Here is a 60,948-nt window from a genome sequence, read left to right on the forward strand (position 1 = left end):
TTTTTAAAGCTTTAAATAGTACTAGTTTTAAAGCTCGCTTTTTAAAGATTCTTTTTTTTTGAAAGCATTATTAAGAGCATTAGTTTTAAAATACACTTTAAAATAAATTATTAAAATCTAAATTTATGAACTTATCAGTCTGTAGTGAAAAAATTAAAGATTTACACAATTGTAAAAAACCTGAAATTTAAAGATATAGGCAAAACAACCTGGGATTTGAAAAAACCTTGAATTTTGAACTAAATAACTAAAAAATCGGGATGTTTTTCTACATGTAAAATAAGGAGAATATTAGACACGAAAAATCTGTCATAAAGTTATAATTATTTTTGTATCACTACTTTATTTTCGTTTAAAACACATTTATAAAGTAACTTTACAGTATCTTTTCAATGTTTTGTAATATTTGAGACAGAAAGTTAATTTTAGCTTAACTTAAATTTTATAATAAAACTTGTATTTCAAAACCTAGGCATAGGTTATTTGCAATGGAAACCTTTGTCAACCTCTTATCTACTAAATAGTTTTTATCATGTTTAACAACAAGTCATTGGTTCAACTAATTATTTCAACGTTAAATGATTATGATAAAAATTCAAACTTTTGTTTCAGTATGTCTTATAAAAAATTTACGACCTAAATAGTTTTCAAAATTATTTTAAAATAAGTTAAAACAGCTATATTCATAATTTTGTCTGACATTGAATTGTTTTTATGATTTTTTTTTTACGTGAATGTTATATAAATTGCTATATAGGTTATTATTATAACTTTGCTCAAAATTAATACAAATAAAATCTAGTGAAAAATCTATTGTTATATAATTTCAGTTTATGAACTAGGTAAAAACACATTTACTTTAATATTGCTTAATAAAAAATCTTTTTAGATTGTTTGTTAAATGTTTAAAAACAGTTTTAAAACTTGTATTTTTTCCTGTGTAAATAATATTTTTTACTAAAAGAAAGTTTTTAATTTAATTGTTCTTTATTATTATTTTTATTAATTACTATTTATGTACGCACAATATGTAGCACCCATATTTTTAAGCAAAAATTAAAATGTATTATAAATTCAGGCAGTTTTTAAAGTTTCACCGCTAAGCAGACCATCAAACTGTGATTATTATTTAAATAAAATAAAAATATGCAACTTGTTTAGTTGCAGAGCTGCACAAAATTAAGGTAAAAAATACAAAAAAGAACAAATAAGATATGCTATCGAATTGGGAGGTTTATTAAAAAGTTTGTACGCACAGAACGTTAGTGCTTTTAATAGTCCTGGACATGACTTTAAACTGTATCCTGGTGTATGACTTGATAACCGAAAGGTTTTTTCGTACACCAGGTCCATGGACCAAATATTTGAGCGCTTTTTTTTCGTTCAGTAAACAATAATAATAAATGTTTCAATTGTGATTATAGTTAAATTGGTGTTTTGATAAATTATTAAAATTGGTTTATAAATTTACTGTATATAAAAAAAGTAAGAGGTTTGTATACATTAAATTGTAAAATTTATTAAAAAAACAAGTAAACAAGCTGATCTTTTAATAACCAACAAAGCATTGCAATTATCGAATATTTTATATTGCATATTATTAGAAACTTGGAGATTTTAAATTTTTTTCAAGAATTAAAAGGTTCAGTAAACAGTTTTAGCATTGTAATTAAACAAAATATGAGAATTAATATTTTACTTTTTTTCCAGTTTAAAAAAAAGAAGTTTTACACAAGTTCTAAACTTTTTATTCATTAAGTTGTACAAAACAAAGTTCCAAGTTGAATTAGTTGTTAAAAGAGTGTAAGAAATATAGACAAGATTAGTATTAAATACATTTCTAAGTATAACACCGTGTATATATAAACAAATGTATATACTTGTACTTAGAGTGTAAGCAACAACCATAGCCAAAAACAAAACAGACAATCTTAACTCCGTGTTTCTTCGTTTAAAGTAAATACGATTTAATTTCTTTGAAGATTTATAACTTTTTATTAAGGAAAAAATGCAGAGTAATGTAAAAATCCACATTAGCACAAAAGGAAAACAATAAAATAGTAAAAAAATTAAGTGTTTAAGTTCTATAAAATTAGAACCATATTTGCCATGCAAAAAATTCCAAGTAACAGTAGTGATAATTTCTAAAAACCAAACAAAAACACTAGAGTATACTGCTTTTTTTACATTATTAGCTCTTTTGTAAAGAAATGGATTAGCAATAGACTTGTATCTATCGTATGCAGAAAATGCTAGAGTTAAAGAAGATACATGAATACAAATATAACCTGGAAACAAAATTATTTTCAATAAAATCGACCTATTAGAAAAAATAGTAACTTCTGAGAAGAAGTCTATATAACTTGTTCGTTCAAAATTTGAAGTTGAAATTTGGTCTGTATGAAACCTTAAAAAGATAAAACAAATATGTTGAACAAGATAGTACAATATAACGAATCCCAACAAAAAATCTGAAACTCCGATGGAAAACTTGTATATATACTGACTGTGTTTGTAAAGTTTAAACTTTAAAATTACAATGATTGTAATTAAATTTCCAACAATTGAAATGACTCCAATCACAAAGTACACCAAAATTGTTACAACACAACGTATTTTGCTTCTGTTAAATTATAATTAGTTTTAAAAGTTTTATACTACTAACTACTAAAAAAACGGTTAAAAAATTCTGATGTATTAAAAAATTTTAAACTTGATAACTTTTAAAGTTAAAAACTCTTAAATCTCAGGAATGTTATTTTTGTGCATTTAAGTATATTTCTTACCTGATTGATATTAAGTCCTTCCATATAGTAAAACTTGGGTTTTCAAAAATTAGTTGGTATAAATCTCTATACAATAATGTTGTCGTTAATATATGCTTTGCAGTATATCCTGAGTACGATATATCAAAATTGACATAAAACGTCCTATCCATTTCATAAACATTAAACAGCTTACAACCAATTTCGAGCTCTGAAGCATTAAACAAGTCCTTTTGTACAGTCTTGGACAAGGAGTCAAAAGGTAACCAAGTAGTGTGCGACTTAATAACCGAAAGGTTTTTATATTCACCAGGTTTTTGCAGTGTAGTTAACAAAATATCGAATAAGCTTGTAATGTTAAAGTTTTTGCATACATCATAGAAATTATCATAAAATATTTTTCGTTCGTTTTTTTCTAGCTCAAACTGAAGTTCGTAGTAGAAGTTGAGTTCTGGAATGGAAATATCACCACTTGTCCAATCATCTCGTATGTATCTGCAATAAAGCAATTCTTGTGGGGTTATTTTTGATGATTCGTGGAAAGTGCAGTCATGATTAGTTTTGTTTAAAACCTTAGCGCTTGTTGTTGTTAACAACAAGAATAATATACTTACTTTATACATTTTTTCTGTAAAATACTTTCATCTAAACATTTTCTTTATTTTAAACAAATATTTTTTAAAGTAGGTTTCAAAATAGTTTTTAAAACTTACAACGTAGATATATTTGAAATCTTTAAAAATAAAATAAAGTTTATTAACACAAATATTGAAAGAATATTTTATCTTTTAGAAATAAAAACTTAGTTTGTTAACTTCTTCATGGCTATTTATTGAAAAAAAGAAGTCTAAGTAACAATGTTTTTCAACAAAAGTGCACTAATTAAGTTCAATTCTATCAAACAAACAAGTTTTAGTAAGTAAAGACACATTATAAAGTTATTATTTTATATAAAATTAAAGCCGAATTTTTGGTAGATCAGTAGTATAACAATTTTGATTACTATCAGTATGACAGTTTGTAAATTTAGTAAAAACTTCAAAAACAAACATATATTTATAAAACATATTATTTAGTAAAAACACAGTTAAACTAAAAAATAACCCAAATATTTTTATAGGAATAAAAAACATTTTGTATTCTTTTGAGAATTGATGGTGTATATTTTTATCTTAAAATTTTGACGACAAATTTTTATTAACAAGTAGTTAATAATTGTTATACTTGTTTTTATGCTTAAATTAACAAAGTTTCATGCATAACAAGGTTTTTTCTGTAACACAGGGTTTTTTAGTACTGATCAACTTAAAATAAGGTTTTAAAAAAAAAGTTAGGTAGACAGCTTATTGATTTAGTTTTATTATTAAAATCTACAAAAAACTGATTTAAATTTATAAAGCATTCTTATTTCGTTTATTTTATCTTTTCAATTAAGAAAGTTCATTAGTTTAGTTTCAAAACAAACTTTTTTGTGATAAGTTAAATAAAATATTTTAAGAGCTTTTACTTTCGATTGTTCCTAAGCATAGAGCAGCTTAAACATAACAAAAACTTTTATTTTAACTTACTTCTTTTGATTTCTCTAACAAAGGTGAATTTTATAACGAAAGTAAACAAACTTAATCTTTAAATTAAGGTTATCATAAGATAAAGGCCAACCAAGTGTTTTAAAACAGCTTTTTTAAACTTTAACAAATGCTAAACATTTACATCCATTTTTTTTGATATTTAATGTTAATATAAATTTTCCTGATTTAGACCTCCTACAAAGTTAGCACTTACTTTAACCTGTTTTACTTGAACTTTTATTTATTTAAGGTATTGTCTTATAAACGTTCTTAATTTGACAATCGGTTCGAATGAGTTTTTGATTATTTAAAAGACATCTCTAAAAAAGTAAGTTTTTTAAATTGTAGTTTTTAAATTTGTCAACTAAAAATCTATAATATTTTTAAAGCTAACTATCAATCAATTATTAAATAGAATTCTTTGTTTTAATACGATGTTACTTTATCTAAATATTAAAGCTATCACTTTAAATTATCAAACATGTTTTTAGAGCTTTATAAATAGTTAATAATTTTCGGTACGATAATAAAATGTAAATATTCATCTAAAGCTAAATTATTATAACACTAATCTACATTCTAACCTTTAATAAAACCTTTTGACTTGTTTTAATAGATAGATTGTAAATTCTTAAAGTAAAAAACAATTATTAAGACCATATGATTTAAAACTAAGTTTATAAAACTTATATTTGAACTTTTAAAGTGCACATAGGGCTTTTTAGTTTAACTAATAATATTTATAGTTTTATATTGTTTAAAAACAAAGTATAAAATATTCCAATTAAATAGTTTTAGACGAAGTTCATTAAAAAGGTTTAAGACAAAGTTTTATTAATTTTAAACGTTTATAAAGTAAAAACAAAACAATAAAATTATTTATTTAATTAACAGTATTCAGAAAAGTTGACTGCTGAAATAAACTTATACATATAGATATTTTATAGATATTTTTAAATTACTGAAAATAAAAATTAAATTTTTATCGTTACGCTGAATCTGATTCCATTTAAATTTAATAGTAGATTGTTTTTTGAACTACTAGCTTTCAATGATAAGTTTATTGCATAACAAAAAGTAGTACAGGGTACACAAAAGTAAAAAATGCTGCCGGAACAAACAGTTGAAAAACCTTTATTTGATATAATTAAACTAGTTTAAAATGCTTTGTGGGCTTTCACCTTTGCTTGCTTGCTTTCATTAGTTGGACTAGTTGTTGCTGTAAGTGAATTTTATGTACTTAATCTTTAAATTTTGGTTATCAAAAGATAAAGGCCAACTAAGTATCTTAAAACAGCTTTTTTAAAGTTTAATAAATGCTAAACATTTACATCCATTTGTTTTGATATTTAATGTTTGTATAAAGTTTCCTGATTTAGACCGCCTACAACGCTAGTGCTTACTTTAGCTTGAAATTTGTTTTTTTTTTACTTATTTAATGTATTCTCTCATAAACGTTCTTAATTTGACAATCGGTTCGAATAAGTTTTTGAATTTTTTAAAGACATCACTAAAAGATGTAGTTTTTAAACTTGTATACTAAAAACATATAAACTTTTCACAACTAACTATAAGTGAAATATAAAATAAAACTCTTTGTTTAAATACAATATTACTTTATATTTATATTTAAGCTATCAATTTAAATTATATAACAGGTTTTTAGAGCTTTATAAACACTTAACAATTTTTGGTATGCTGATGAAATGTAAAAATTTATTTAAATAAAATTTATTACTAACCTGCAATCAAGTTTTTGATAAATTGTTAACTGTTTTTATAACTAAATTGTAAACTTGTGATGTTAAAAAAACTCTTAAGATACAATGTTTAAATGAAATTGATAAACCTTATTGCTCAAACTTTTTAAAAGAGCAATTAAGTTCAATTCTAAGCCTTTTCATGGTAGTATAATTTAAGTAGTGATAAAACTAATGAAAGTTAACAAACTAAGAATTAACCTTTTAATTAAATAGTTTTAAACAAAACTCACTTAAAGGTTTAAGACGAAATTTTATTCAATTTCACATAATACTTTATCAATTTAAAATAATGATAAAGTAAAAAGCAACAAAATATGTTAATTTATTTAACTAATAGTATTCAGAAAACCGTAAGTAATTTGAAATTTAAAAGTTTGACATTTGCAACTTACAACTTAGGTAGTTTAATAAAATTTGTTAAAAAGCATAAAAAAATTACTTTAAATACTTTAACTTAGGTGTTTGATATACAAAAAAACTAGTCCACTTTTAGTTTTGTTAATCTGTTTTTTAATACTATGCTTTACTTTTAGAATGTTTTAGAATTTACATTTTAAAGAAATACTTGATTTTAGGGTTTCAATATTGCATTAAAAGCTCTTTTCGACAAAAAGTACTAAGAAAAAGTTTTAGACTACTTACATTAGTTTTAAAGTTTGCTAGTATTTAGTTATTAAAAATTTTGAAAGTTTCATAACAGTTATTAAAAGCAAAACTGTTTCGTTTAAAAATAAAAGTAATAAAAGAATCATAAATTCAATCATTTAGTTTTCATATTTACTTAAAGCAGTTTTTCTCAATAATTTATTAAAGTTTGCGTAAAATTTAATCTATGAAAGAGCATCCGTAAAAGTTTATAGAAATTACAAATTTTTGGTTTACAGCATAAAAACTTAAAACTTAGTAATACTTCGCAAGAGTTTTATTTTTGTTTCGGTAAATAGAACTAAATGATATACTTATAACTAAAACCTAAACACATAACCAAAACTTGAGCACGCTTTTAGTTTTGGTAAGTTTTTTTTTGTTTGATAACAACATGCCTTTCTTGTAAATTACATTGTTTTACAAATTTATAGAAATTTTTATGTTTTTAGCTTAGCTCGTAGAACTTTTGTAGCTATGCAATACAAAATAACATTACATTTTTAACTAAAGTTAATACTAAAAATGAGCTAATAGGGTTATAAAATTATTAAGTTTAGTCTAAAACAACAGCGAATAAATCTTATTAATGTTTCAGTAATCCATACAAAATTTTTATTTTGTACAAAGATTTATTATTTTTCAAAGTTTTATTTTCCTAAGTCAATAAAAACAGTGTATTTTAAAAATAGTTTAGACTCATTACTGAAAAAAAAGTAACACATTTTAGATTATGATCGTTTGAAGACTTTTAAACAAACATAAAACCAAAGTTAAGATCTATCCTACATATAAAAGCTATATGGTCATAATTCAACAAAATATACAGATAAATACAACCTTTAAAGTAAATGTTAGAAAACTTAAAATGTTTAAAATACTGTTGATTGCAATCGAAATATCAGCTGTTTGTTTGCATCAATAAAACCGCATTAAATCTTAATTTTAATTCTTAATGTTTTTTGTCTCTAGTATTAGAAATAACATACATTTTAAATGTTTGTTAGTCTTAGTATTAAATAATTCCACATAACATTTGATGAAGAAAAGAACTTTGGAAAGATCTACTTTAAAATCACTTAAACGCCAATCTTATTTTACTTCTTAATAAATTCTAGAAAACTTTGCATTAACAACGAAATATAATGGTAATAGCTTGTTTTTAATAACTTTTTGAAACATTGTGCGCACAAAGTCATTGATTGAAAGTTCAAATATTCAAATAAGTTTTGTATTACATACCTTTTAGAAAAAAACTTATTTAAAATCAACGTTGAGCTGTTACTGCTTTTAAACAGTTTTAAAATTAAAATCTAAAATGGTGCAGATGTTTGCTTCAACGACAATGTAAAAAGAAAATAGAAACTTTTAATGTTGAAACAACTGCTTTAAAACAAATTTTTGATTTTATTTGTATTTTTGCCACTGTTGGAGTTTTTAATTTAATTATAAGGTCTTACACTAATATTTTTTTACTATTTTTTTTAGTTTACTAGTTTATTAGCTTGTTATTATAAAATTATTTGAAACTTTGTCAGAAGTTTGTCATTCTTTGTCAGAAACTTTAACTTGTGTAAACGTTTTAATAAAACATTTTACTTGTTCAAAAGTTTTTAAAGAAAACTTAAATAGTTAAACTGAAAACGGAAGCTTAAATTTAGTTTATGTTTATCTTTCAAAACGAAATGACTTTTATAAAATTTCTATTAAGTTCACCTAACTTTTGTTCTTAATTAAAACTTTGAAAATAAAAATAAGTTCAAACATAAGTGTACTTTAATAAATAACCTAAAATTTTTACTAAAATACGCTTACTTGAACATGTATTAAGTTTAACTCGTATTAACGTAAAATATTTACACACTTTAAAAAAATTATAAAACATAGAATAATTTTTAAACTGATTTTTTCTTTAGCATTTTTTAAAATAAACTACTTTTAAGCAGTTCAAAAGTTTCACTACTCATTAAAAGTAAAAAACAATGTTTTTTTAGTTGGAGTTGTAAACCAAAAGTACTCTAGTTTATTTGAATATGTTATTTTAAAAAGAATTTAATTCGTAACTTTTGAATACACTAGAAGAGTTTTGAATTGAATAAAACTTCATCAACATTTAACCAAGTCTTGTAAAGCTAACTTCATGTAACAATATTTTATTAAACAGAAAGTATTTCAGAAACTGCAAGTACTACTTTGGATCAGTCAATACGAAAAAAATTTATTTAAAAAACAGTTAATAGCTTTTATAAGCTTTAAAGAAGAAGAAAAAATAAATTAAAAGTTAGAAGTAACGTAAATAAAACTAGAAAGTGGTTTTAGTTTTGTTTTGACGTTTATACATTTTAAGTTTATTTTGCATTTAAACATAAACTACGCAATTTGTTTTTCGAATAAAATCACTGCTTTAAAAGCATCTTGCAATCATATTTCTTTAATTTTTTTTACTCAATGTTGAAACTTATACTTTAACAAGATTTAAGTGTTTTTTTTTTGTTTTTTGTGGTTTCGTTGATTTAATTGTTTGACAATAAAATATTCTACTTGGAGTCTATTTGCAAATTGGCAATGCAAAAGTTTTTATAAAAGTTTTCGAAATACTAAAAAAAAACAATTAAGTTCTGATGAACATTTTTAAACTTTCTTAAACTTTAAAATTAAAAACATGCTTTATTTTCTTTGGTTTTTTTCTCTGTATCAAAAAGTTTGTTTTAATTTGTTTCTGACTATGAAACACTTTATTGTAACCAACATATAAAAAGTTTTTTTTTAAATATACTGCTACTAAACAGCTATAAAATTTTATCTGTACGTACGTTCACAATGTCTTTACTCAACATGTGATGATTGTAAATGTTAAACACGAATTAATAAAGTTGAGCTTTCTTTTGATCGAAGATTTTTAAATTCACTTTTGTCGCTAGCTGAAGTTTAAAGTAGATGATCAATGTTTTTTACAGTCTTGAGTTTCTTGTATTGTTCTAAAACCTATTTAAAAAACACTTGTTGCCTTAATTTAGAATAGTTGTAGTTTTTTAAAGCTTTAAATAGTACTAGTTTTAAAGCTCGCTTTAAAAAAATCTTTTTTCTTTTAATTTAAATGTATGCTGTATTTTTAAGCGTTTGTAACGCAACAAGTCGTACTTTTTAACTTTGCATGTTTCAATTTGTTATTGACTAGAGTTATAAAAAATGGAAAAACTAATGTGTGTGTATGTAAAAGTTTTACTTACTAAAACTTTCCCAAAACTTACATACACATTAACCTAATTAGCCATAAAAAATATATCTGTATATAATTCAACTAATGTTCACTGCTAATAAACAGATTGAAAATTTTTTTAGCAGCAGTTTTTAGCAACAGTTTTTACAATTTTTAAAACAAGTATTTAATGTTATAAATATTTATTACTGTGAACGAAACTGCGTTTGCTTTTCATAACAAAAATAAACTCACTTTTTGTCACTTTTAATATATAGTATAAAATTCATTTTCTGTTCCTAAAATCTAATCAATTATATTTGTTTTTTATTAAAAAAAAAAATTGCTACCTTAAACTTCAAATGAAAACATTTAGTTTGTATTATACAATACGTACTTTTTAGTTTTCAGTTAAATCTATAAAATATTATTTACAGCTATGCAGTTTTTTTTTTGAAAACAGCTAAAAATAAATGAGTCCATATAACAAAAACGTTTTATTAGTGAGAAATTTAACAGCATCAAAGTTCAGTTGTCATTGCTTAATCTGTATTTTCAGTTGGTAAAATTATGTTGAATTATTACTGCAAATAGTTTCTATTTAGAAGTACCATTTTATTTTTTTTCTTTTAATAATGTTGTTTAAAGGAAAAACTCTGTAGAAGAGTTTATATCAATAATTGAATGAAAATTCTACTTATAGTTAACGATAATATACATTTAGTAAAAGTTTCATGCAAACTAAATGTATAGTTTTGCAACTTACGACTTGAAACTTAATAATTTTAATAGAAAGTTTTCTGTTAAAACTAAACTGCATGAATACTTTGAGCTTAATATCAAACAAAAATAAAACATAACTACAGTTTTAGATTTCGTTTTGTCGCTTTTTTGTTTGTCAGCAATGTTTTATGCTTGTAATATTCAGTCATAACTTTGATATTATATAGCTTTGAAAACTAATATAAAAGAAAAAAAAAGTTTATTTAGAGTGCATATATCTACTGTTTTTAACTTTGAATATTCTTAATTCACAAAAAACAGTACAATAAAAAAATTCTCCAAAAATAACTGGTAGATATGCTACTGAAAGATATATAATTTTCTTTCGGTTATCTTAACTTTGTAGTATTTTCAAACAAAATTTTAATCAAAATTATAATTTTTATAAACATTGCAAATAACATAAACTTAACTTAAAGTTGTTTAAAAAAAAAAAAGTTTAGTAGTGTTTCGCAATAACTTGATTTTCATTTTAGTCGTTAAAACTAAATGAAACATTCCATGTAAAACTAAAACTAAACAACCAAAACTTCAGTTGGCTTTTAGTTTTGGTGGTTTGATTTTGTTTACTATAAAGTACAATAAGCTGCTTTTATATTCTTATTGAGGTCTTGCAGTTTATAGAACACTTTATTTTTTTTATAGATTAAGATTTTATTAAAAAAACTTAAAGTTTACAGGATTGTTAAATAATGAAGTTTAAATTAAAAAATCAACAAAAACGTACAATTCATATTTTTATAAAGTGTATCATGTTTTGTTTTTGTACAAAAGTTTTTACTATTTTATCAACGTTGTAAGTTTTTAGTAAGTAGCTAAAACAGTGGTATTAAAAGAGGTAAATATTTGTATAACTAGTACAAGTTAACACTAAAATATACTGTAATCTCAAGACAATAAACAGATCATAATTTTTCATAAAATAATACTATCAAATTTAAAACGTTTCCTGCATACATAACAAGTTTTATTATTTGCTCATGTTTATTTACTGCCTTTTAGGCGGTTAAAAAGTTTCAGTTGTTAGAATGTTTCCAATATCAATGATTAACATTAGTTTTACAAAATGTTGCTAGTTTATATACAACTTACTTACTGCTACTGTTTGTGTTATTTTATTCGGACGCTAATAGCGTACTAATGGAAGGTAATCGTACATTTTAAATTAGTTTAATCTTTACTTTTTATTAAAACCCACGTTAAAATCTTTAAAACTTCTTTATACTTAAGAGCTTTTAATTTATACTTTATTAATAATGTAAAAAAACTAACGTTAGTCCCTTTTTCAACAGTTTTGCACTATACTTTGAAAACTATCATTCATCTCGTTTAAAGTTTTATTTAACATTATATAACATATAAAGTATCTAAACAAACTAAAGTTTTTTTGATCTGTGAGTATACGACTTGCTATTTTTTTTTCAAAAATTGGTTTTGTTTTAATAAGAATTAAATTAACAATAAACGGCATAAGTCAAAACTAAAACCAAATTATCATAACATTTTAAATGCTTTGTTGTATTGAATTGTTTTAAAATATTTATCTTAGTTTTTATTTCATTCGACAAATAACTATTTCAAATTATGTTTTCTAAGTCTAGCTTCTGGTTTTTTTGCTGTTCCTTATTTTTTTTTTAAACACATTTTCAATTATTTGAAGAGAGAGTATTAAAGGTTCTTAAATCAAAAACCACTGTTTTAATCGCTTTTTGCTTTTAGTTTTTACTTTTCTTTTAGTACTTCTTTGAAGTTATTGTTTAAATTATATAAAATCATCAATAAAACAAATGATATTTGTACGTAAGCTTAGTTAAGGTAACTCGTAAAATTCGAAAAAGAACAAAAAAAACGTTTAGAAATGTAGGATAAAATCCCCTCAGAAATCTATAGTAAAGCTTACCTTATGCAAGAAAATCAGCCTCACAAACTTACTTCAATGAAAAATTTAAACTTAAGAAGAATGTTGATTATAAGTTGATTTAAATTTTCTACTACTAAGACCAACTTCAATAGTAAGTATGTATGTATAGTTATTCTAGAACACTTAGATTTTTATACTAATATATAGACCTTATAAACCATAGTTAAACATAGGTCTTATGTATATTTTTTATAACTGAATTTGTTATATAGATTTTTTAAACAAGTACTAATTATCATAGAGCAGAGTGTTTCATTAACTAATCATGTTTTTCTAAATTGCAAGGAAAATTATATAGAAAGACATATATTTCATTAACATGTTTATTTGATTTAAATTTACAAAAGTTCCTAAAATTGTTGATAATAATAAGCTTAAAGTCATTTATTTTTATGTTTAATTCTTAGATATTTTTAATGGGTGTATCTTTAAAACCTTATGAATTTGGAAATTAAAGATACTTCTAAATAATTGTCATTAACGGTTAATTAAACTTAATAAGTTATTCAATGAAAAACCTTGCTTGTTTTTAAATTTGGTTATTTCTATACAACTATTTTGTTAAGGAGCTCTTAAGAGGAAACAAAGTAGACCTTTAAAACTGAGATTTGTTCACATTAAAAAGAAGGTTATACCAATATTAAATAGATTTACAACAGTAAAAGATAAAAAGTAATGAAAAATAAAATTTTGATGGTTAAAAAATAAACAAACCGTTTTGTATGATGTCCTATTTATTATAAACAAAGTTTTTTGAACATGAACTCTGTTAAACTTGTGTCACATAGAACAAGAAAGTTATGTGATTGTATGTAATACAGCTTATTATGTTTTCTCAAACCAGTCTTCTGCGCAACTTCGACTTGTCCGATATCTAAAAAAATAAAGCCTAAGAAACATAGGTAAAATAAAATTTAGGATTTAAGGTTATAGTACGTCTCTTTGTCATTTATTCAAGCGCAGTAATCTTTCTGTTGAGTGCCCGTGTCTTAGGTACCTAATCTCTGTTGAGAACAATCTTTTAGGCTGTCTTAGAAGTTCCTACTCGAGATGATGATTATTGTACAGCTTAAGCTATAGCTAAAACATTTTTTGTGATAAAAAAAGTCAGTTACCTTACCAGCATTGCTTAAAAATTATTTTATTAGGTAAGGGATATTTCAACAACAACATACAATATTTTAAATCACTAAAGTTGCATGACGGACAAGTAATTATTATCCTAGTTCTACCTTTAAGTTTATACCAAAACTTTGGTCTTTTAAAGTAATTACAATTAAGACAAAGTCTCCAAAATAAACTGGAGGTCGGCAGCCTTTTACAAAGAACCGACTAAATTAGAAGGATAAAATTCTTTACGGTCCAAAGATAATTGAAAACTTTCACTTGAAAAATACCAAATGCGTATAAAAGGAAGATTACATAAGCATCACAACTTACTCACCAGCAATTAATAGCAAATTTTGTATTTCGTCCTTTTTTCATTAGTTCTTTTCAACTTAAAAAGAATATCTCGGACATACACAACTTGCTGGGTTGCAATTTGCCGATTCCTAGAACAAGCAAGCCAATGTTTTGTTGTTGAGTTTAAAACTTTTTACAAATTTGCAATTTGTTGGATTGTGAAATTACGCAATTGGTAACTGTTTTTTTCACATTGTTGTAATGAACAAGTTAAAAAATAGCAAAAAAGTTGGTTTATTTTGTAAAACTTTTACATTTCAAACAACTTGTTTTATGTAGTTTTTATGGTATTTTTCATACGCACGATAAGTTTTGGGGATATACGTCGTATTTTGCAAACAAAACAATAAAACATGTTAATAATTTTTGAAAAAGTGTATCTGTTTTTGTTCTAAGACTTTCAGGTTTTAGTTTATTTATGTGTAACGTGTGTAATTCAATTTTTTACCAAACTTCGTATAAACCTTCACAGTCAGAAAATGTTTTTATTTTTTAATCATAACACGCAATTTTGTTAATTTTACTTGATTAAAACTTATTTTTGATCTTTGACCTATATCACAGCTGTTGTATAAAAGTACGAGTAAGATATCTCTGATTATAAAAATTTGAATTACAGTCACCTCTCGCGAAACTACGCACATTGTGTTGAAATCAAAAATGCGTACTTAAACGAGAGAACGTAACTAAACGAGATGTAGAAACTTACTAAATCGTTTTTTCTTACATATGATGAAAAATACTATTTTGTACATTTCCTACCTGATTTTGATTTTATTTCTTCTGTTTTGCTTATTGTTTGCATCGTGAGGTCACGACTTGCTTTAGTTTAAAATACTTAAACTAGTTTTGCATTTAATTTAAAAAAACTAATTATAATAACTTTTGAGTAAATATCTTCTAAGAGTTTTTCTAAACTTATATGCTTACTATAATAGATAATGCATTGTAACATGTTATTTACACATTAAATTAAGGTGAGAAGTTGTATCTTATGTAAACTTATACGTAATCAATAGTTTAGCACCTAGAAAACAAATTAACTCATTTAAAATTAATTGAACTTATTAAAAAGATCAATTACATTGTTAAATGCGTTGATTTAAACTTATTTTGATGAATATCTGAATTATACAGCTATATATACAAGCTGAAGTTTTCCTCAAAAAGTGCATAATGAATTTGAAACCTTTTAGTTTTTAGATAAAGTTTGCAGATTTTGCAACAAAATTACAACATTAAAGTTTTTTTAAGTTAATTAACTTGTATTTTTTAACACTCTAAAATACGTAACTAAACGAGAGTGCGTAAACAAATGAGTGCATAGATTTGCGGAAGGTGACTATAATAAAACTAAAAATAATTATAGTTTGTAAAAGTGATAGGCTCTCTGCATTGTTGATTTCTACAAGTCTGTGTAAATTCATAATGGTTTGTGAAACAATGTTAAATTAAAATTATTTTTAAAACAATTTTGTGTTAAAACGAATTAAGCATCAGACCTGCTCAACTTTGCTAATACTTGTCAAACTATTAAAGTTGGCTACTTCAGTCTATAAGTCTATACATCGTTTTTTAAAGATAAGGATGCTAAAGACAAACCAGAGTAAATGACAAAAATACTGTATCAAGTTAGTAGTGTCGCGTGGTCTAAAAAAAATTGGCTGGATTTTCAAAAAAAAAAAATTTACCTTTTTTTTTTAATAAATTTTAGATTAAATTAAAAAAAGTATAGAAATATAAATAAACTTTATATCTTATATTTTTATCTCATACTTTTATATATCATCACACTTTCTTAACAACTGAAGCTTTTTTTAATTCAAACTTAATAAAAACTTCTGTTTTTACATATTTATAATTTTACTAACTCAAAATTCTCACTAAACTAACTAGTAAATAAAACTTTTTTCAAGTAATTTATTGAGAAGTAACAGGTTATTAAACTTTAATATTATATCTAAAACTGATAAAAAAATCTATATAGATAACTAAAAAAGGTTAAGTTTATTCAGACTCCTAGGACCTGATCCACGAAAAAATATACCGGTTATCGAGTCGCACACCACTTGGATATCTTTTACTGTTTTGTCCAGGACTATAAAATATATAAGCTTTTATACAACCAGAGAATAATAATATCTAATAACTAAAAATATTTTTACATTAAAATGTAAATTTCACATAAAATATCTAAAATGTTTTAAAACTTTAAAAAAACTAAAAATCAAAGTTTAGTCAGACTTAGCTTCCAATACACATAGTCAACAAGTAGAGCAAAATTTATATAAAATCTACTGGTTTTTAATTTAAAATAACTAAAACCTGTAAAATAACCAATAAGCATTAATATCTAATAATTAAAGTACTAATTAAAAAAATGTTTCCACTTTCCTATAAATCCCAATATTTGCTCATAAATCCTTACAAATTTGCATATTCTGAAAATTGAAAAATATGTTGAAATCCCTAAAATTTACGTTTTTTTGCTTAGTGATTGAAATCTGAAAACCGAAACAGCAGTACCTTAAGGTAAAAAAAAACACATAGAAAAAAACAATAAATTATCTTTTTTTATCAAAATCTTTACGATCGCAGTACAAAACTGTGACTCTATTGCACCACTTAGCGGGTAAAACTTCTCCGTTTTTATATAAAGTTCAATTTATCTAAAGCTTTCTTATTCAACTAAAATTAGAACTCAAAAACCCTCGAACTTTTGTAAATTTCTTATTAAGACTATGACTATAAACGGTTTATGACATATTTTACTTCATGTACCATAAAAATATATTCAAAACATTTGAAATTTATTGTTTTACCTATAAATTTGTTATATTTTATGGATTTCCTGTAAATTTTTCTTAAAGTCTTAGTGGGAACCCTGTAAATAGTCTTTTAAGATACATTTAAGATATATTTTAGTCGTGTTAATCCCCATTTATAAATTTAAATTATAAAAGGTGCAATGTTCAATTTACTCTTAATATTCATTTCATGAAATTTCATTTGATATCATAAAATCTCTTATTTTTATTTGTTCCTTGTCAAACTAAGATTAATTTTGTCTTGCATGGTGTTAGAGAAATATCTTTCTCTAAAATCACACGAGACAAGCTTAATCTTATGTGGGCAGGGAACATTAAACCTAAAATACATTATATAAACATAAACTATTTTTATTAAGACACTTTTCACACATATGTACAACTTTAATGAAAATTACTTTGTGAACAAAAAAATTGAGAAAGTCCGCATATTGTATTTAATTAACTAAAATACAAGAAAACAACCAATATAATTTGTAGATTGCCTACCTCTCGTTTAGTTACGCGCTTTTGCTGTGAACACGATGTGCGTAAATTCGCGAGAGGTGGCTATATCAACTCTTTTTACGCACATACGAGTGATATATGTTACAGTCAAAAAAAATTATTCTAATAACTATTAGGAAAAAGTCTTTGTTTTGTTATAAAACTTAAATTTTTTACTTAATATTTGTTCAAGTTCATAAATAGTACGTATTTTTAGCAATCTTCGTATAAACTTTTAAAATTAGATTATGTTTGGGATTATTAAGAATTCACACAATTTTTTGTTTTTTTATTATCTTATACATTTTTTGTCTCTGACCTATAAAATAACTCTTATGTAGAAAGTGAAAAAAGTGTTTACTTGAAGTTTTACAATGTTAAATGAATATAAGTACTACTTGCTATACTTTTATTTGTAATTATTGTGTAGTTAGTTTCTACAGGTTTGTGTAATTTTTGAACTGTAGTGTGAAACACTAATAAATCTTTGCAAACACTTCGAAACATTTTAGCATAAAAAAGCAAAGGTCAAACGCACTAGTGCTATACTTACAATTTTGTTAATATGATATTAAAAAAAAAAAACATTGCTAGTTAATTTTATCTTTAGTGCCAGTTAAATTAAAATATAGGATGCTAAATTAATTACTGTTGCTCTTGTTTTTAAGACGTTTATAAATAAAAGCCTATAAACTTTATTTCTGCCCGATAACTTAATCCTACAGAAATAAACATATTGAATTATTATAAAATAAGGTTTTAATAGCTTGATTTTTCAATCTAAGGATTATGATTTCTTCGGTGTTCAATTTTCATAAAAAGTGATAAATGTTTATTTGCAGATGATACTTTAACTTTTAGAGAGTAAAATATCTCTTTACAATTTATTTTAGATATTATCTACGAATGGCTAAAAACAAGAAAACTTGATTTAAATCTTAACAAATTTAGAAAAACAAACCGTTTGACCCGATTGACCTATAAATCAGTAAAACTAAGATATCAACAGTTAAAGTTTTTAAAGATTTAGTAGTATATAAAAGTTAAAATGGATTGAACTCAAAAATTATTTATATGAAGTTGCACAAATTTTATCCTAACAAACATCATAACGTTTTAAAACTAGTTCAGCTACTAAACAACTATTTAAAATATACGTTTGGCCTAAGCTTGAATACAACACCAAGTTTCATCACCCTATTAAAAAAAAACACTAATAATTTTTAGTCTGTGTAAGAAATTTTACCCGTTTTATATGCAGTCGTTGTAACACTTCCAATACATCATATAATGATAATTAGTTAAAATTGAATTGAAATCTCTAAAATATATAATACAGGAATGAAATTTATTTACTCTTTATAAAACTATTAATTGCAAATACAAGGTTTTTTTTAGTCAATTTTTCAGTTTTTTTTATAATAAATATCAATTAAGAGGAAATAATATAAAAATAAATAAGATAATTTTAACAACAGTCCGTGGCAAGGTTTATTTTTTTCACAGAGCAAAGACTACGTAGAACAAGTTACCACAGGATGTTGTATCGTGTAAGAGTGTGGAAAATTTTTGCTTAAAGCTAAAAAAAAATCTAAATATTATAGATATCAGTAAAATGTTATAACTTTCCATTAAAGATATAAAAAAAATAATTTATCCCATCTAAATTAAGTACTGTTTTTTTTTCTTTTGTTTCCCTTACAAAGTTTTAATTTACTTTTATTAAATTTGTATAATCATTTATCTATTTGTTTATACTTTCTTATGGATGTGCATTTGTTATTTCTTTTTTTAATGCTTATTTTTGAGGTAAAAAAATATTAGAACTCACTCTCCCCTCTGCAACGATAAACGTTTTCTGAAGGTCAAGCGAGTGAGTTCATGCATTATCCCACCTGCCCTATCTTTAAATTCATCAAAGAAAAATTTACCTTTTAATTAAAAACAAAACTAAATCTACCTATAAACAAAAAAAGCAGAAACTTTACTTTTAACTAACCTAAATAAAAGTAAAAACAAATCCTGACCCTTTATTGAAAAAACCTCTGATGACACGTCATTTGGCAAACACTCACAAGGTTAAAATCTAAACACCAAAAACCACAAAGTGTGGGAAAATCATGAAGCTCAAACCCCCATGTAGGTGTTCACCGTCGCAACAAAAAAAAATCACACAAACAATCTAATCATACGATCACTGCCACCATAATGAACTCGCAATCAGTTGTTACAAACATAAACAGGCCAATATCTAATTAAAAGTATTAAGTTCTATAAAAAAATAGAATAAAGAAATACTGTTAGTAGGAAAAATGAGATACTGTTTGTATTTAAAAAAAAATCAAAAATAAAACCAATAAAACAATAAGTATTATATAAATTTGTTAGTATTAACTTGGCAAAATACTCAAAAAATAAACAATAATAAACTTGTATTAACTTTATAACTTTACCTCTAATTTTTAATAAAAACAAAAATCTTAAATCTAACACAGCAAAAAAAGATAACACTTGGCTAATAATGTACTAAGTTATCGCCTTTTACATTTAGCAAATAAGTTTAAACCAGTATTAATAAGTTCTTTTTAATTATAACTTTGTTTAGGTTTTTTGTTTATGTTTATTTTTTTATTGAATAAAAGTTTATTTTCTTTTTCTTTTTCTTCTTGAGTGTCCTGTTTTAGTGGGTCGAGTTTTGACACAGGAGTCTAACATTACACAATAAACAGTACAATAACAATAATAATAATAACAATAACAATAGTAATAATTTGTCCTGGGTATGACGTTAAACTGGTCTGGTGTACGACTCGATAACTGAAAGGTTCCTTTGTACACCAAGTCCTTGGACCAAACTTTTTGAGCGTACTTTTTGTCGTTCAATAAACAATATCGTATAAGACTTGAAATAAAATTTTTTGATTTCAGTTTTTTTAATATTTTTCCTTTTTAAACGATAATTTTTTTATATGAAGCTATATTATCAATATTTTAACTATCACAAGTCACAACTATAAAAAAAGCTGGTTATAGACTTTAATGATTGCGATTGCAACTTGAAATAATTTGTAATCTAATGAAGTTTTTGATAGATGCGCATCATTTGTTTAGTTCTTTTATTATTTTATTGAACACAAAAAAATAGACGCTCAAAAGATTTTGTCCTAGTATCTAATGCACGAAGAAACTGTGGTTATTGAGTCGCACATCACGGATAATTTTAGCGTCTTGTCCAGGACTACTATAGATTTTAAAATTCTACTTAACTTAATGAAAACATTTTTTAGATAAAATACTTATAACAACAGTTCTTCAAGTCACTGAATTGATTTTAATCAATTTTTTTATTTTGCAACTTCGTTTACTAATTATACTTTTTTTATTGTACTTTTTTAATTGTACTATTTATACTTAAAGTTGGGTTTGTTTATAAATTTTGTTTATACAAAGCTTGTAGTTAAAGTTGTTATTTCCCAATTCATTCGAACATCTATACATTAAATATTTCAAATAAAAATTTATAGACACTAAGTTATACTTAAGAAAACACTATGCTATCCAAGATCTTTTATGGTCAGTATTTATGGTCAGACAGGACAATTTAATACTTTTCAAGCATTTTTACTCATTTTTTCAATATTAGAGACGGATAAGCTGGTTACCAAATTTACTCATTGAGACGCACAATAAGCCAACGACGGACCAGAGAGCTGCGAAGGACTTGTCAAGGAAAGTTTCAGCCAGTTACATTTAAACCACCAAATGAGCTGTTTGAAGGATGAGTGATATTTGGAGAATAACTTTGTTTTGCAGGTACTTTGTTATGATTAACTACTCTAAACTAAGTTTTCAATGTTACTTTGTTTTCTAGTAAACTTTAAATTAATGATTTTCTAATCATAATTGAAAATTTTTTTCTAAGAATTTAAACAAACAATGGTTTTTAAATTACTGTTAAGTTGAAATCATATACTAAATTTATATTAATAACTTTAATAATGAAGTTAAAATGAAGTTTAAGTTTTGTAATAAAAATTGGGTGAGTATTTTTTGTTCACGGGCAAAATTTTCATGATTAAGTGTTTTACAAGCAGGACTCTAAAAAAAGTTTTTATTTTCCATTTATTTATGAAACATTTTACTAAAAAGTTGTTGATAAGCGATAATACAACAAGAAATACTATATACTTAAAATCAGTTTAAGAGCAAATTAATGCATGTTCTGTAAAAATTAAACTTTTTTTGTTTCGTACAATTTTTTTAAGCTAAGAAACTCGTATGCTTGACAGACTCACTTTTCCAAATCCAAAATTGAAAGATTACTAACTCTAAAGCTGGTATGGGATTCTATAACCGAAAAGGTTTTCTCGTACACCAGGTCCTTAGACCAATTTTTTTTTCTTGTTCAACAAATAATATATACTACAAAACAAACAAAATGCAAAACAAAAATAAAATAAAAAAGCTACTGCTATGACTTTACTAGCAGATAACATTTGTCATTAAAAACATAAATTAGTTTGATCTACCTAATTCAACAACTAGTTGTTTACTTGAAGTATTTGTTTGATAAACAACTGTTTTAAAATAAAAATTTTTTAGGAACTGTCGAAATCAAAAAGTATTTGCAAGCAGATTGCGTTGAGTTATTGCTAGCTGTTCGTAAAAAGAGGTTACTACATTGAGCTGTGTCTGTTGAAGAATAAATTAGTATTTTGTATCATGTACAACTTTAGTGTTACGTATAAAAACACAAAAAAACATTATTTTACACATTTTTAAATCATCACTTTTTTTAAAATTAGATGTTATAAATTGTTTATATTTTTATGACTTTTTTTTGGTTTTTTATTTTGCTTAACTTTTTATGACACTTTTTAACGTTTTATGTTTTAAAAACTGATCGTAATGTTATCTATTTATCATTAACCACTTCTTACGATTTTGTAAATAGTTATGTTCTGCTGATAAATTGATAAATTAAAAGTTAAAAAATTTTGTTTTTTGAATTTCAATATAATTTAAATTTAAAACAGTTTTTGTTTCTTTTACTCTGTAATGAATATACATTTTTATATGTCAAAAATAAGCTATAAAAGCTTTTTATTTTGTTTTTGTATTTAAATATAATTAAAGATTTTTCTTTATACGTTAACATAAGCTATTATTTTATATTTTGATTATGAGAATGTGCATTTATTAATAATATTTTCAAAATTCTTTGAAATCCACTACAACTTTTGAATGTTCTGATTTACTAGTGTTTGAATACTTTTAAAACACTCAAACACTAAAAATACATTAAAAGTTTATTGTAAATTTTTTATCGTTTTGATTTACTTTTTTACTACTGTTTTGATTGTATATACGTGTCTGGCTTTAACTTATAAAATAATTTGAATTTTAGTATGAATTGAAATCTTTTATCTACCGATTTAGTATGATACAATGTGTATGTGAGATCATGTTTTTTTTTTCAATAACAATTAAAATATGTACTACTTTTATTTCATTTTCATTATATAAAATAAAATAAATATATAATCAGATTAACTTTTCTTTGTTATGTGATTAAACTTAAGCTTTGAATAAACGTTATTGTAGAAAAGTTTTACAGAAAAGTTTTAAAAACAATAAACTTCACTAAAAGTATATGATCGTTGAAAAATATGCATATCATTTTATAAAGCGTTTTAATAAAATAAAAAACTTATGTGTATAAGACTCTTGAAGTTGACTCTTAGTAACAATTTGGCTCAAAAAACACCCCTGCAATGAAATTATTTATAGTAAAACTATTAAATGATTCATAATAACAAATCAGTAGCAACAACTCACTTATTAAATGTAATTATTTGTTGTGTACAATATTCAAAAAGATCAGCAAAGTAAGATTTAAATTAAATTTGTATCTTTTGAGAAAACCTTCATGCATTTAACTCAAGAAGAAAGTTCAACTAACTGTTTTTTAATTATTAATTTGCAATTAAGTTTGTTGGTGTTAACATGTTTATGAAATAAACAAAAGTTTGAGTTTTTCCTTGTTTTTATTTCAAATAAAGAGTCTTACTTCCTTATCACATGAATATAAAAGTGTAAAAATTGGCTCAATCAATACCAAAAGTTTAGCTAAGCTTTGTGTACATGTGTGTGAACTTGTTCACTGGTCTTAATCTTTTATTTAAGTTAACAGCTTTTTATTATCAATTGTTTAATATTAAATTTAAAACTTGAAGTTAAATTTATTACTTGAAGTTTTATTGAATATAAGTACATGACAATGTATATTTACTTCAATTGATCTTCAATCTAGAGTTCATTTTTACAGGTGACAAATAATTTGTCTTAATCTTTCATGTACAACCTATTTTTTTGGTTTTTATGGGCCAAGAGAGTGAATTACACCAAGATTAACTTAACCTGCTTTAACACAACAGCTATAATATTGCAAAATGTTAATGTTGATCGTATCTGTTCATATGAATTTCTTTTTAAACTTGATGTTGTTAGCTTTTAATAAATACTTAAATAAAATTTCTAACACTGTTACATCTACAAAAATGCTTATACAATTATAAAAATAGAACTTTAACATTTTTCAAATATTTTTACAAACTGATATTGCAACTATAGTGTAAAGATTTTCAGAAAAATGTTATCTTTAAATAATTTTTTTTATTAACTGCATACATTTGTTAGCCTGTCACAAGCTTGATATCTCCACTTACATTTTTTTTAAACTATTCATTGTAGTTGTAAGCATTATTATCATAGATGTAGAGTTTTTAAACAGGTCTGAAATAAAGTAAGCATTAAAAATGCAGCTGTTGTATCTTTAAATTTATTGTTGCTGATTATGTTTTTTTTTTCTCATGAAGGTAATGTTTAAGTATAATTCTTCATTTAGATTTAAATATTATTAATCAAAAATCACAGCTACCAAAAAGTGAAAGCCAAATAACAAAGAGTTGATTTTTTTAACATGTAAAAAATGAAGTAATCTGTTAAACAAACAATGAATAATTAATTTGTCTTCCCACAAACATCAAGGTGTTTGAATTAAGCCTGTGAAAGTTTTACAAAGTTTTATCTCTTATCAATTTATTATGCTTCTTTGAATGTTTTACAAGTATGTGTTGTCAGTCTTACACTGAGTAATTGTAAAAAAAAAGTTTAAATATTCATGAGTATTAGTTTCACCAGTAGCCCAAGCTTAATAACAGACATTTGTTTTAAAGTTAGCTTATCTTACATCCTGCAGTCAATTGAGTTTGTGTAAGTTTTACCAATTTTTATCTTTTAGTAATTTAGTGTGCATCCTGTAACGTTTTACAAGCATGTACTGTTAGTCTTTCACTGAGTAATTGAAAAAAAAGTATTAATATTCATGTATGTTAGTTTCAACAGTGGCCCTAACATAGTTGCTTATGCACATTCGTTTTAAAGTTAGCTTATCCTACATCCTGCAGTCAATTGAGTCCATCTTGTGAAAATTTTACCAAGTTTTATCTTTTAGTAATTTAGTGTGCATCCTGTAATGTTTTACAAGCATGCACTGTCAGTCTACCCTGAGTAGTTGTAATGAAAGGTATTAATATTCATGATTTTTAGTTTAAACAGTAGCCCTATGAATTCTTTATGCACATAATTTTAAGGACTAATCTCACATCCTGCAGTTATTTGAGTTTCTCCAGCTTGTGAAAGTTTTACCAAGTTATCTCTTATAGAACAGGTATGTTTTTTAAAAAAAGCATTTCCTGTCTTGCTCTGAGTAGTTGTTAAAACAAAGATAAATATTCATGAATACGAACAGCACCAGTAGCTAAATTTGTAAAAGTTTGTAAAACCAAAATTATCTTATCTGATCGTTTTATGTGCAGGAAGGTAGTTTGTAAACTTGTCTTACCCTGAGTAAATGTAAAAAGAATGTATATGAATATTTATGAGTGTAGGATATATAACTAGCTGCAGAAATTTTTAACTGTACTAAAAGACTTAATAAGTTTATGATACTATTGTCAGTAATTTAGCTAAGAAAAGAACGGATTATATTGTGCTTTATTATATGTAAATCTCTACATGCATGTAGCGTTTTATATATGATGCATAAAGCGTTTTATATATAATAAATCACAATATTATTATCATGTTTCTTAGATCAAGTTAGTAGTTTTACTGCATTAGAAGTTTAGTATATTTGTGCACTGTTTGTGATAAGATATTTAAAAATTAGGACTTTAAAAATGTAAAAATATCTTTCTAATGTTAATAAAAAAGTACTATATCTTTATCCATTAACAGTAGTATAGTAAAGTTGTTTAATAAATAGCCTGTATGTTCTAAGTAAAATTGTTGGTTGCCTTTTTGTAAAGATTAAAGTTTTGTTATCTATCGTTGCACATTGTTAAACAATCGCAGCAATAAAGACCTGAAACTTTTAAACAAGGTTATATCTTATTAGGCCCTTTGTAAAGTTTTAAGCACAAATTACTAAGTTTTGTGTAAAAAGAAGTAATAAAACACTAATTAAAAAAAAAATACTTGGTTAGCAGTATTGATTACTTAATGCATATAAATTTCCAATTGTGCAGCAAAATATACTATCAGACCTTTAAAACACTCAAATAACTTACAACTGCCTTGTTACAATAAAACAACAAAAAATAAGAAAATTTGTTATTGATTAATATTACGTAAGTGAAAGAAGTATTAATACTTATGTGTTACTCATATAAAACTTAAGCTTTTTTTATGTGTAAAGTTTTTAGTTAGTTATCTTGTTATTTTTTGCTCAATTTCAATACAAGCTTAAAGTTAATTTAACCTTAAAAGAAATGTTGACATTAAAGTATCTTTTTTTTGATTGTCAAAAAAAAAAAAGTCTCAAACTTTAGCCCTTGCAACAATATTCATGAGAAAAGTGAGTGTGTTTTGATTCCAAACAAAAGTTTTGGGTTATTTCATCGAAACATTTTAAGTTTTTATTAATTATCTTGTTTTGTTTTACTCAGCTGCATTAAAAGCTTAAAGTTTTTTATAATTATGAAAAGAATGTATGATATTTTGTCTACAACTAGTGTAACTCTTTTGATTCCAATCAAAATGTTTTGGGTCATTATATCTAAATATTTTAAGTTTTTGATTAGTATGTTATTTTTTACTGCTTATCCACATTAGAAAGCTTAAAATTTATCGATGACAACTAGTAACTCTTCTGATTCGAGCCAGAATTTTTGGGTCATCAAAATGACATCGACCCTTTTAGTTGCTTCTGCAACATTCTGGCTTCTGACTGTCGGCTATTGAGAAAAAAGCATGCTAAATAAAATCCTATTTCTCAATGGAAGCCTTGCAATGGTAAACAACATGTAAGATTGTAAATTAATGAGTTTTAATTAGTTTGTTTGAAATGATAAAATATATAGTTTGTTGCTAAGTGATTAATTAGTTTCAAAATGCTAAAATGTACAGTTTGTTACAGGAAAAGTTTTGAAAATTGAAATTATCAATTGTAAACCAAATGTAAGATAGTGAATTAATCAATTTTAAAATGCTAAGTTGAATATAGTTTGTTGCTAAGTAATTAATTAGTTTCAAAATGCCAATTTGTAAATTCTGTTGCAAAAATTTGTTTTAAAATATCATTTGTAGCTGTATAGTAATTACAACTGTTTATTTGGTTTAAAAATTAAATCCTTTTATTTTAGTTTATAAACTAAAATGAAATATATCAGTTTTTGTTAGTGGGATTGGCAATTCATTTTTTATAAAAGACCTGTAATAAATTTTCTCCTTTGTACTTTTAGCCACTAATTTTTATTTTCCTAGTCAGACTTGTTTTAAAAATAAGCTCAAAGGCATGAATCATCAAAATACTTACTCCTAAGTTCTAAATAAGCATTTTAAAATTTATATCATCTTATTAGCAGACACTTGTTTCATTTTTTTTTACATATAACTTTTTTAATTGATTCAAAAGTATACTTATCAAAAAAATTGTTATAAAATAAGTTTATATAAGTAATTTATATAAAGCTTTACTTGAAGTTGTTAGTTCTAGTGAATTTACAAAATACAATTTTGACTTCACATATTAAGTTCAACATTTAGAACATGTCTATTTTACATTTTTAACATAAATTTTTGCTAATTCAAAGGCAGTACCACCAGTTTTTAGATTATTTTTGTTCAAGTTTTATATCTTGTCATTACTTTAAAGTTTCTATTTGTATATAGTTGTTCAAATTAGTTGATAACAAGTTTAGTATAACAGAGTGGGGAAAAGGGAATATAGTTGTTTTAAGTTGTCATAGGATTTTATGTTGTGTATTTGCAAGTTTTTAGTACCAATATCAACTGAAACTTGTACTACAAAATGTTCAAAACTCTGTGAATTGTTTTCAGTATTTAAAAAACTTATGACAAAAATGTTATTCAGTAATGCTTGTATCTTACTTTTCTCTTTAATTTAAGCCTTTTGTTTGTTTAATTAAAATAAGATAAATTGAATACTGTTTTAGAAAAAATATGTTTAATGTAAGTTCTAAAATTGATACATTCTGCTTAGTATAAGTATTGAGCTTTGTTGTTTGTATAATTTTTCATAAAGCTGGCTATACAAGATTAATAATTCAAGATTTTAATTTGCAAAACTAAGTTTTGCAAATAAAAATCTTGAATAGTATATGTTGTATACTTGTCAAATATAATATATAATATATATTTATAATATATATAATATATATTTATAATAATTGTCAAATATACTTGTCAAGTATAAATAAGTTGAGAACTATTTTTGTTCAATTTAGAATCTCAAATGTAAATCTATAAAGCTGATCATCATTAATATAGATCTAATTTTTTTTAGCTCAAACTAACTAAGTTAAATAAATAGAGTAAGTTTTAATATTGCATATTCATAGTTTTAGTTTATTTATATAAAACTATACCAATAAATTATCAGTAGCTGTTTATCTAGTGACCATAAGGTATTAATAAATAGTTCTATGTAATATATAACTTATATGTTAAATGTTAATTGCAAAATGTTTAAGGAACATATTTTGTTTAAAAGTACACATTTACTCCATTGTAAAAATTTTATATACAGCATCTCACAAAACAATAAGAAAATAGTTCGATTTTTTAAATTAGGAATTGAATATAGCTGTTAGTCATTTAAGATCTCCAGACTTGTTTTGTTAGATCATTTTAAACACCTTTCTTTGAAAAAATTTCCCCAACATGTTTGAGAATTATTAAATAAACAACCTTTAAAGAACTTTGTTTTGATTAAAAAAATGATTGTAAATTTCACAACTAGGTATACTTTTTTCCTTCTGTTTCCTTCAAGTGATGGTTGGACTTATAATAGCATAACCTATAAATATATATAGCTATTAAGTAAATAATATCTAATTGTTATGATTTTAATTTTAGATTTACACTTTTCTAACCATGAGAAAGTCACACACTAAAAAATTATAAAATGTATGAATTATTAAATTATTTTATTTAAAAAGTTGTTTAACTTTTATTAAAACTATCAATAGTTTCAAAAATATGCTTGTTGGACATATATCTGCATTTGTAATCATTTTAAATTTTTCTGTGGTTTATAAATATATTTAATAACACTATATTGCTACTATATTTAACATGTAGTTGTTACAGCTCAAACATTTCTTGTAAAGTATCAAGAAACACTTCATCTGTTTAAATTCTTCACAGCAACCTGTAAACTCATTTTCACAAACGCCCCCTTGGCAGAGGTTAAAAACAGGGTTGCCACTTTACCTGGAAACCTGGAATTTGACAATTTAGGCAAAAATAACCTGGAAAAACCTGAAATTTTTATCGAAAAACCTGAGATTTTAATAATTTTAACATTTTCAGTAGTAAAATTTGATTTGAAACAAAAAATCTTTCATATAAATAAGATTTTTTTGTCATCATCCAAACAAAATTTTATTTAAAAACACATTTGAAGTAACTTTACAGTATTTTTTCAATGTTTTTATACTATTCAACACAATTTCTTACATAGAAATTAACTTAAAACTAAAAAATAGACCCAAAAATGTGTACTTTTAAAAACCTTGAAAAAATTTGAAAAACCTGGAAAAATTTATGAAAAAACCAGTGGCAACCCTGTAAAATCAATCAAATCCTGTAAAAACAAATATATATGTATATTTATATATATGGTGTAGAAGTCAAACAAGATGGAATGTTTCTTGATACTTTACAAGAAATGTTGCTGCTGTAATATGATAAACTTTTAACAACTGATGCTTGTTGCAATTTATGAATAATTGAGTTGTCAGCATTAACTTGATGTATCAGCAACAAGATCAACAAATATGTGAACCTTTAAGTTGAAGTCTAAACATTTTAAGTTTTTTTTTATTTTACACACATTCCAAACCTTATCTAAAGGTAACTAAAGTTTTTAGTATATAATCTGTGTTGATTAAAACTTACATATCAACAAATTTAAAAAGGAATTTATTATATACAATTAAAACTACTATCTTAGAAATAAAAGTGAAAAATAAAAGGATAATGTTTTAACTTTTCTTTGTTAATAATTTTATTTCTCTTAGTAATTGTTTAGAAAAAGTGCATACTGTATTACTTGAATTTTATACTAACTTAATTATTGATCTTATTTAGTCACAAAGTATGGCAGTACTTTGATAAAAAGTTAATATTAAAATATTTTAAATTAACAAATAAAAATGTTTTACATATCTAGTTTTTTTTAATCCACTTCAATCTTTTTGTATAATTTCTGGAAAGTAAATTATTAGAATAGTCATATACAAACAAACTTCAAGCATGAGTTTAATTCTTTAAGGCAAAACTACTCGATTTCAAAGTTGCTACATACTTGACTTGGTTGAAAACGAGTGGTTTCCTTGAAGAATTGTGTTGCAAACACTACAAAAAAATCCTTCAGTAATACATGTATAATTAAATATATTTTATGTAATAATATTTTTAAATACCTTATATAGATACCATCACAGGTATACATATACTTGTTTAGTATAAATCTTTGGCAGTTTTACAATTAAGCAAAAGTTAAATGGGTAGACACAACTTTAGGTTAAAAACAAAATAATCTTAAAATAAAAATCAAATTAGTGTTAAAGAAATAAAAAACTGCAGATATATAATTAGATTAAATTATGAATGTTCAGCAGCAGCAGGGAACTTCCAACGATGCTTTTGCTCAGCCTCCAGCTGAAATTTACATGGAAGGCTGGCTCTACAAGAAAGGTTTGTTAAGTATATTATGATGTATAAAATTTTTACTTTTCAATTGAATGATAAATATATAGATTTGTAAATCGTTTTTATTTTGATAATTTCTTATTTACATGGAAGGCTGGCTTTACAAGAAAGGTTTGTTAGATATATTGTTATGTATAAACTTTTGAACTTTTTACTTTTCAATCGTACGAACAATGTATAGATTTGTCAATCGTTTTTATTTTGATAATTACTACTATAATTTACATATAAGACTGACTGTACAAATAGGTTTGTTAAATATATTGTTATGTATAAACTTTTTACTTTTCAATTGTATGAAAAATATATAGATTTGTAAGTATTTTTTATTTTGATAATTTCTTATTTACATGTAAGACAGGCTGTACAAAAAGGTTTGTTAAATCAATTAAGAATAAAAGTAATGTTTAAATTCTATGTTGCCTGATAGTTTCAATGCAAATATAAAACAGTAAAAGTTTATTGTTAACATAGTGGTATTTCTTAAGTAACAAAGCAAATTTCAATGAACTGTTGATAGTTGAAGCATATTTGCTGTTAAGACCTTAAGATGGAATCCAGTTTCCTTAACAAAACAATGGCTAACATGGCTTACAAACAGATTGTTATAAATTGTCTGTAACTAAATTTTCTTTTTTAAAAATTAAACAAGGATTTTATAGTTTTTTAATTAAAATAAGACTTAGTCAGTCTTATGTTTTAGTAAGTTGTTAATTATAAACATCTTTGAATTAAGTTACAGACTAACAAAGTTGTTGTTAATCAAATTTTAAGGTGTTTAAAAATAACAGTACACTATGAAACACAGTAAAATACTAATGTTTGACAACTACTCAAAAGTAGTTTAAACTTTTTACCATGTATTTTATTTAGCAGCTAACACAAATCTTTCAGTATAGATCAAGATATATAAACAAATTCCCCCCCCCCCCCTCCCATAAATGACAAAATGAGTTCCCAAAAAATTTTCAAAGTCCAAATTTCTTGTGCTTTTACGTTAAAGTATTGGAAGGGTTGAAGAGAAATCAATTAATTGTTTGTAACATACTATTCACTTACAACTATTTAATAACCTACACAGCTGAGTACATGAAGAGCTGGAGAGTCAGGTTCTTCCAGTTGAAAACAGACTGCTCGTTTCTTGGCTTTAAACACGACGGGCAGAAAAACGAGGGATGTGCCCCGTTGAACAACTTCAGTGTGAAAAGTTAGTTGATAATAAAAATTTTATAAAACTAAAAAAAAAACAAAGTAGAATAAGTAGAAATAAAATAAAAATGTTGAGATTTTATGCCCCTAGCACTTTAGTGTGAAAAGTTAGTTGATAATAACAATATAAAAAGATAAAAGCCTTTATAGAATAAGTAAAAATTATAAATGTTGAATTTTATGTTTCTGAATAACTTAAGTGTAAAAAGTAAGTTGATGATTTTAAAATATTTTAAATTAAACAATTAAATAGAATTATAACACAAATTTATTTTGAGTTGTGTGCCATTGAACAACTTCAGTGTAAAAAATAGATAAATAATATTTGAGTTCGGCTATCATTTGATTAGGTACTGAATAGATAGTTTTGCACGTCTTGACAACATCAGTGTAAAAAATAACTTGAAATTTCAAATTAACTATTTGCTCAAGAATAGGTTGTGGGTCATTGAACAGTTTAGTGTGAATAGTTTTAGATTTAAATAGTTACTGACAACCTAAGTTTCCAACTTAATTTTAGTCTTGATTTAAAAAAGAAGTTTGTTTTGTACACTTAGAAGTGCACCTCTGAACTAGTCCAAGAGTGTGGAGACATTTGTTGTAATAAAGTTTGTAAATTTTTATATAACTCATTGAGAAGTGGTTTAATAAAAAAAGTGTAAGAACTCAAGTTTTATGCCATTTAAGAGTTTTAGTGTTACAAGCGTAAACGCCTTTTCAAGCTAAATTTTTAGACATCTAACCGTGTCTAATATATTTTGATTGTTTGTAAATAAACTAAAATGGAAATTAGGCTGAAGTGAAAATTACTAAATTGGCACCAGTGACAACTGTTTGGTGAGAACTTGCTCTAATGCAAATTTGAATCAATCAATAAGTTGTTAAGCATATGTTGCTGCATAACTCTGTAAAGTCGTTTTAGCAAACATTTCACCAACAGTTAGTAAGCTTCAATATAAAACAGCTCTCAAATTTAAACAAAAGCATTTTGACAATTCTTAATCATGAAACTATACTCCTTAAATAATTATAACTTAGAAAACTATTTATCTACCAACAGTTGTTTGCAATTTGTCACAAGGTTCAACACATAAATAGATGGACACTTGAGAAAAATTTTGAAATTAAAAACAAAAATTTATTAATCAACAATTATATTCAAAAAATGATTTTCTTTAACATATAATTCGATTATCAACAGTCTGCAATGTACTGTATTGTCACGAGGTAATTAAAAAAAAGGAAGAGCACTTAGAAAACTACTTAAAATTTATAAAGTAGATTTATTTATTTACTATAAATAAAAAGATATTGAAAAAATTTCATTTATCAACAGTACACAATTGTTTTAAATTTAATATTTTTTTACAGCCTGTAACAAACTGTATTGTTCTCAGGTGAATAATAAAAAAGGGAACACTATATTATAAATATAAACCATAATATAGAAATTAATATAATATAAAAAAATTGAAATATTAAAGAGACAATTTCAAATTCAGAGTTTTTTATTTAACACTGTGTTTCATGCGTTGTGCCATGATCACAAAACCCTATAAAGCAATACTGACAAGGCTATATATATACTTTTATTAAGTGTTATTAACGAGTACAATGGTTTCTATGTACTATGTATTGTATATAAATTAATACAAATAGTTTTAATTTATTTTCAGTTTGCAAAATGTTGTATTGTTCTAAGATAATTACAAAGAAGGAAGAATTCTATTATAAGTATTACCCATGATATAATATATAAAAATACAAACAATTTTCAATTAATTTTTTTCTACAGTTTGCAAGGTATTGTACTGCCACAATATAAATTATAAGAAGGGGCGCACCTTGTACCCCTTCATAGTGAGACTGATGCAGTACACTACAGTCATCGAGAGGAACTTTGCCACAGAGTCGGAGGAAGAGAGGTTAATTATTAAAAACTGCTGTTTTTTCAATAAACACGGTGTGAAAAAAAATGTTGTTTTTTTGTTGGTTTTTGTTAAGTCTAGCAAAAAATGCTGGGTTTTGCACGTTTATAATTTTGATTGCGACTGTTGAGCGTGTAAAAAGTCTCTTTGTCCACTAGAAGGTTTTGAAAGTACTCTAAACTTCAAATTGTATTCTAAATAACACTCTTTTAAATAGTTTTGTTGATATGGGTAAGCCACTGTATTTCTTAATGCCCTTTTGTAAGAGGTTATTTTAGTTCCATCAAATGTTTTTGTAAAATTTATTTTTGTTTCTTATACGAAATCTATAAGCAGATATATTTGATTTGTTAGCATGAGTACATTTTGCTAAACAATTCTTTTAAAACTTTTGAGACAGAATGGGCTTTTTTAATTGTTTTCTGTACAAATGTATGAAGAAAAAAATATTAATTTCCAATTTTCTCAAAAATCAAAAGTTCACTATAAATTCAAATATCTTAGGTTTGTTAGACTGGGGACTACTATGTTTTAGAAAATATTCTTTATATTAAAAACCGAATACATAAAAAGCAATATTTAAGACAAATTTTGGCAAAATAAATTGAGCTTCTTAAAAAAAGATAAAAAAGTAGACTTTTTTCAATATTGAAAAATAATATTAAAAAAAAAGGACAAGTAAGGCAAAAATTTAAATAAAAAAATAAAGTTATCAAACTATTGGTGAAGTATGTTTTAAATAAATTATATTTTGCCATTTTTTCATTTTATAATAACTGTTATCTCAGACTTTGGCCCCTTTTAAAAAATAATTTGAGTTGTTTTAGCTCAAAATATATTTAGTATTTAGAATAATTTTACAAAATCAAAATAAGTCTTGTATAAAACAAGCTGTGACCCTCTTATGGCCTTAAGAAAATTTTATAGTAAGTGACAGTGCTTATCAAAAAAAAGCAGTTTGGGTGCTACTTAAATACACTTTTGGCACAGTCATTTTGAAACATTTATACCAAGAAAATGTACGAAGTCTGTTCAGTTTCGAAACTGATTTTGCTAGGTCGGTTAATAAGCATCAAAAAATGTTAGTTTAAAGTTCGTAATAAAGAAATGGGCAAAAATAATATATTTGCTACTTGATTGCTTCTTAAATTTTTTTAATTTAAACTATTGGACCTGTGTGCTCAATAAAGAATTTTTAGTTTGAATTACTATACCAGAGTTTCCCAAACGCCCCCTTTGAGGAACTTGAAAAAGCAATGCCTTCCCCCTTAGATTTCTCAAAAAAAAAAAAACCAAAAATACGCCTGAGACCTTTTTTTGCTCTTCACCATCAACTCCAGAATACCTAGCATAAGTTTTAAATTATGGCCCCCCTAACGCCCCTTTACTAGTCACCCATTCTTAAGCCCGCAAGGGACAACTTTAGGAAATCCTGATCTGCTTACTTCCCTAATGAGTTGTATAATATAATTGTTAATAATACATTTTTTTGTGCTTAATATCCCTTCCCTGAGTTTCAAAGAATTAAAAAAAAATTTACTTGCTGTTATAAACTGAGTTACAGAATACTTGACACACGAGAAACTGTTGCTTTTTAAACACGGCCCATTTATTTTGAAAGGTTTGGTAGTTACGGTCATAAAAAGTTTATAAAAAAATATATAGTTATTTATTTTATTAAAAACGTTAGTGCCGTAAACTGTTCATAGACTACGTTCCGAGAGTTTTAAATCCACAGCAAAAGAGTAATTGAAATTTTCAATGTCAAACTAACAAAACTGACAAAATTTCAAAAATACAAACAAGTTTTTTGTGATCTTAGTGACTCATGTTTGATGATTTTCAAAAGACAAACGTTATTTGTTACAAAATAAATTATTCAGAGCATCTACGGAAGATTGTTAAAATTGTAAACTTGCCTGGTGATCATTAAACTTTCCTTTAAAAACAATTGGTTCCCCAAGTTTTCAGTCGAATAATGAAAATCTGTGCACACTCACTTTTCTATGAAAACAGTTGAAATACAAGGAATTAAATCAGCAAACTAAAAATAAACATTTATATTTCGGTCATGGAACATATTGATTTTTCGATCATGTTATGTAGTATTCAAATTAATTTGTTCTATTTATTTCATGACTCTTCGAAATCTATATTGCCAGCAATTTATTAAAAAAGGAAAAATTTCATTTTTTTCTTCCAAAAAGAATCAACTGTTTATATTTCTGTCGTGTTTAGTAAACACCAAATTAAAATATTCAAAACTCGTGTTTGCAAATAAAAACTTGTTTCTCCTCAAAATATCAACAGTTGTTTTACTTTTTTCTTTTTTGAATACTTTTGTTGTATTCAGCAAACACCAGAATACTTCATTTGAAGTTTATGTTTGCAATACTGAAGAGTACGTGTGTGATTATTCATGGTCTTCCTTGTTTTGTGAGGTTGGTGTTGAATATTTATATATTCTAATTAATTTTATTTTTATTAATAAGGTTTAGTGAAATAATTTTCAGCTTAATTGTTGCGATGATTTAAAAAAGATTTCGTTTGGAAGCCTTAAGATAACTTGGATTGAAGTTTAATTTTGTGATAGTTGAATTAAAGGGGTTATCAGTTTATTTATATTAATTAGTATAAACTTAGTAAATGTATAAGTTCTTTAGAATTGAAAGAAAAATACATCCATTATTGTATAGTTTAAGTTTTAGTTTGGATAAAATAAATTACAGTTTTGCAGATACAATGTAAGTTCAATTATTGTTATATTATATATATCTATAATAATTTTTAAAGTTCAGGATTGTTGTTTTTTGGTAGTTTTATTTAATGTTATATGTTGTTAAGTATTATTGATTGTAGACAATAGACATATCACGTCATATGACTGACTACTCAGTCAAAAACAGGTTTAACTTAACTAGTTATTGCATTAAACTCAAATTTTTTTTTGTTTCTCAAACGCTCTTTCAATATTTATTTTGTTCAATGTACTTGTTTTTACACAACGAGTAAATTTAACAAAATTATTTATATATATCCTAAATTAAAACGGGCTGGTATCGAAATAACTATTTGCTGTTTCGTAATACCTTTATGACGTAGTTACAGTTGTTTATTTTATGACAAATGTGTGAAATATTTGCCACAATAACTTGTTTTGAATGTATTTTAAAATTTAAATAAACATCCTTTGTTTAAGACGGTATTATCTTTTTGTTTTTACAAGGCTTCTGTTTGATCGTTCGAGAATGTTTACAAGCATTTATTTTATTTAGGATTTAAAAAATATTAAATTGTTTTTTTAATTAAAAACAAAGTCTGAGGTTTTAAAATGTAGAAAAGTACTTTAAAACAATAGGTGAATTATAATAAAAAAAGTGAAATCCTATTTCAAGATTTTTACAATTTCTTAAAGATGACTGTAAAAGCTCAAAAAGCTGTGTATGGGAGGAAATTTATGACAAAATTAATTGTTGTGAATCTAATTTTAAACAAATTTACAGACCTTGAAAAATTCAAAGTTTTCAGGCTACATTAAGCACTTGAAAAATAAAAAAATACAAGACCAGGCAAGAACATTACGCAACATATATTCAATTACTACAAAATAATTGAATCTTTAATTTAAAAATTAGTGTACTTTTGTATTATTAGATTATAATTAATTAAAGAAAATCTTATGTTTTTTATTTTTTGCACATGAAATAACAAAATTAAAACTGATTTGCCGTAAAACTTTAGATCACGCACCATATATTAGATAAAAGTTAAATTAACAGAAACAAGCAAAAAGCTTTTATTTAAATTACATTTTCGGTTAAAAGTTATTTTTTACAAAGTCAACTATTAATTTTATAAAATTTTAATGGCGTTTTTTATAATTGTGCAACAAGGACCAATAGTAGGTGTACATTTGTAACATTGACAAAATATTAGTACATTTATGCCGTTTTTCACTTTTTGCATATAATATACCAGGGACCGGTGGTGTGAGGCCATAGAGCACGTGTACATTTGTAACATTGACAAACTATTAGTACATTTATGGCGTTTTTCACTTTATACATATTCACAACAGGGACCGGTGGTGCGAGGCCATAGAGCACGTGTACATTTGTAACGTTGACAAGTTATTAGTACTTTTATGGCGTTTTTCAATTAATACATATTTACAACAGGGACCGGTGGTGCGAGGCCATAGAGCACGTTTACAGGAGTGAAAAGGAAAGAATCAGAATGGCGGCAAGCGGGGACGCCAACGAACCGTTGAAAGAAATTGTTAGTTTACTTTATTTTTTTATATTTTATAAGTTTCTGTGTTACAATTAAAATTTTAATGGACTATTCTAGGTTTTTTTTTCAAATTAATTCTTTACTGTGTAAATTTTCAAACTGACATTAACAAATTTAAAATGAGTCAAAATACCTCATTTTAGCGTTACATACTAACTGTAGTTTTAGTTAAAACATTTAAACATAAAATACTTTTTGACCGGTGAATAATACATCTGTTTACTCAATACAAAAATGAATTTTGAATATTTTAATACGTTCAACTGCTTTTTGATACTTTTTTAACATTTAATAGAAAATGTCTTATTTCGAGCAAGAGGTATTTTTAAGTTATTTTGATAAATTGATAAATAACATAAACAACCGCCTTTAATAATAAGTTTGATATTAAACTAAGCAGAAAATCCAGCATTAAGATGCAAACTGTTTTTTTTTAAACTCACAATTTTACACAGAACATGAGCGACTTCGAGTACATCAAGGTCCTCGGCAAAGGCACGTTCGGCAAGGTATTTTCATTTTATTTATTACTTGTTTAACAAAAATGTAATTTCATTTAATATTAAGGTGATGCTCGTTTCTGAAAAGAAAACAAAAGAGTTCCACGCGATGAAAGTTTTGAAGAAGCACGTTGTTGTGAATAAGGTTGGTCAACATGCATATATTTTAGTTAATTAAACATTTTCACAATTGTTAAGTTTCAATCCACAAAGGTTCTTAATGTTGTTGTAAATAAGGTTGGTCAATATGTATATATTTTAGTGAAATAATTATTTTCATCATTATTAAGTTTTCACGCCACAAATGTTGTTAAGAAGAGTTTTGTTCTTAATGAGGTGAGATGAAATTTAATTTATGAATATTTTCATGTTATTTAAGGTTGTTTAAAAAGGTAAAAAATAGGTTGGTGAGATGTTACTTAAACTAATTACCTCCTTTGGTTTAAAAAATAGTTAAATTGACTTCAAGTTTTGATGATTTTTAGTAAGGATTTTGAAAACAATTCAAGTTTAATTTTTTTATAAATTGATGCCTGTAGTATAATTAAATTTAATACATCTTCTGTTATTTTAATCAGTAGGTGAAGGACTATAGTTAATTTGCATAAAATGTAATAAACAATAAAAAAATATTTATCATGTTTATGTGTCTTACACCAACATGCATACATTGGAAGTGTATAATTATTGTTACTAAGCTTTGGCTTTTAATTCCCTCATAATTGGGCTTAACTTATGAGTCTTAAAAATGTGTCGAAGAGAGTTTTAAAACTAAAGTGTTTAATACTCAGGTAGGGTTAATAAAAATTGAATTTTGTTTGCTTACCAGTTTTTGCGCTGTCAGCATTTTACCAAATTTTCGCCCGAGCAAAATATTTTGTAAAAATAACAAATAAGTTTAGTCATTGCCTACTTATAACCTGTATAGCAGCAGCTAGCTAAATTATATGAAAGTAGAGATTGAGAAACTAGTAAACAAAATATTTATTGGTGTTTGAAATGAAAAAGACGTGTATTTGTCCAAAACTGTACTTCTAAAAATAATTAGCCAATTTTCATGTTTAGCTTATTATTAAAAAGTTCATTAATGTATTTTTTTTTATATTGAAAGTTAAATGTATAAAGTTTTGAACTTTAGAAACCACTATACTAGAAACTTACTAAGTGTAAGTAGTATTTAATGACATGAACTTAATAACCATGATCAAATCTTGTTTACAATTTCTACAGAGCTTGTTTAGCTTAGTTAAAATTTTTTTAAATGTAAATTTTGTTGAAGTTTTTGCAAACCGTAAACTTAATTTTAAATATAAACAAAAATATGTTGTTTTGGATGACAAGCTAAAATTCACTTGTTTTTTATTTAAACCTTGAAACCGTAAATACGAAGGTGACACATGGTAAAAATAAGGTAGTTATACAAACTTATAATTATAAACTTTTTCGAGTTAAAGTGTTGTTCAAATACAATCTTAACTTTATGTTATTACTTCTTGCATTTGTTTGTGTATAAAGTCTAAAGTAGTTGAATTGACAACAATAAATTCTTATACTTATCCAGCTTATTTAAAAGTTAATTTGATCAAAACTACTATGCAGCAATACCACTTTTTATTAGTGTTAGTTAACATTTAAGTTATCTTCTTTGAATTAACCAATTCGAACTTACTTTTTATAAACCTGCTTATTTTTAGTAATGATAGTATTATGTAAATTCTCTTACTATTCGCCAGTTCATGTGGTCTGAAAATTACGAGGTTGAACAGTTGATCAGATCAGGTTTATTCGGTTAAATGCAAATTTTGCTTGTGGTTAGAGCCCGAAGCCATGTGTATTAAGAACTTACTGTAATAAATTGATTTAAATTGAATTGTTTGAAGGTAGTCTGCCTTTTCTGTAGTAAGAATTGGACAGCTTTGAATAATGCGATCTACATGTTATAAACTGGTAGCACAAGTGTAAAAGTTTGCACGGAAATTAAACATTTCAATTTAACTAGCATTTGATGACCAAATATGTAAGATTTTAATCAATCTTTAGTTGTATTGTAATAGTAAATCGAACAAAATCTTTATTGTAAAAGTTGCTCTAAGTTTTGGTACAAACTAGGTTTGTCAACGTTTTAATACAATATATTCATACTTATCGCACTGGTGTTAATTTAATTATTAAATTTCACTCATAAGTGTATTGTAAAAGCTCACGTATTTTCATATAAACTACCAAAGGCTTGCATTGTCAGAAAATCCATTTTTGTTTGTTATAAATTTTAGCTGAAAGTTTGTTACAAAAATAAAAATAACCTAAGGAATTATGGAAAGTATTATTGACATTAATGCCCACATATATAAGTAAGTGCATTAATAAATTAAATGCACTTACTTATATAGCTTATTAGTGGTAAACATTAAGCATGACAATTTTTTGTCATCATCAGTTGTAGCAGTTTGTAATAAACAAATGTGTAATGTGCCAATACGTATTTAATATGCACACAATTTGTAGTGCAGTGTAAATTAAATTACTAACAGCTTACTAGTAACACTCATCAGCAGTTCAGTGGGAAGTTTGCTGCCAGTAGTAGTGTTTTGAATAATTAATAAAAAATACTGCATATTGTGGTGAATTTAATCAGTTATACACTCAGCTTACATGTGAGTATTAAGTATTTAAACTAACTAACATTCAAATTAAGCTGGGAAATTCGCTCCATAATTTGTTTTAGCAATATTTGGTTGTAAATAGAAATATATTGAAACATAGTATAACAATTTATGCAGTGAGGCATCAATTAAGTTACTAATACAGCTTGCATGTTAATAGTTTATTTTGTAAGCTTAATATATATAGTTTACTAACAGTAAATTCAACATACACACACTGTAGTGTGAATTAAATCACTGATACACAGCTGAATTACAAAAGGTGCAAGTTAGTATTATTGTGTAAAGTCACTAATACATACAGCTTGCATATTGGTAGTTCATTGTGTAAAGAATAATATATTATTACAATACACATTTGTGCATAGACATTATTGTAGTTTGTTGTGTAAAGTCTCGCGTTGTTTTCAAGTTATACGAGTTTAAACAATACGTATAAATACAATATACACGACAGTACACACACATTTGCAAGGTTCAACTCAATTCGTCTTGTTTGTTTCAGTTGTAACAAATAAAAATATTTTCCACATTTTGTTGTTTTGAACTGGTAAAAACTGGGGCCATTACTCACAGAGCTGTTATAAGTTTCCAAGCTTTGTTTGTCGGTTGTTCAGTTTAAGGTAATAGTTTTACAGTTAGTTTTAGATTATTTAAAATTATTTTGTAAAAAGTACTACAAAGTTTTAGGAGTTTGTTAACTTTTTTCTGATTTAGTTTATGGTAAATTATTGTTAACAAAATTTTTCATTAGTCTAATTACAAAATATATAATATTTATACAAAATAAATGACTTTTTGAACTTTCGTTTTAAATGTGAAAGTAAATATAATCAGAAGGGTAAAAGATAAGAATTAATTGACGTATTTAAATGAACAAACAATAATTGTAAGATGATAGTGTCTGCGTTTTATTTTGAATTTATAACACACATAAACACTGTACTATTAAACAATATTTTCTTAACAAAAATCGCTTGATTTTTTTAAAGATTTGATAAGTTGTTGCATTAGAGCTAATATTGTTTACCATTCACATACTTATAAGTAGCTACAGTGATAGTACATTACAAAGTAATATCTTTCATTACTGTTTAAATTTTTATCTGAAATGTATATAAATCAAATAACTTTTATATATATATTTTAAATATATTATGCATTATTGTTCAAATGGTATTAAAAAAAACAGTTAAATTTTTAAACTTTTACAACAGTTTAACAATCATATAAGCAATAAATAACGAAAATAGTCGTTAAATTATGTAACAAATTTTTTAATGGAAATAAAATGAATAATGTTTGAGCAAATAGTTGTGTTTGTGACGTCACCGTGTAAAGGTGGCTTGTATTTGGAAGTGACGTCATAATTCAAGCACATTTGTCACACTTCCGTTTTCACTTTTTCTTAAAAAAATGTTAAAAAAAATTAACACTAAAAATGGTAAAGTAAATTTTGACTTTTTCTTATAATAAATACTAAAAAAAGTTAACACTAAAAATGGTGTTATTTATATTTTAAAGTTCATTTCAAGACCGAAATTTTTAATTAAATTTTGTCCTGTTAGATTTTATCAGAAGTTTTAATTTAATTTTCTTATAAAAAATTGTTTATAAAAGCTTATACTAAAGTTGTAACATAAAGTTTTCCAAGTTGAAAAAGATTTCAAAAATATTTAAAAAAAATTTTTGGCTGTTCAAATTTTTTCAGACGCCTTAACTTTTTGAAAAGTTTTAGTGTTGCAATCGACATGGTATTTCTTAAGATATTATTTAAATTTTTAAACAGATTAACTTACTAATTAGTTGTAGCTTAATACCTTGAAAACAAAACTTGATTGGCTTCTTAAATTATGAATGTAATGATAGTAGTAATATTTTAAATTATAATTTATTTAGTAAAAAAAGGTAAAGAGGTAAATAAATTTTTGTATATTGGTAAACTAATGACTTTGAGAAAACAAGGTGGCCCCCACTATTAATACAAAATTTTTGTAAAGAATTAAACTTGATAGAGTTTGAAAATAGTGATAATTTTTGCTTTAACATGTAAGCATCACTAATGTTGTAAGATCAAATTTATTCTTTTTTACAAAAAGAGCAGTGCTATCGAAAATATTAATTATTAGGAAAATAAGTTTTCTTTATACCAACTTTAAGAAACTTTCAAATATGAATATAGTTGAATTTTAAAAAAATTATAGTTAATACTTAATGAATCATTTTAACTTTGGCTAACTGGTTTCTGCTTATTTTTTTTGAAAAATAGTCTCCAATTTTCGACGCATATAAAAAACAATATCCACAATCTAAGTAAGAAATCTTAAAACTTAGTAATTTTAAAACAAGAAGCTGTAACTTTTTATATTAATTTACAAGTAAAACATTGTCCCAAATGAAATACAATCCGACAAAAATCCCCAATAAAAATAGGCGTAATAAAACATAAAAAATTATCTTATTTCAACACAGACGTCTATGTGTTTTCCTTATATTTGTTTTCTCGACATTTAGAAAGCAAACAATTTTTCTTGTGACATTTGCGTTCGTCTGCAAGTAACTGCGCATAAGGTTCAACTTCAATTGCAACATTTTCTTGTTTTTATATCAGTTTATTGTTTAATTTGGGTCACATCTTGTTTTCGCCTCTTTCTAATATTAGATTTTGTTGCGCAAAAATGTAATTTTTTGGATTTCGAGTAAAATAGTAAAAATTTTCAGAGTTATTCGGGTCATTTCGTTTTGTTCTCGTGTTTTCAAATTGTGAAATGAAAATGTAATTTTTCATCTCACTTTTAGCAATTCGAATCTTTTACGTACTTTTTTTTGACTCTGTTATTTTTCCTTTTGATGATTAAAACTATATTTTCAGAGTTGGAAAAAAAATTCCAACTTTTAAGTCACGTACCGTCTATCTATTTTATTAGCTTCTGTTTTTTTAATAAGGAATAAGAGAGTGAGTTTTGGAAAAACAAAGTTCTTCAGTTTTGTTTACAAAACATCTGGATAATTTTCTCACGCGACAAATTGTTTTTGTTGTGGTTTTTTTCAGAATGGAAATTGAAATGTTTACAAAGATTAAAAGTCGACCTTGAGGTTGTATTTGTGAAAAACAATTAATTTTATTTTAAAACTTAAAAAAAAAACATGTGCCCTTAGAAAATTTCTTTTAGTAATAAGTAAAACAGAAATATTGCATTTATTCGAGCTATTTTTAGGCATATTTAAAAATTTAAAACTAAAAAAGTATAGATTAAAGTAGCCCAACTCTTGGTTACGATAATTTTAGACGTAACCTTGAGAATTTTTTTATTTTTGTACTTTTATGAAATTATTCAAAAATGAAATATTTTTTAGTACTTCAACATAATGGAGCAGAACACAAAATAATTAAAATAAATTTTTTTTATTATTGTTTAAAGAACAATATAATTTAACTAAATTAAGTTAATTAAGAAATATTAAAAATATAACCAAAATAATTATAAATTAAATATTATTTTATTAGGACGAAGTAGAGCACACAATGACTGAAAGAAAAGTTCTGCAAGACATCAAGCATCCTTTCTTATGTGTGAGTTTCTTATTTGTTATATTTTTAATATTTTTAAGGTATAAATTTATTGTATTAGAACACAAATCCGTAGAGTTTATTACAGTGTTAAAAAAAATACCAGTTGATGAAATGCCAATTGGTGAAGCCAATATATGAACTTAAAGTTTAATTTAATAAAATACCTTTTAATATAATATGTTAGAAACAAGTTGGTACACTGTTTTATAAAGAACATGTATTACTTATTTTTCATAGAAAAAATCATACTTGTTTAAATTCTATAAGATGCTATTTAATCTATAATAAATTATTTCAGCATATTTTCGCGGAACTGGTATTTTCAATCTAAATACCAAATATGAAATAGTTACAATAAAATGTAGAAAAATATTAAAACTCAAATAAACTCAATTAATTAAGTGGTCAAATAACTTGCAGTACAAAAGTTGCAACATTTTTCGATTGTATTTGTAAATTGTTCGTTTTCAATCATAATTAAATAAAAGGCTCATTAATCTTGTCGAGATAAAATATTTTTCAGTGTTTAGTAACTGAAACTGACCTTATCAAAATGTAGTACGTTGCACAATGAAATGAAAAAGGTTTTGTAACACTGGTTTGAATTAATTAAAATAAAATGTTGTCTTGGTTTTAAAATCACTATGTAACAAAAAAAATCAAATAGTTATTGGTTTTATAACCTCTAAAAATGCAAAAAGCACACAGTATATAGTTTTTTAACAATATATAGAAATATTTTTTTATTTCTTTAACTATTTATTCTAGTCACATCTCGATTAAAAAAATTCTTGAAAATTAAAATGAATACAAGCATCTAAATTTCAAGCTTAAAATATTAAGTTTCAAGTTTATTCATTGCACCTGTGTGACGACTTTATCAGTGACTTAAACAAAAAACTTTTGAAGCAAGTTCACACAGGTTTTTGTGTTATCTCGTTTAAAACATTTTGATAAGTAATACTATTGAGTTTGTCCTGAAACCAAAATGTAACTGAATTTTCAATTTATCAAATTTCCAACCCACAAAACAAGGTGTTGACATACAATTTGGTTGAAATTATTTTGATAAGTGGTTAACAATTTCGATAAGTTGACAGTAATTGAGTTTGTTCTAAACTCAAAATGTTACCAACTGAACTTTCAACTTTCAATCCACATGAAATAAAGTGTTGACATACGATATCGTTGAAATATCCTTTTTTTGGTGAAATAACAGATTATTCATTATCCAAAAATATTGTTTGTTTTTAAAATATTTTTCGCAGAAAGTTTAAGCACCATTTACTCGACACAAATTTAAAAAAAGTTTGGTTCTTAATAATCACACAGCAGCAATACCCAAAATAAATGAATAAAAAACCTCAAGTCAAAAATAATAAATTGGTAACTAATTATTCACAACGATTCCAAACTCAGCATTGATTGATATTTAATTAATTTTTTTTCCAGCAATGCAAGTACACATTCCAAACTAGGAATTATTTGAATTTTAATTAGTCTTATTTTTTTCAGCAATGCAAATATACATTCCAATTTCGGAATATTAAAAATTTTCATTAATTTATTATTTTCAGCAATGCAAGTACACGTTCCAAACTCAGCACTATCTCTGTTTTGTTCTCGAGTATGTCAATGGTGGAGAGGTAATGACGTTTTATTCGTATATTTATATATTTTATTAGTTTCTGAATCTACATTAAAATAAAAATGAATAAAAATCTTAAGAAATGTTTCTCAAATCGTTTTTAAAAAATATTCAGGTAAAAAAATAATTACAGTACATCAAATTTCTTTTCACAACTTGTAAACGCTTTGTTTAAAACAATGTTTATCTCAAATCATTAAAAAAAATTAGTTAGATGAAAAAAAGACAATATATAAAATATCTTTTCACAGTTTGTATACTTAAAAACAAAAATTTTAGAAATTTAAACAGACAACATATTATTATTTCAGTTGTTCTTCCACTTGTCCAAGGAGAAAGTGTTCTCTGAGAGTCGCGCGAAGTTCTACGCCCAGGAAATCATCCTCGGCATCAAGTTTCTTCACGATTTTGAAGTCATTTACAGAGATTTGAAGGTGAGAACTTGTTTGGTTTATCTAATTGTAAAAGTGTATACACCACACAAGTGAGAACCAATGGCAAACCTTCTGTTTGTTACAAGTTGAAGTTAAGGAAGAGATCAATAAAATATTAACATAAAAGATATTTTTCAGTACAGTTAAAAAAAGCTGAAGCAAAATTTTTTAATATTTTTTAAGTATGCGAGAAGGTTGGTCCCGAACAAGATTTTTTTTACTGCTGTAAAAACACAGCTTTCAACCAAGTGATTCGTTATTACGTCACAATGTTTTAATTATTACGTCACAACAGTTGGAGAACATCATGCTCGATTGCGATGGTCACGTGAAGATCACCGACTTCGGTTTGTGCAAGCAGGACATCAATGTGCTGAACAAAACTCACACTTTCTGTGGAACACCAGAGTATCTTGCACCAGAGGTAAATTTTTATTGAATTAAATAATTTTATGAGATATTTGGTAAATAAATAAAGTTTTTGTGGCACTTCCGAATATCTTGCCTCAAAGATTGTCATTGTTATTCATTAATTAAATGTTATTATTATTTTTATGTCATCAATGAAAACATTTTGTGGAACACCAGAACACCTTTGGAGGTAAGTATTGCCAATTTAATTTTGTAGTAAATGATAACTATCTACATTCTCTGAAGAATTCTTTAGTATCTTGAACCTAAACTCGAATTTAGTAGTTTTTAAACTGCGAAATGTAAAATAAGTTGTATGCAACTTCAGTAAAAAGAATGTTTGGCGTCTAAGATGATAGAGATCTGATAAAACTTTATAAAAAATACACGTTTATGTGTAATTAGATAGCAACTGAACTTTGATTTTCTCAGTCCAAAAATTATTTGTACACATAGTATCTTTAAAATAGTAAATTTAACAAACAGACAGTTGCATACACTGAGTTAGTAAGTAAATAACAAATAAGAAGGAAAATATGTCTAAATACACGGTTGATTGTTTTAAATACATGATTTTTATACAATTCACCTTATAGGTTCGTTAGTTTAAAAATGTGACATATTTTAAAAGAAAATTAGTTTTATTGTGTTCTTTTGTTAACCCACATACTACAAAAGATGCAAATGTTTTTTATTTTCATCAGACATATGTTAAGAAAGGTACAACAATAAAAAAAAGTAAAATAAATAAATGCTGTTATAAATTTGAATAACAAAAAAAAAATTTTTAGAATAAGCAAATATGCCTAAAGAATTTTACTAAGACTGCAAATTGATAAATAAAATTTTTATTTCATATAGAAAATAGTAAACAAAAACATTTTCAATAGATTTTATCAGCTTTTTATAGGTTTTAATGTGAAATAAATTTTGTTGGTTTATTCGTTCATGACTACGTAATAGTTTATAAAGTTAAAATACATGTTTATCAGTTTAAAATAGTTTTGTTAATCATTATGTAAACTAACATTTATATTTGACAAAAATAGTCTTTCATCGTTGTCCGAAACAGTGACAGCTTTTACTGCTTGTTTGTTGTTTAATTTTGAGAAAAGAACAAAGTTTATTTTGCTGTGTGTTTGCTTTTCAGTAACCAAATCGCAAACAAGTTGTTTGTTCAATTAAAAAGTTTGTTCACCAAACTCACTACAAATATTAACAAAGGTTGAAATGCAATTTTTATTGTTAATTTATACCAGAGTAACAGAATGAATAAGAAAGAAATAAAATAAACAGCTAATGTATCACTATGAATAAAAAGTGTTCTTAAAGCATTAACCCCATCAATTAAACATTAATAAAAAAATTAAAAAACCATCTCTATTGTACAAAACAACAATAAAGTATACGTAATTGTATAGACTGTATTGTTTTAAGTTCACGCAACGTTATTGATTTATAATTTTTATATTAACACAAGAAAAAACAAAAAGTTTGTTTACATTGTTTAATTAACCTGATGTCTTTCAGCGTAATATTACTCGAAATACCGCAGAAAAAGCAACTCAAAACAACATGTTTTTAACGTAAAATGTGTAATAAACTTGTTTTCAAAAACAATTTAACTTGATAACTTGCAAGAAATCGTTTTTTCTCCGCAGAAACTCGAAAACAAATTTTTGATTAAAATAAATTGGTTGTGTTGAAATTGTTGTTTAACTTTGACTTTAAGTTAATCATGTAAGTTTATTTTTTACCACAACAAAAAATGATTTCAAAAACATTGTTTTATCAAATAAATTGTTTGTGTTAAAATATTGTCAAATTTAGTTTTAAGTTAATGATAAAGTTTATACTTAACAACAACGGTTTTAATTTGATTTAATTAAATGACTGCCAAGCACAAGTTTACAAATTGACAAGATATTTTTTTTCTAAATAAAAAAACAGACTTACGGTGAATATAGATTTTAATAATTTATCACTTGAAATTTGTAAGCTAATATGTGTAGTATTCAAGTATGAGTTCATAACTTTATAGTATACGCATTGATTCACCCATGCTAGTAATACAAAATTTGAACATTTGTTTTCAAGTTGTATGTTAATTACATTCTTTAGCTTAATTAAGTTAAAAGCATTTAGAGTAATTACCACCTGTAGCTTAAATTCAAAAAATACAGTTTTAAATTCACTTTACTTAATGGCCTTATAAAATCTCAAACAAGTTTTACAAGGTAATAATTAAAAAATTAAAACAAAGATTTAAAAAAAAGTTTAGCTCAATTTATACCATAAATATTAACAGTTTTTTTTATAAAATCAAATATGGGAACAGGTATAACTCAAGGACAATCTATATTTGCATACAATTTGTTTTGACTTTTCGCTGTAAAAACAATTTTACAGAAATATGCAAATTAACAATTTAATAAATTGCAATCGATCAATCTAAATTAGGTAACAAAACCGTTTTTATTTTTAGGTAAAAACAACTTTTACAAATGTTTTTTTTTTACCTTGTTGGATGATTTTCTTTATAAATAATGAATAAATTAAACTACAATCAAAAAAATTGCGTTTCTTACAAATAATAGTCTTTTTTTCAACATTATAAAAATTAAAGCTAAGTAGAAATTGAAAAAAGTATTTAACTTCATTTGAAAGCTGTAAGTATGTGATTAACGTTTATTATACTAGTTAAGTTAAAGTTTCATTAAAAAAAACCGCTTAACACAAAAACAATTTCAAATACATAATTGCGTTTTCCTAAGAGGTTTCAAATTCTATTGAAATATACACGTGCTAAGTAAAATGACATTTTAACATGTAGTCATGATGTGAAAACCAATGTATTGATATTTTATATATGTTCAATAAGTCTTGTACTACTGGTGTGTGCGAAATTGAATTTAATGTTTTAATTTTACTACGGCTCGCGGTTTTTCAAAATCTTTTTTTCTTACCTCAAAATACTGCTTAATATACAATGTAAGTTTAATGTCGCATGGTTAAAAAAATCATTTTTAAAGGCGAAAGCAATTATTAGTTTTATTGTTGTACTGCATAAAATAGTTTTACAACAAAACTGATTTGTCTACTTGATTGATTTTAGTTTTATCTATATAGTGTGTCAGGTTAATTTTAAAGTTTACTTTTTATCGAATTTTAATTGTTTGTTTATCAAGTAGTTTAGTATTATTAAGCAGGTTGTAAAAAATAAAATATTACATGTGTAGTGTATACACAAATATATAATCCTCAAATATATAATCCTCAAATTTACGAAAATAAAATATTACATGTATAGTATATACACAAGTATATAATCCTCAAATTTTCGAAGGAAGATTTGTTGAAATGCACTTCATTAAATATTAAAAAGGCTTCGGCAACCATATAATCTTACTACCTAAAATGAATATTTAAAATCTTGCTTGTTTTTGTAAAAAGACTTGTAGTACAAAATTTTTAAACCCGAGTTAACTTTAGTAATCCACAATTTTTGTTGAAAGCGCAGTACTTTTATGGTAGTTTGGCTGGTAAACCTTTGACAATTTTTTTTGAATTCCCAAATTACCAATTTATTGAAACTGATTTTCTTTAAAAATCCTTCAAGAAATTGCACTGTTGTTATTTATTATCATAAAATAAGTTTTATTAGTAGCTGATTAATTTTATGAGTTGTGAATAAAGCAGACACTGTATGTTTAGTTGTAAGTCCAAGAAAGAAATAACACTGAGTGGTAAAATGCAAAGACTTAAATATTCTTATGATACACAATTTTTTTGATATGTCAAAAAATATAAAAATAATAAAAACATGACCATAAATACTTGGGAACAGTAGTTGTAGAATGATAATCCTTGTTTCAGTGATACTTATCTTAACAAAAACCATTTATTTTAACCATTTACGCTTACATATAAATAATTGTTGTAACCACAACCATTTATTATAGCCATTAATGTTCACCGATTTTATAAAATAATACTTATCTTAAAAACAACCATTTACTTTTTAGAAAATTACTTGGCACAACCACAGCTATATTTTTAAAACCATTTATTTAAACCATTTACGTTCTCTTACAAAAATATTTGTCATAACCACAATTATGTCTCAAAAACCATTTATTTGAGTTGTTAAAATACAAAGACATGCAGACTTAACTACAACTATATCTTAACAACCATTTATCATATAGCTAGACATTGGGTAATATTCTAGGAACAACCATTTGTTTGTATTTTAAATCAAAACAACCATTTTAAGGTACTTGATAACCATTTGATTATGTTTAAATGTTAAACCAACCATTTTACTAGAAAATTCAGTTTACAGACCATTTATATACTGGTTTTTTGAGATTTTTTATAATTTCAACAAATCAAAATAATATATGTTTATTAATTTATTGTTAGAATCTAAACAGATAATTTAGATTACAGATCGATTTATATACTGGTTTTTTGAGATTTTTTATAACAACCACAAATCAAGATTTTATATGTTTATTAAAATAATCCATTCACAGGTCCTCGAAGACAGTGACTACGGACCATCTGTAGACTGGTGGGGCCTTGGTGTCGTGCTCTTTGAAATGGTATGAAAATTTCAATTAAATCTCTGTTTCAAAGTATTTTAATCATTAAAATGATTGATTTTTTCTAATGTAATTTTTTCAAAATATGAAACTTTAATAAGACAATACTAATAAATTAAAAAAATATTTTTTCACATTTATTAAAACTATTTTAATTAAGCGAGTATACGTGGTGTGCGCAATGCAGCTCTTTTTAATTTCTCACCAAACATAGTTTAACACAAAATAAGTTAAACATAGTTAAGCTTTTCATTTGTTGTCAAACGTATTTGCGATTGAAAAATAGTTTTAACTTTATTTAAATGATAATAATATAATTAATAACTAGTTTATTTTTGCGCTTAAAATAAGTTTAAAAAATTTAAATACGCACCTAGCAAAAACTAAAACTTTTAAACACAAACAATAAAAATAATAATAATTTCAAACTTTTCACCTCTTAGATGTGTGGCAAGCTGCAGTTTTACAACCCGAATTTAAATTAAGAATTGTATTAGTTTTTATTAAATACAAACAAAAAAAGATAATTGAAAATTTTTCACATCTCAGGTTTGCGGAAAGCTTCCGTTCTACGACCCGAATCACGACGTTTTGTTCGAGCGGATCCTGATGTCCACCCCCCAGTTTCCCGCCAACATAAGCGAGGAAGTTCACGACCTTTGCAAGGGTCTGTTGGTCAAGAACGTTGAGCAGAGGTTTGTTGTAAAACTTATTTATTTCTATAGATCTGCGGAAATTATTTCTTGTTGATAATGTCGGTTAGGGGTTTGAGATTCAGTAGTATACAAGTAAAACTGTGCCAATTTTTTAAACTAATAAATGTGCGCATTCTGTTTGAACTTTTGTGGGTGAAATAGCTGTAGTTATTATGTTAATGTTATCATATTAGTTTATTGTTTATGAAATCCAATATTTATTTTTATAGTGTGATAAAATATTTTTTATGATGTTCGTAATAAAACTTGCATGACGTCGTAATAGATAAGGATGCAGCCGACGAAATACTCAATCATGATTAGTAAACTTATTTATTAAATAAAGTATCTTATTATTTATTACGTCATGATATTATCATGACGTCACAACAGGTTATGATGATTTGAGAATGGTGCAGACTTAATACTCGATCATAATTTTTAAACTTATTGATGAAATAGTTTATGCTACAATATTTATTACTTATGACATCATGGTATATTGTTAATGACATCATGTTATGTTATTCATGACGTAACTATACACATATTGGGTTATGGCGTCAACAAGGTGCCGATGAAATACTCTATCATGATTATTAAATTAAGTAATTTGATAAAAAGTTAAATAAAGTGTATTATGACGTCACAGGTTGGGTTGCGGTCAGCGGGGTGGCGACGAAATACTCGATCATGATTGGTTCTGCGACACGGACTGGGAAGACGTGTACAACAAAACTGTTAGTTTTATTAAATATTAAAATCTGTTAGTTATTTTATTATTTTCAAATAATTATCAAACTTAAATTAGCTCGGAAGGTGTTCAATGAGTCTGTTAGTTTTTAAATTAATTGTTAACCTTAATATTTTGATATGTATCTAATCAAACGCAGAAAGTTATTAACATTAGCTTTGTGAGTTTTTCATTTTAAAGTTTTTAAGTTCACATGTACATTTTCTAATAACTTTTATGGAGTTTTACTTAAATCCAGCTTAAACACGTTTTTAATTTAATGTCAACGTGTGCGTACTGCTTTCCTCAGATTTTAAGGTTTGAGAAAAAAGTGCGCTCGTTGTCATAAGCTTTTCACTTTACCACGCCACAAATTTTATTAAATAAAATAAACTCATTATGACATCACAGGTGCCGGTGCCGTTCAAGCCGTACATAACTTCGATGACGGACACGAGGTACTTTGACAAGGACTTCACCAACATGCCGGTCCGGTTGACGCCCCCTGACCCGACTGATTTTGACAATTGCGAACCCAATTCGTACAGTACTGTTAGTTGAAAAATTAAGTGTTGTAGCTGAATGGAAATAAAACTGAAATTTAAGGGGTTTAAGAAAGGTTTTGAAATATGAAAATACGTAGTCAAGGTTAGGGATTGATGTTCTTGGACTTAAAACTCAACAGTCAGTAGTTGAGACTTAGTTTTCGATATAAACCTGACCCGACTGATTTTGATAATTGCGAACCCAATTCGTAGAGTACTGTTAGTTTTTAAATCCAGTGTTGTAGTTGAATGGAATGGAGTTAAAATTAAAATTTAAGGGTTTTAAGCGTTGTAATTGTGAATATTTTAAGCTAAAGTTTACGGTTATAGATAGAGATTTAATATAGATATATATATATATATATATATATATATATATATATATATATAGTCAAGGTTCAAGGTTAGCAGTTAATTTTTAGGGAGTTAAAACTCAAATGTCAAGTAGTTAATACTTAGTTGTCGTAGACACCCCCAGATCCAACTGGTTTTGATAACAGCGAGCCCAACTAGTACAGCACTGTTAGTTTTGTGACGTCATAGTTGTTAAGTTATGAGGAAGTCTTAAACAATGAAAGGGACAGGAAGTTTTTAATATAAAAAGGCAGTGGGATAAAGTGCTCAAGTCAAATAGATGAGTAATTTCAGATGTTGAGGGTTGATCTTAAAATTAATGTTTGGAGTTGAGGTCACGATATTTGAATGTTAAAGTATATAATTAGGTAATAAACTATAGGGATCAACTTTTGGTGATTAATGATTTGAGAGGTACTTAGAGGTAGAATCCAATGTGTTAGGTTATAGGTCAACCTTACCCAAAAATTATTCATACAAAAAGCGTTTAGTCTTATATAATAAATGATTGTATTGATTATTACTAGGACTTTTTAAAGATGTTTTGTAGATGTTTGTAAGGTTTGTTAGTACAGTGCTTCCTCGCTAATCCGGCCAAGTTGGGCAAGATTTTTTTGAAAATACGGCCGGATTTGCCTTTGGCCGGATAAGAACAAAATATTGCTTTTTTTACAAATTATCTACCTTAGTTATATCATGAATGTATATAACAAAACGTACTATAAAATTTCTGTTAATTTAATTTATTTTACTTTATTCAAAGAAAAAAGATATAAAGAAAAAAGAATTAAAACAGACAAAACTAAACGAAACAAAATTTTATAAGTTCAATACTTTTCTTCGCCTCTCAAAATGTCATTTAAAGTTGACTTACCAATGTTAAACTGGCTCATTATAACAGCTTTAGGCACATTATTGTTAGCCATTTCGCAAACTTATAACTTGTTTTCAATTGTTAGTTGAACGCGTTTTCGTTTCTTTGCTGTCTTATCCATTTTTTAACCAGATATGTTGATTGTAGTATATTAAAGTGTAACTTGCTTAGCAAAGACAGAAAAATTGCAAATGAATAATAAACAAGTTTGTTACAACTGAGCGGGAAAGTATGAAAAAAAACTTAAGTTTATACAAATGATACTTTATTATGACGTAACAATATATTGCTTGCATACTTATAAAACGTAAATTGAATACTTTTTCGAAGTAAAATGAAATTAAACGCTAAAGTAAATAAAGTCGACTTCTCGACTAAAACCGGCCGGATTAGCGAGGAACCGGATTAGCGAGGACCGGATTAGCGAGGAAGCACTGTAATAAATGCAATTCGATTATAAATTATATATTTTTTAGTTTTATTAAGAATGTTATAAAGATAGCCTGCAATCTAAATATTAAGAAAATTTAAATTTTATAAAATTTTAATAGTAGATTAATTTATCAGATCAAATTATCAATTATTTTAGTTTTTTTACAGTCTGAACTGCGTAAAGCACATAAAATAAAAGAAGGAACAAACTCAACTTTTTATTTTTTATTATTGTTTATATGTCTTGTATTTTATTGTTTATTTACTTTTTATTTTCAATTCTCAACTTTTTATTTTTATTTATTATACATTTTATATTTTTATTTTATTAATTAATTCTCACAGGTGTTCAAGAGGTTCACTTACGTTTCGAGCGTCGACCGCTGTGGCAACAGCCTAACGTAAACATTCAACATTCACATTATTCAACATTTACGCGCTCGACCAGCGCCGAAAAGTTTCTTTATGATGATACGCTGTTTCCACATGTTTGAATGTACTCTTTTGTTTTTTTGAGATAAGATGATTTTTTTCGTCTGTACGTGTCTCTACACACTGTCTGCTTGGCTACCTACATTTTTCTCAAAAATAACGACTTTGATCTTTGTGTTTTTTAAATGGACTTTTCATTAATGTTTTTAAATACTATTAAGTAACAGGGATAATGGGGTCATGATGGTAAAAAGTTTTAAATATCAAGTTTTTTTTACAAAATAAGTTCTTCCGACATTTACCATGATGAAGACGTTGTTGTAAATATTGTAAATAACATATTTTTTTATTTTACAAGTTCTATCTTTGTAAAACCACCTTATATCAAAGTTAAACCAACTGTTTCTGCTTGAATGACTGCAAAACAGACGCGGGTTGAAGTCGTTTTGGAGTTTCTTTTTTGATGTTGCTAAAACTTCTTGCTTGAATTTCACACCACAAACTGGCGAAAAAATCCGCCCGAAAACGCAAACCTTGACAGTTTCGTGTTTAAACTCTGTTTTAAGGCAATTGTATCTGCCACTGAGCTTTCTACCATTCGACATAAAAGCATGAAAAAATTGTGTACGTATGTTTCGCATGGCTTTGAGCTACTTTGTTAAAAACCGGAATAAAAGCTACCACAACATCTTGAAAGCTTTAAACTAGTTTTTAGTATCTGCCGATGGTTGCACTTGTTAAAGAAGTACCCGTTGGTTAAAGGTTTATTCTTGATTTAGTGCAGTTTTAAAACTCTTAAGAAATTATGTGAAAAGCGCTCTGAAAGTATATTTGTGTGTGTATGTTTGATTTATCAAGTTGAGTTTTTCAGTTGTATTTGATTACTTTGTAACAAAAATTGAGTATATGTTGAAGTTGTTGTAATCAGGAAGTTTTGATAACTTTTAATAGTTGTGTTTGATTGAAATGCGCTCTGAAAACGTGTGTGTGTGCGAATGTTTGTTATATCAAGTTGAGTATTTCAGTGTGTTTAATTTGTTTTGTTACAAAAAATTGAGTATATTTCAGTGTGTTACAATTGATTCTTTTTGAAAAGTTAAACGTTTTTAATCATTCCTTTCAATTAAAATTGATTGTTCTTTGATTGCGTGAATCATAAAGTTATAGAAAACACCTTTATATTTTTACTATCAATCTATCTCTACTTTCTATCAATTTTCAAGCAGTTTTTTTTTTAAATCTTTGCTTCTGAAGTGACAGGCGTATGTGTTTTTTGTGACCTCTGCTGTGTTTAAGATTGATTTTATTCAATTTCCAGTTTTAAATGAAATATTTTCGGTTGAGTTGAAGTGTTTGATAAATTTTCTTCACACTAAATCGCCTCGTATTACGTCACAATAAGGAACAAAACTGCTTGTCGGTTCACAAGTTAAAAAATTTTGGTAAATAGATGAGTCCACTGGCAGAAAAGGATTTTAGAACACCCTAAGCGGATTGTGAGTATTTAGGACTTGAGTGGTTAAAAGAATTCGAGGCGTTTTACTATTTTTTTTAAGTGATCCGAGTAAAAAGTGTTGAAGGTATTGCGCGCAAGAAGTTTCGTATTTTCATTTCTTCTTGGGAATGATCTTTGAAATTTTAAGCATCTTTTTTTTTTGCTCTTGCTACATGTATGTCTCTTTGCCTTTCCCTTCGTTCCACACTAAAGCTTTAATACGTCACAACGAAAATTTGTCACGTCATGATAAAAACTGAAACCTGTTCCGATGGGTGCACTTTTATTCCAATAAATGTTTTTTTTTGGAAAATAAGTTGCTCCATTGGCAGTCGGCTTAATAAAAAGTTACAAAATATTTTTTCCAATCAAGCTGATAAGTTCCGTACTAACAATTTTTTGAATGACTTTTTTTTTTTTTTGAGGAAAACATGTTTTTTTTTTGCACAGCTATTATCGATATATCTTTTTTTTTTTTTTGATATTGTCTTCTTCTTGCTATATAAACGTTGGAATGTTAGATACGTATATTTTTTTTCTTGTAATAAACTTGTATAAATGATTGTTGTTGCTTTTTTTTCTTTGTAAATAAAATGAAGTTTTTATGTTACCTTTTAAATTGTAGATAATGATTAACAACCTGAGTTTAAAAACTAAAAAGTTGTTTTTAGTTATTATGTGTATATATGTATATAACAGTTTTTACTGGAATAAGAACTCTGTTAAAACTTTAACAAGTAAGCTTGATAAATTTATTATAACAATTTCCTCTCTGAGTTGCAAAGCTAAAGTAAGATCTAAGTAGTATATAGAATCTAGAATATTGGTGCAAAAGTACATACTTTTAAAAACAAAGAAGCGTTTTTGTTACGGTAGACTTAGAGCAAAAAAACTACGGTTTAATAATTTGAGTATATTTACTAATTTAATGCCCCATGTTATTTTGTCATTAAAACAAACGTCTGGTGATTATCTTTGGATTTTTGTGTAAAATACGGTAATCAACTTGTTAAATACGCACTTTTGGGCTGTGTTCAAAGTGCGTATTTAATAGGTTGACTACTGTATCTAACAAGTATCTTCGCACTTCAGTATTTAGAAATGTTGATCTTACACAATAAGTCGTATTTGCACATCCAACTTCATAGAAATTTATATTTCAATCTTCTTAATTGTGGAAATTGATATTAATACAATATCATTACATTTCAACCTCAGTCATGTCATGTTTTTTTTACCAACATTGTAACTATATTTTGATTATTTTTGATTAGCAAAGTATCTTTTTAATAATAGTGTGTAAGATACTTTTATTGAAATTATTACTTACTATAAGTTTAATAATTAAAAGTTTGAAGAATTTGTTCTCAAAAATAAATCTTAAGGTTAAGTAAAAGAAGAATAACACGATGTCAAAAATAACTATTTGTTGTAAGTATTTCAGAATAAAGAAAGCTTCTGTAGCTTGAAGTAAAACTTAACAAATATATGTTAATAATACACCTCTAAATGATAATTCAACGTTCATTTTATTTTATCTTTAAAAAATTATCTTTAATAAGTGTTCTTGGATTTTTATGTTAAAATAAAATTATTTATTTGTTTTTTATCCTTGTATTTTGTATTAAAATACAGTAATTTACCTTTAAAATACAGACTTTCGGGTTATGTTGAAAGTGCGTATTTTAAGGGTATACTACTGTAATTTACAAGCATCTCAATACTAAATGATATTGATACTTTCAATAAGTAGTGGTCATACATCCAAAATTCATTTTTGATTTTTAATGGATTTTCAATGAATTCTAAAATTCATTATATACTATCATTAACTACTTAGTTTCAATTTCGGTGTTGTCCTGTTGAATAAACTAAAATGTTAGTCTGTATTGGTCGTCTTGGACCAAAGTTCGGTCGTAATTTTTTTTTACTTTTTGTTCCAAACCCAAAAATACCTAGTGTTTGTATCAAATCTTCCGTCTACCATGCCCGTTTTAACCTTCGTTACAAACTCCAAACTATTAGTTGAATATTCTAGATCCCAGTTACAACCATTTCTGGTTTAGCAAGCCAGTCTTACATGCTCGCGGGTTAATTTATATAGTTTACTATCGGAAAATATTTAGTCTGCTTAACTAAGAAAAAAAAAACATATAATACAACTAGTAACATTCATACTCGTAGGTTAAGACAATAAAATCTAGTGTTTAGCTATATGTAAACAGCCAACCAATCATTGATAACATTGAAAAACATTTATTTTTTACATACATGAAAAACGTAAATAATTATTTGTTTTTGTATTCTTATATTAAAACAAAGGTTGTTTCAAAAAATTTACAAATTTGTATTGCAAAACATATAAGTTTAAAATGTTTTTAGATTTACAACTTGTCCTCAATAAACTTTCAATAAACTAAAAAATTACTTAAAACAAAAGCTAAGTTGTTCTTGTAACATAATTTTGAAAAATAATACACGTTTATGTTTTAAATAAATTTATTAAATAACCAAATTTATTGTAATTATCAACTTACTCAATGTATACAAACTGTAGATATAACTTGGTAATACTAAGTAACTAGTTGCAACTTTAACTGACTTGTGTAGATTTCTACCAATCTTAAACGTTTTGGGTTTGAGGTAAAACTAAGTAATTTCAATTGACTTGTGTAGGGTTCTAACAATTTTAAACGTTTTGGATTTGACGTCCACAGCATCACAATTAAAAATTCTGACTTTGCAGACAAAAAATATCAAACAAAGCACCTAATCAAAGTGTTTTATTATAACAGAAAAGTTTTTCTTCCATAAAAATTATGTTATTTGATGTTTATCAGTAGTTGAGGTATAGCTAAAACTATTATGTAGCTTTTAATTTTTTTAAACAACACTTGTGGTATACTTTTTTAGTTAAAAACAAATCTTGCTGTTAGTTTTAAATAGATAAAAAACTTTGAGTAAAATAACGAATAACTAAAGCTCAATTTTACAAAAACTAAAGCAAATTTCAGATTTATCAAAATTACGTGTTTGACAGGTAGTTAGATACAGGTAGAACTTATTTTAAGAAAATGTGTAGAAAAGGTATGAAATTGGTGTACGAAATCAACTGTACAAAAAAAAATATACTAATTGCGATGTAGTAGAATTTTAGTTATTGAGTACATATGTGTAAGTATTTTTTTCCTGTAAGCTTCAAAATAAAACAGTTAATAAGAGATAAAAGGAGCGATATTTCTTCAAATAATAAAGTTGTTGTTTTTATTCTGAGCATTACTAAATATTTTACGCAAAAAGTTTACTCTGTATTGTTTTCCAGTCGTTAAATACATTATAAGTAATTTTTCATTCACTAAATCTTAACGTATATTTTGTTATTAAAAATAACAAAAAT

General features: G+C 25.5%; 1 protein-coding gene across 1 annotated transcript; it reads left to right on the top strand.

Annotated features, from left to right (window-relative positions):
• Positions 1-30,596: 30,596 nt before the first annotated feature.
• Positions 30,597-58,113, top strand: LOC145840322 (RAC-gamma serine/threonine-protein kinase-like). Its single transcript, XM_082947542.1, has 15 exons — positions 30,597-30,709; positions 31,806-31,931; positions 33,729-33,858; positions 38,040-38,139; positions 38,610-38,663; positions 38,722-38,799; positions 44,826-44,891; positions 46,469-46,537; positions 46,851-46,973; positions 47,269-47,397; positions 51,923-51,991; positions 52,541-52,686; positions 53,339-53,426; positions 53,831-53,971; positions 55,970-58,113. The coding sequence occupies exons 1-15, from the start codon at positions 30,619-30,621 to the stop codon at positions 56,027-56,029; spliced, it is 1,470 nt and encodes a 489-aa protein (XP_082803668.1). The 5' UTR covers positions 30,597-30,618; the 3' UTR covers positions 56,030-58,113.
• Positions 58,114-60,948: the final 2,835 nt, after the last annotated feature.

This window comes from Thalia democratica, chromosome 7 (assembly GCF_965202585.1).
Source record: "Thalia democratica chromosome 7, ktThaDemo2.hap1.1, whole genome shotgun sequence".
Lineage (NCBI taxonomy): Eukaryota > Metazoa > Chordata > Thaliacea > Salpida > Salpidae > Thalia > Thalia democratica.

What these genes read in the sequence shown, in the direction of transcription:
- LOC145840322 (XM_082947542.1), top strand. Translation starts at nt 30,619, where the DNA reads ATGAATGTTCAGCAGCAGCAGGGAACTTCCAACGATGCTTTTGCTCAG. An exon ending in GTCAAGAACGTTGAGCAGAG is followed by an intron (nt 52,687 to 53,338) that starts GTTTGTTGTAAA and finishes ATGACGTCACAG; the next exon opens with GTTGGGTTGCGGTCAGCGGG. An exon ending in AAGACGTGTACAACAAAACT is followed by an intron (nt 53,427 to 53,830) that starts GTTAGTTTTATT and finishes ATGACATCACAG; the next exon opens with GTGCCGGTGCCGTTCAAGCC.